At 35.6% G+C, this 72,089-nt stretch overlaps 1 protein-coding gene and 1 long non-coding RNA gene across 2 annotated transcripts in view; both read left to right on the forward strand.

Annotated features, from left to right (window-relative positions):
- Positions 1 to 30,346: 30,346 nt before the first annotated feature.
- LOC140171572 (leucine-rich melanocyte differentiation-associated protein-like) lies at positions 30,347 to 55,100 on the forward strand. Its single transcript, XM_072194848.1, has 7 exons — positions 30,347 to 30,558; positions 35,423 to 35,523; positions 38,501 to 38,627; positions 39,929 to 40,068; positions 41,906 to 42,029; positions 44,515 to 44,602; positions 54,264 to 55,100. The coding sequence occupies exons 1-7, from the start codon at positions 30,415 to 30,417 to the stop codon at positions 54,341 to 54,343; spliced, it is 804 nt and encodes a 267-aa protein (XP_072050949.1). The 5' UTR covers positions 30,347 to 30,414; the 3' UTR covers positions 54,344 to 55,100.
- Positions 55,101 to 59,920: 4,820 nt separating this feature from the next.
- The window catches only part of LOC140171573 (uncharacterized), a 27,986-nt gene continuing 15,817 nt past the window's right edge, over positions 59,921 to 72,089 (forward strand). Inside the window, exon 1 of the long non-coding RNA XR_011861618.1 lies at positions 59,921 to 60,267. This is a non-coding gene — a long non-coding RNA (uncharacterized lncRNA). The remainder of the gene's footprint in view (positions 60,268 to 72,089) is intronic.

The raw sequence follows: 72,089 nt of genomic DNA on the forward strand, positions 1-72,089 counted from the left end.
TGGTCAAATTAAGCCCCGCGAATTTAGGATGGCCAATTTCTATTCAAATTAATTTACGCCTATTAAGACAATTCCAGTTGGTTTTAGACATACGTGTATTAGAAAGAACATCTTCTAAAATCATTGTCTCATTCATATTTTGTCAAGTTCGTGTTCTAAAAGGTTTTATTTGCTTTTAAGGGAACGTACATTGTTCTTGGAATGTCATGAAAGACATTGTTTTCACATCATAGGTCATATAAGGGGGTGAGGTCCAAATAACCTAAAGGAGATGTGCCGCAAATATGGGTCTCATTGTCGGGCCTCTGGTATAATGCCCCTGTCATACTTGCATGCCGCTGCGGCATGCGGCATGACGCATCAGCAATCACAAACCTTGATTGTGTCCGTTTGGCATCACTGCTCGTGCGGCAAGCGGCATGAAAGTATGAAACCAGGCAACCAGCATAGATGTGACGCAAATATGGGTCTCATTTCAGGCCTCTTGTATAATGCCCCTGTCATACTTGCATGCCGCTGCGACAAGCGGCATGACGTATATCAGTCTTGATAGTGTCCGTTTGGTTGCACTGCTCATGCGTCATGCATGCCGCTCAACGGCAAGCGGCAGTAAAGTATGAAACCAGCATAGAAAACTAACAAAAATTATACACATTCTTTATACCATTTGTTTTAAGGGACTGGTATGGTATACCAACGAATTTTACTGCTGACTACGATTTTCCTGATTTGAGGCTGTTCACGGAACGACGGATCGGCGCAGCTCTGCACATGGCTAAGGAGTCGACTGTCATAGGGCCTACTCGTCAGTAACATGGACAATGTCCATTGGACATAGTTATGAATGAGATTTTGCTAAAGCCATCGTAAAGTCCCATTCAGTGATCCCAGCGAAGTATAAAAAATAAAATTGTGTATCAATCCCTTAAAAGTGAAGGGTAATTAAAATTGTCATTTGGTATTTATGAAGTGAAAAATTTGGGCAAAAATACAAGGAAACGGCATTATTGACAAAGTTGAAGCCCCGTTGAAATACATAGCTAATTTGTACTGTCAGTAGGCCTATATAAATTCATGTAAAAATGTCTTATTTAATATTATGTCTTTCATACACGACTTTTGACTGAACTACTAGCAGGCTATCTATGACAAAGGTAGGCCAACCAAAATCTGAATTTTGATGATTTATACGATCGTTCGGATGAGCAAATCACTGAATGGGCCTTTAATTTGAAAATACGTCAAATGACACCAAGCTGGAACACCAATTGGAGATAGACATAATAATGACTCAATGACTTTAGTGAAACTAAAACATGCAAGTTCATGGATGATGTCCAATGTTCCAGCAAATACAACAATGTTTTTAAAACGTTATATACGTGTTATAAAAAACACTATACCAACATTTTAAAAATGTTGTCAAATATTATTACAAACTATTTTGTGTCAAACATTTTCACAAAATATTTGTTTCGAAATTATGTAAGAATGTTTTGTATAACGTTTTCGTAAAATGTTTCCCGAATGTTATCTTGACGTTTTATCCCCTATTCAAATTTTTCTGTAATCTGTGCTTGTTGGGGTAATTGTAATATTTGGCAACACAACAACTTTTTTAGTTTATGATATAGGCTACCGTCCAGAATTACAGATAGAATATAATTTTTTTAACTGAACTGCGGCGTGCGTGATCGTTTTGTGGTACCAATTTGTTAAGGCTAACCCTTCCTAACCTTAACCATAACTTGCACTAAATGTTTTGATGACACTACAACTAGCAACCATCACGCAAAAAACTGGCTAACCCTCAACCTTAGCACCCGGGCTTAGCACTAACCCTCTCACGTTGACGTAACACCCACGGGAAACACAAACACATCCTCTCATGAATATGCTAATTGTGAATTGTGACGTCATCTTATGAATATGCCAATTAATGCATAGGCCTATATAAATTTGTTCTCATAATCATGTTTTTAAAGTGCTTTTTGTTTGTTTGATTTTTTGTTGTTGTTTTTTAAATGTTTTTAAATGTTATTAAAATGTTTTATAGGCCTACCTTTATATAACCCGACAAAACGTTTTCTGCAAAACGTTGTTTGACTGGACGACGTTACGGAACGGTCATCAACGTTTTATGATTGACGCAATATCATTGGGGATCAAATAGATCAATTTCAAATCAAAAATATTTTATCAACTGATATGTTTTTGATTTTATAACGAAATAGGCCTATGCTGTGAGATCGTGTTGTGCCAAACCTATCCAATTTGTTAGCCCCAGCAAGAAAAACGTTTTACAGACAACGTTTAAATGTCGGATTATATAAAGGGTATAAAACAGTTTTAAAATGTTGTATTGTTATGATTGTGTTTTTGTCATAACAAAACATTTTAAATAACCCGACATTTTAATATAGATGTTGTTTAAACGTCTTGATGAACTAAAACACGCGTTGATAAGGTTTTAAAATGTTTGTGCTTGCCGAGGCCTCAACTGTATTGCACTGAATGCATAGCTAGCTGACACTATCTATAACCTTTATCCCTAACCCATAACCATAAATAACTGTAACCACAATAGCACGACTAATAGGCCTATATCTACTAAAACCTAACACCACTGAATGGTTTTGCATCCAACTTGATGTATTTTCGTTAACCCACTCCACACGCACACGACCAACATCAAGCATAAGCAAATTGTACATTTTTGTTTTGCACACTGTTTTGTAATTTTAGTTTGTATTTATTTCTGCACACTGCAAAAGCAGCAGAGCAACACTTTAATGGGTTGTTGATTTATAAAACACGTAAAAACTATAAAGATGTTTGTTATATGTTTGAAACATATTCATAGGATGACGTAAACAATTTGCATATTCATGATATGACGTCATCAATTTGCATATTTATGAGATACGTCAAAATTGACATTCATAAGATGACGTCATCAATTTACATATTCATAGGATGACGTCAAAATTTAAATATTCATTAGATGAGGTCAAAAATGTGCATATTCAAGAGATGACGTCACAATTTACATATTCATAAAATGACGTCATTAATTTGCATATTTATGACATGACGTGATCAATTTGCATATTCATGAGATATGACGTCAATTTGCATATTCTTGAGATGACATCAAAAATTTACATATTAATAAGATGACGTCATCAATTTACATATTCACAAGATGACGTCATCAATTTGCATATTCCTGAGATGACGTCATCAATTTGCGTATTCATGAGATGACGTCATCAATTTACTTACATCAACAATTTGCATATTCAAGAGATGACGTGCTCAATTTACATATTCATAAGATGACGTCATCAATTTGCATATTTATGAGATGACGTCATTAATTTGCATATTCATGAGATGACGTCATCAATTTACATATTTATGAGATGACGTCATCAATTTACATATTCATAAGATGACGTCAGCAATTTACATATTCATAAGATGACGTCATCAATTTACATATTCATCAGATGACGTCAAAAATTTGCATATTCAAGAGATGACGTCATCAATTTGCATATTTATGAGATGACGTCATCAATTTACATATTCATAAGATGACGTCAAACATTTGCATATTCAAGAGAATGACGTCATCAATTTACATATTCATGAGATGACGTGATTAATTTGCATATTCATGAGATGACGTCATCAATTTACATATTCATAGGATGACGTCAAAATTTAAATATTCATTAGATGAGGTATTAAATATTCATAAGACGTCAAAAATTTACATATTCATAAGATGACGTGATTAATTTGCATATTCATGAGATGACGTCATCAATTTGCATATTTATGAGATGACGTCATCAATTTGCATATTCATGAGATGACGTGATTAATTTGCATATTCATGAGATGACGTCATCAATTTACATATTCATAGGATGACGTCAAAATTTAAATATTCATTAGATGAGGTATTAAATATTCATAAGACGTCAAAAATTTACATATTCATAAGATGACGTGATTAATTTGCATATTCATGAGATGACGTCATCAATTTGCATATTTATGAGATGACGTCATCAATTTACATATTCATAAGATGACGTCAAACATTTGCATATTCAAGAGAATGACGTCATCAATTTGCATATTCATCAGATGACGTTAAAATTTAAATATTCATAAGATGACGTCAACAATTTGCATATTCAAGAGATGACGTCATCAATTTACATATTCATAAGATGACGTCATCAATTTGCATATTCATGAGATGACGTCATTTATTTGCATATTTATTAGATGACGTCATCAATTTACATATTCATCAGATGACGTCATCAATTTACATATTCATGAGATGACGTCATTAATTTGCATATTCATGAGATGACGTCATCAATTTGCATATTCATAAAATGACGTCATTAATTTGCATATTCTTGAGATGACATCAATTTACATATTCATCAGATGACGTCATCAATTTGCATATTCATAAGATGACATCAAAAATTTACATATTAATAAGATGACGTCATCAATTTACATATTCACAAGATGACGTCATCAATTTGCATATTCCTGAGATGACGTCATCAATTTACTTACATATTCATCAGATGACGTCAACAATTTGCATATTCAAGAGATGACGTGATCAATTTACATATTCATAAGATGACGTCATCAATTTGCATATTTATGAGATGACGTCATTAATTTGCATATTCATGAGATGACGTCATCAATTTACATATTCATAAGATGACGTCATCAATTTACATATTCATAAGATGACGTCAAAATTTAAATATTCATAAGACGACGTCAAAATTTGCATATTCAAGAGATGACGTGATCAATTTGCATATTTATGAGATGACGTCATCAATTTACATATTCATAAGATGACGTCAAACATTTGCATATTCAAGAGAATGACGTCATCAATTTACATATTCATAAGATGACGTCATCAATTTGCATATTCATAAGATGACGTTAAAATTTAAATATTCATAAGATGACGTCAAAAATTTGCATATTCAAGAGATGACGTCATCAATTTACATATTCATCAGATGACGTCATCAATTTACATATTCATAAGATGACGTGATTAATTTGCATATTCATAAGATGACGTCATCAATTTGCATATTCATGAGATGACGTCATCAATTTACATATTCATAAGATGACGTGATCAATTTGCATATTCATGAGATGACGTCATCAATTTACATATTCATAAGATGACGTCAGCAATTTACATATTCATAAGATGACGTCATCAATTTACATATTCATCAGATGACGTCAAAATTTAAATATTCATAAGACGACGTCAAAAATTTGCATATTCAAGAGATGACGTCATTAATGTGCATATTTATTAGATGACGTCATCAATTTACATATTCATCAGATGACGTCATCAATTTACATATTCATAAGATGACGTCAAAAATTTGCATATTCATTAGATCACGTCATCAATTTGCATATTCATGAGATGACGTCATTAATTTGCATATTCATGAGATGACGTCATCAATTTGCATATTCATGAGATGACGTCATTAATTTGCATATTTATTAAATGACGTCATCAATTTACATATTAATCAGATGACGTCATCAATTTAAATATTCATCAGATGACGTCATCAATTTAAATATTCATAAGATGACGTCATCAATTTACATATTCATAAGATGACGTCGAAATTTAAATATTCATAAGACGACGTCAAAAATTTGCATATTCAAGAGATGACGTGATCAATTTACATATTCATAAGATGACGTGATTAATTTGCATATTCATGAGATGACGTCATCAATTTGCATATTTATGAGATGACGTCATCAATTTACATATTCATTAGATGACGTCAAACATTTGCATATTCAAGAGAATGACGTCATCAATTTACATATTCATAAGATGACGTCATCAATTTGCATATTCATTAGATGACGTCATCAATTTACATATTCATAAGATGACGTCAAAATTGGCATATTCATAAGATGACGTGATCAATTTGCATATTTATGAGATTACGTCATCAATTTACATATTTATGAGATGACGTCATTAATTTACATATTCATAAAATGACGTCATCAATTTGCATATTCATGAGATGACGTCATCAATTTACATATTCATAAGATGACGTCAAAAATTTGCATGTCCATTTGACATCAGATGACGTCATCAAGTTGAATATTCTTGAGAAGACGTCAAAAATTTGCATATTCATGAGATGACGTCATCAATTTACATATTCATATATTTACATATTCATACTTTGCAAATCTCATGACGTCATCTCATAAATATGCAAATTGATGACGTCATCTGATGAATATGCAAATTGATGACGTCATCTGATGAATATGCAAATTGATGACGTCACGTCATGAATATGCAATTTTTTGACGTCATCTTTTAATATGCAAATTTTGACGTCATCTGAAGAATATGCACCTCATGAATATGCAAATTGATGTTATCTCATGAATATGCAAATTGACGTCATCTCATAAATATGCAAATTTTTGACTTCATCTCATGAATATGCAAATTTTGACGTCACCTCAAGAATATGCAAATATGAATATGTAAATTGAGGATGTCATCTCATAAATATGCAATTTTTTGGCGTCATCTCATGAATATGCAAATTGATTACGTCATCTGGTGAATATGCAAAGTGATGACGTCATCTCATGAATATGCAAATTGATGACGTCATCTTGTGAATATGCAAAGTGATAACGTCATCTCATGAATATGCAAATTGATACGTCATCTTGTGAATATGAAAAGTGATTACCTCATCTCATAAATATGCACATTTTTGACGTCATCTCATGAATATGCAAATTGATGACGTTATCTCATGAATATGCAAATTGACGTCATCTCATAAATATGCACATGTTTGACGTCATCTGATGAATATGCAAATTTTGACGTCATCTCAAGAATATGCAAATACGAATATGTAAATTGATGTCATCTCATGAATATGCACATTGATGACGTTATCTCATGAATATGCAAATTGACGTCATCTCATAAATATGCAAATTTTTGACGTCATCTCATGAATATGCAAAAAATTGACGTCATCTCATGAATATGCAAATTTTGACGTCATCTAATGAATATGCAAATTGATGAGGTCATCTCATAAATATGCAAATTTTTGACGTCATCTCATGAATATGCAATGTTATGGCGTCATATCATAAATATTTGATGACGTTATCTCATAAATATGCAAATTTTTGACATCGTATGAATATGCAAATTGATGACGTCATCTCATTAATATGCAATTTTTGGCGTCATCTCATGAATATGCAAATTGATTACGTCATCTGGTGAATATGCAAAGTGATGACGTCATCTCATGGATATGCAAATTTTTGACGTCATCTTACGAATATGCACATTTTTGACATCATCGTATGAATATGCAAATTTTTGACATCATCTCATGAATATGCAAATTGATGACGTCATCTAATAAATATGCAAATTGATGACTTCATCTTTTGAAAATGCGTTTTTTTGACGTCATCTCAAGAATATGCAAATATGAATATGTAAATCGATGACGTCACCTCATGAATATGCAAATTGATGTTATCTGATGAATTGGCGTCATCTCATAAATATGCAAAATTTTGTCGTCATCTCATGAATATGCAAATTTTGACGTCACCTCAAGAATATGCAAATATGAATATGTAAATTGAGAATGTCATCTCATAAATATGCAAGTTTTTGGCGTCATTTCGTGAATATGCAAATTGATGACGTCATCTTGTGAATATGCAAAGTGATGACGTCATCTCATGAATATGCAAATTTTTGATGTTATCTCATGAATATGCAAATTGATGACGTCATCTTGTGAATATGTAAAATTATGACGTCATCTCATGAATATGCAATTTTGGACGTCATCTTATGAATATTCAAAGTGATGACGTCATCTCATGAATATGCAATTTTTTGACATTATATCATAAATATGCAAATTGTTGACGTCATCTTATGAATATGCAAATTTTGACGTCATCTCAAGAATATGCAAATATGAATATGTAAATTGATGTCATCTCATGAATATGCAAATTGATGACGTTATCTCATGAATATGCAAATTGACGTCATCTCATAAATATGCAAATTGTTGACGTCATCTGATGAATATGCAAATTATGACGTCATCTGAAGAATATGCAAATATGAATATGTAAATTGATGATGTCATCTCATGAAAATGCACATTGATGACGTTATCTCATGAATAAATAGACGTCATCTCATGAATATGCAAATTTTCGACTTCATCTCATGAATATGCAAATTTATTGACGTCATCTCATGAATAGGAACATTTTTTGACGTATATGCAAATTGATTACGTCATCTATTGAATAAGCAAATTGATGACGTCTTATTTTTGACGCAAATTTTTGACGTCATCTCATGAATATGCAAATTGATGACATCATCTCATAAATATTCAAATTTTTAATATCATCTGATGAATGTAAATTTTTGACGTCATCTTATGATCTTGTGAATATTCATGATATCGGCTCAATATTCATGGAGTTGCCAAGTGCATAAAATTTAGCCGTGCTGATGAAGATTGAAATACATGTAACATCTTTAAAAATAAAAATTAATTTATTCTCCTCGGCTCTGGCGCATTATAAAACAATGGGCGTTACAAAATAAACACATAAACACAGAATTAAAGAAAAATATTGACATGTAAGGTAAAAAACGATGTATGAAAATGTGTGAAAATAATAAAAACATAATAAAAAGCACGCAAGAGTGCAAGAGGCAAGAACTGAAAAGTCACTCAGAAATGGAATGTACAAATAAACAAAAAAGCAACACAATATACATTTTCCGCCATTTTTTCTTTACTAATTATTTTTGCAGCCCCTTCTCCCGCCGCCCCTTCGTTTCGGCTTCCCCCCCAACAAAAATACGCATTTTCCTTTCTATGTGATCGCAGCCTATAAAACTTGCATTGCATTGACAATGGGACACATAATAACAAAACAATGAATATAACAATATTTTTAAAGAGCTATTTAATAATTATCTTTAATATTTCTCTTCAATAATAAATAATAATCACATTAACAATAACAACAATAACAATAATAATTTTTTTCAAGGCGATTCCTACAATATTTTTTTGGATCAGATCAGAAAAGTGGGGGGGGGGAGGCAACCAGGGACAAGACAATATTTTTTGGAATGAGGGGCAAACATTTTTCGGATGAACCAATTTTGAGCAACATTTCTGCAAAAAGTGAAAATTCTCGTAATTATGGTTAAAAGTGGGGGGGGGGGGGCACACAGGGTTTTTTGATCAGATCACAAAAGTGGGGGGACAAACAAATGAGCAAGACAATAATTTTGGGAGGGGCAAATTTTTTCCGATACGTATGTATCAATGAGTTTTGAGCAAAACTGCTTTTCTCACAATACCTGGACATGCAATTTTGATTTCGTTATTTATGTGTACACCGTATGGTCGTATCGCAGCGGTGTGTTTAAAATCCCAAACCCCACCCCTTTTGATCAATTCCAAAAATCACATCATCCCTTTTTGATATACATGATCCAATGCATACATCCCAATACCACGATTATTAGAGGCCTAAGAAAATGGAATCCTAACCAGAACGAGACAAACCTAGGAAATCGCACGTACCTCAACCTAAAGGGAAAGTAAAAAAAACCAAATAAAAGGCAGCGAGGAACAGAGTGTGGTATTGGAATGCAAGCCCCAAAATTGTTACAAAATGCCAAAAAATAAAACTGCTTATAAAGCGGTTTTGGATTATATCCAAGGAGAAACAGTCAGCCGCAACATCACATTACATCTAGATAACATACATATACACAACATAGCAATGTGTAAAAACTTAATAGTAAATTAAACATACAAAACTTATCAATACAATAAAACATTAATCAGTAATCGTTATTAAGTAATTGTTTTTATAAACATGCAATAAAAACAGCAGAACATACATTAACAAGTCAAATGAACTGAATGATATAACTACAGAATCAATAGAATTCCTAAGAAGAGTTCTGATGGCAGTGGCGGCACCAGAATTTCTCGGGGGGGCAAAGTGATTTTAAGGGCGAATCAACCAATTTTGACCAAAATTTCTGCAAAAAGTGAAAATTCTCGTAATTTTGGTTAAAAGTGAGGGGGGGGCACAATGTTTTTTGGATCAGGTCACAAAAGTGGGGGGACAAACAGTGAGCAAGACAATATTTTTGGGAGGGGGCAAGTTTTTTTCCGATATGTATGTTATCCTTCAGATCAATGAGTTTTGAGCAAAACTGCTTTTCTCACAATACCTGGACATGTAATTTTGATTTCGTTATTTATGTGTACACCGTATGGTCGTATCGCAGCGGTGTGTTTAAAATCCCAAACCCCACCCCTTTTGATAAATTCCAAAAATCACATCATCCCATTTTGATATACATGATCCAATGCATACATCCCAACACCACGATTATTAGAGGCCTAAGAAAATGGAATCCTAACCAGAATGAGACAAACCTAGGAAATCGCACGTACCTCAACCTAAAGGGAAAGTAAAAAAAAAAAGCAAAACAAAAAACAAAATAAAAAGCAGCGAGGAACAGTGTGGTATTGGAATGCATTTACTAGATCATGTATAATGCATGCCCCAAAATTGTTACAAAATGCCAAAAAATAAAACTGCTTATAAAGCGGTTTTGGATTATATCCAAGGAGAAACAGTCAGCCGCAACATCACATTACATCTAGATAACATACATATATACACAACATGTGACAAAACTTAATAGTAAATTAAACACAAAACTTATCAATACAATAAAACATTAATCAGTAATCGTTATTAAGTAATTGTTTTTATAAACAATAAAAACAGCAGAACATACATTAAGTCAAATGAACTGAATGATATAACTACAGAATCAATAGAATTCCTAAGAAGAGCTCTGATGGCAGTGGTGGCACCAGAATTTCTCGGGGGGGCAAAGTGATTTTAAGGGCGAATCAACCAATTTTGAGCAAAATGTCTGCAAAAAGTGAAAATTCTCGTAATTATGGTTAAATGTGGGGGCGGGGGGGGGGGCACACAGTGTTTTTATGATCAGATCACAAAAGTGGGGGGGGGGCAAACAGTGAGCAAGACAATATTTTTGGGAGGGGCAAATTTTTTACGATACGTATGTTATCCTTCAGATCAATGAGTTTTGAGCAAAACTGCTTTTCTCACAATACCTGGACATGTAATTTTGATTTCGTTATTTATGTGTACACCGTATGGTCGTATCGCAGCGGTGTGTCTAAAATCCCAAACCCCACCCCTTTTGATAAATTCCAAAAATCACATCATCCCATTTTGATATACATGATCCAATGCATACATTCCAACACCACGAATATTAGAGGCCTAAGAAAATGGAATCCTAACCAGAATGAGACAAACCTAGGAAATCGCACGTACCTCAACCTAAAGGAAAGTAAAAAAAAGCAAAACAAAAACCAAATAAAAGGCAGCGAGGAACAGAGTGTGGTATTGGAATGCATTTACTAGATCATGTATGCAAGCCCCAAAATTGTTACAAAATGCCAAAAAATAAAACTGCTTATAAAGCAGTTTTGGAGTATATCCAAGGAGAAACAGTCAGCCGTAACATCACATTACATCTAGATAACATACATATATACACAACATAGCAATGTGTCAAAACTTAATAGTAAATTAAACACAAAACTTATCTATACAATAAAACATTAATCAGTAATCGTTATTAAGTAATTGTTTTTATAAACAATAAAAACAGCAGAACATACATTAAGTCAAATGAACTGAATGATATAACTACAGATTCAATAGAATTCCTAAGAAGAGCTCTGATGGCAGTGGCGGCACCAGAATTTCTCGGTGGGGGGGGGGGCAAAAGTGATTTTAAGGGCGAATCAACCAATTTTGAGCAAAATGTCTGCAAAAAGTGAAAATTCTAGTAATTATGGTTAAAAGTGGGGGAGGGAGCAAACGGGGGGGGCACACAGTGTTTTTATGATCAGATCACAAAAGTGGGGGGGCAAACAGTGAGCAAGACAATATTTTTGGGAGGGCAAATTTTTTTACGATACGTATGTTATCCTTCAGATCAATGAGTTTTGAGCAAAACTGCTTTTCTCACAATACCTGGACATGTAATTTTGATTTCGTTATTTATGTGTACACCGTATGGTCGTATCGCAGCGGTGTGTTTAAATCCCAAACCCCACCCCTTTTGATAAATTCCAAAAATCACATCATCCCATTTTGATATACATGATCCAATGCATACATCCCAACACCACGATTATTAGAGGCCTAAGAAAATGGAATCCTAACCAGAATGAGACAAACCTAGGAAATCGCACGTACCTCAACCTAAAGGGAAAGTAAAAAAGCAAAACAAAAACCAAATAAAAGGCAGCGAGGAACAGTGTGGTATTGGAATGCATTTACTAGATCATGTATGCAAGCCCCAAAATTGTTACAAAATGCCAAAAAATAAAATTGCTTATAAAGCAGTTTTGGAGTATATCCAAGGAGAAACAGTCAGCCGTAACATCACATTACATCTAGACAACATAGCAATGTGTCAAAACTTAATAGTAAATTAAACATACAAAACTTATCAATACAATAAAACATTAATCAGTAATCGTTATTAAGTAATTGTTTTTATAAACAATAAAAACAGCAGAACATACATTAATTAAGTCAAATGAACTGAATGATATAACTACAGAATCAATAGAATTCCTAAGAAGAGCTCTGATGGCAGTGGCGGCACCAGAATTTCTCGGGGGGGCAAAAGTGATTTTAAGGGCGAATCAACCAATTTTGAACAAAATTTCTGCAAAAAGTGAAAATTCTCGTTAATTATGGTTAAAAGTGGGGGAGGGGCAAACGGGGGGGGGGCACACAATGTTTTTATGATCAAATCACAAAAGTGGGGGAATGATATAACTACAGAATCAATAGAATTCCTAAGAAGAGCTCTGATGGCAGTGGCGGCACCAGAATTTCTCGGGGGGGGCAAAGTGATTTTAAGGGCGAATCAACCAATTTTGAGCAAAATGTCTGCAAAAAGTGAAAATTCTCGTAATTATGGTTAAAAGTGGGGGGCACACAGTGTTTTTATGATCAGATCACAAAAGTGGGGGGCAAACAGTGAGCAAGACAATATTTTGGGAGGGCAAATTTTTTGATACGTAGCCTATATGTTATCCTTCAGATAAATGAGTTTTTAGCAAAACTGCTTTTCTCACAATACCTGGACATGTAATTTTGATTTCGTTATTTATGTGTACACCGTATGGTCGTATCGCAGCGGTGTGTTTAAAATCCCAAACCCCACCCCTTTTGATAAATTCCAAAAATCACATCCCATTTTGATATACATGATCCAATGCATACATCCCAACAACACGATTATTAGAGGCCTAAGAAAATGGAATCCTAACCTGAATGAGACAAACCTAGGAAATCGCACGTACCTCAACCTAAAGGGAAAGTAAAAAAAGCAAAACAAAAAAACAAATAAAAGGCAGCGAGGAACAGTGTGGTATTGGAATGCATTTACTAGATCATGTATGCAAGCCCCAAAATTGTTACAAAATGCCAAAAAATAAAACTGCTTATAAAGCAGTTTTGGAGTATATCCAAGGAGAAACAGTCAGCCGTAACATCACATTACATCTAGATAACATATATATATACACAACATGTGACAAAACTTAATAGTAAATTAAACATACAAGACTTATCAATACAATAAAACAGTAATCGTTATTAAGTAATTGTTTTTATAAACAATAAAAACAGCAGAACATACATTAATTAAGTCAAATGAACTGAATGATATAACTACAGAATCAATAGAATTCCTAAGAAGAGCTCTGATGGCAGTGGCGGCACCAGAATTTTTCGGGGGTAAAAGTGATTTTAAGGGCGAATCAACCGATTTTGAGCAAAATGTCTGCAAAAAGTGAAAATTCTCGTAATTATGGTTAAAAGTGGGGAGGGGCAAACGGGGGAGGGGTTAAAAGTGGGGGAGGGGCAAACGGGGGGGGGGGCAAACGGGGGGCACACAATGTTTTTATGATCAGATCACAAAAGTGGGGGGGGGGGCAAACAGTGAGCAAGACAATATTTTTGGGAGGGCACATTTTTTACGATACGTATGTTATCCTTCAGATCAATGAGTTTTGAGCAAAACTGCTTTTCTCACAATACCTGGACATGTAATTTTGATTTCGTTATTTATGTGTACACCGTATGGTCGTATCGCAGCGGTGTGTTTAAAATCCCAAACCCCACCCCTTTTGATAAATTCCAAAAATCACATCATCCCATTTTGATATACATGATCCAATGCATACATCCCAACACCACGATTATTAGAGGCCTAAGAAAATGGAATCCTAACCAGAATGAGACAAACCTAGGAAATCGCACGTACCTCAATCTAAAGGGAAAGTAAAAAAGCAAAACAAAAAACCAAATAAAAGGCAGCGAGGAACAGTGTGGTATTGGAATGCATTTACTAGATCATGTATGCAAGCCCCAAAATTGTTACAAAATGCCAAAAAATAAAACTGCTTATAAAGCAGTTTTGGAGTATATCCAAGGAGAAACAGTCAGCCGCAACATCACATTATATCCAGATAACATACATTGTACATATATACACAACATAGCATTGTGTCAAAACTTAATAGTAAATTAAACACAAAACTTATCTATACAATAAAAGATTAATCAGTAATCGTTATTTTGTTTTTATAAACAATAAAAACAGCAGAACATACATTAACAAGTCAAATGAACTGAATTCCTAAGAAGAGCTCTGATGGCAGTGGCGGCACCAGAATACTCTCGGGGAGGGGGGCAAATTTAATTTACTTCGAATGCATTTACTAGATCATGTAATGCAAGCGCCAAAAGTTTTACAAAATGCCAAAAAAAAATTATTATAAAGCGGTTTTGGGTTAATGGGTTATATCCAAGGAGAAACAGTCAGCCGTAAAATCACATTATATCTAGATAACATACATTATACACAAAGTATCAAAAATTAGTAATACAGTAAACATACAAAAATTGTTTATTCTGCTGTTCATTGTTTATAAAAACAATTACTTATAAAAAATTAATGATTAATGTTTTTGTTTTAATAAGTATAGTTTTAATAATATAGTTTTGATAAACAATGAACAGCAGAATAAACATTTGCAAGTTGAATGAGCAACATGATATAATTACAGTATCAAACTGGTAATTCCAAAGAAGAGCTTGAAGTCCGAAGTGCCCTTTGAAGTCAGGAAACAAGACAGCTGAAATTGGTGGTATGACATATCCAGAATTCCATAAATCAAAAAATGCTGATGGGTACAACTGCGATAAAACAAACAGCAACAAACCCAAATGACCTTGGGATAGGCAAAAACGCGGGAGGTTTCTTCTTCTGGAGGAAACCAAGCTCAGAGAGTTTTTGTGCATTATATAGACGTAGTTGCTTTTCTGGCAATCCTTGGCGATGTGTCGATGTCTTTCAATATGCTTCAGTGCGTGTTCGTTTTATTTTCCGAGGTGATCCAATCCGATGTTGTTCTTGACGAAAAAGTCATTTTGAAACATGAATCATTTGTTTGGTATCTTTATAGGCATTGTTGACTTGATGACAGGTAGGGCGTATGGTTGGTCAGACAGATCATGCAATCAGTAGTCCGTATTTCATGTCGATACCAAAATACTGAAAAAAAAAAGGAAATTAAGCAGGAGATCATGAGTAACTGTTATTAAACCAAGAAGTCTCATTATCACAAAAATAAGGCTTTTGTAATGATATCCGGTATATTTCTACCAATAGTGAAGGTCTTAATAAGATCTTCTTGAGACCTGTTTTTGCTGGTCTCAATCTCTGGGTGTCGGAATTTAACAGCTCAAAGGTCTCTCTGTTTAGCCTGAAGATCAGAGCTGAGGAAGAATATCTCAGTTTATTGTACTTGATCCAGGACTAAAATAATGGTGAAAGTAACATAAGATAAGCAGCAATGATTTTTTTTTTCACATTTCAGAAACCTAATTTAATACGGTATTCCGTGAGCTACCTGCTGACCTGCTACCCCGGGATCTGATAGTACTGTTGGTAATTCACTCTTTATCTTTCAAACATGCAACATGGTGAAGCGGTTATGAAGCAGTTGTGCCGATGAAGGGCATGCATGTAGAAAACAACTTTTAATTAGAGAAGTTTGTCCAGGTCAGGTCAATTTAAATTATGGTATTATGTAATTTTTTTGGAACTCACATTTTCTAAGATCTGTTTCCATTCCATGCTTAGTAAGCATACATCAGTGGTCACTGAAAAAAATATGGGATATCCAGATTAATGATACAAATAACAAATATTTCTTAAAATTTGCAATTGTTGAAGCTCTTCACAAATATACTTATCAGAAGTGAGAAACTTTTGCAAAATGAAGGCCCAATTGAAACCATTTGGTACTAGGCCTATTATTGTGTACAATTTGAGTTTGAAAAAGCCGAAAATTGTTGAAATGAAGCTATTAAAGCTATTTGTGGACAAGTTATCACTATTATTAACTGTATAAATTATTACTGTAAACATTAAGTGTCGGGTGTCCAAAGCAGAAAAAAGGGCGAAAGCAGGGGGATGTGCCCCCCTCAGAAGTGAGAAACTTTTGCAAATTGAAGGCCCAATTGAAGCCATTTGTTGGACCATTCTGGCACTATTATTGTGTACAATTTTAGTTTGAAAAATCTGAAAATGGGTTAAATGAAGGCCCAAATTGAAGCCATTCGTGGGCAAGTTTTCACTATTATTGTATAAATTATTGCTTTTAGTGTTGGGTGTCCGAAGCAGAAGCGAAAAAGGGAATTTGTTTATCCATAGGCCTACACACTGTGTATTAACACAGGGGAGTTGGAAAATTTGTTACACACAGCACATTATGGGTTAAAAGTGGGGGGCTAGGCCCCCTGGTCAAACAAGTGGAGGGGCCACTGGCCCCCCGGCTCCGCCGCCCTTGAGTCAAACATAATTAATACAGAATAGTTTTGACGAAATTGAAAAAATTAAATCAATGTTATATACTTTCCAGAGTTCCGTAATATTGAGTGATTGAGTGATTGAGTGTATGGGTGATTGAGTGTAGGGGTGAGTGAGTGTATGGGGGGTGAGGGGGTGTATGGGTGAGTGAGTGATTGTGTGAACGAGTTAGTGAGTGCGTAAGTCAATGCGCTTGTTGGCAGTGAAATATTTTAGGGGCTATATTACTGGAGGGAGTCTATATAGGGAAGAGCCCCTCGCTGGTGAATGAGGGGGTAAATCATGAAACCATGTGATATTGCATGCTGGGAATTAAAAGAAAAGTATGAGAAAATAACTATTGAAATTCACTTACCGCTTAGAGATGAACTCAAATATTTCATGTTACTCTAAACCTACCATCTGCAACCACTTATCAACCCATCAATACGGTATCTCAATTCACCATCTGATGCCATACTATTATACCATGTACTGCAAGCTGCCATCCAAACCAATACTGCATCGTAATTGTAGAAGATCATCTGCCCACATCCTGTGAAAATGTATAATGGAACAGGGCAAAGATTTACCAATTTGTCGGGTAAAATCATCTTTGGTTTACTGTGTGAGGCCAAAAACGCCCATTTTGTTGTTTTTGGTACAGAAACGGGTCTGTTCGTAACCTGCTGTCTCAAAGTTATAAGTTAGATTTATGTTCTACAATTTTCCTGGTGCGTCAATTGTCACTACGTCAGTGACGTAAGATAATTTGATACGATTTTTGGCGATGCTGCCGCTCAGAGGTATGCCACTCCGCTTGCAGAAAAGAACAAGCGGCATGATGAAGCGTCAAGCCGCTCAACGGCAAGCGACAGAAAGTATGAAACCAGCATAACCAGCATAACAAGGTTAGTCAGTGTGTTGTGTGTATAGGAAAACGGATATGTTACTACATGTACCGTATACCAGTAACACATGTAACACGAGACCGTAACATTATACTGTGCATAGACAGATAGGCCTAAAGTGTTGGAACCGAAATCAGAAAGTGCATGCTGTTGTCCTATTAAAAGCCTTTCCGAATTCTCAGGACTAAAAAATTAATGAATAAAGATATAGGCCTACATTTTATTCCCCAAAGACCTAATTGGAAGTTCCAATATATGCGTTGGGCTCATATGAGGTTCTGAACAGAAACATCACATGCACAGCTCAAAGACCTAAACCAATCAATCAAAACCAGGGTCACACATGGTTCCCTTCCCACAGGTACCGAGAACCGCAGATGCCGAGAACCGCGAAAGCCAAGTCTTATTAAAAAAGCTCACCAAGCGCAACTAAATGTGTTTACTTATTGACTGCATCTTTGTTACAAGCAATTAAAATGTACCCCATGTAAAAACTTGATAATTATAAATTTGTCACAAAAGGAAAGGCAGCAAATTTATTTATTTATTTATTTATTTATTCGCTTATTTATTAATAACATTATAATAACATTCGGCCAGGCAAAGCCCAAAAGTGCTCAGAGGCAAGGATGTCAGCTGGATATAACGGGACAGGGATATGGAAAGAGGTACCCGGAGAAAAATATTTATAAATATTTTATGTTAATTCAATATTTTTGAATGTATTTCACAACAAATTTGAAAAACAAAGTGTAACCCTTTGAGAATAACATGGCTTATAAGGGGCGACAAAATTGAACCGAATGTGAGAAAATACTATTAAATAATATTACCGTATTCTTGATTGTGCAGGCTCATTACCGCACTATACAAAGTTAATTAAACAGCTATTTCGAAAAGATATTATGAAATTTTCATTTCAGAATAAGTCTGATGACTCTGATCACCTTGTATCCGACTTCCAATGTGTGTTTCTTATTTATTCAATTCAATACTTACTTTATAATCTATTATTATATTTCATCAGATGTTGTGTCCAAAATGTGCTAAAAATCACAATACCCAACATGAATGTTTCCATGGCCCATCTGGGTGAATGGACGTTTGAATACTATATTAAATTACAGTTTGTGGAAATAATTATGTTTTGGTTATGCTTTTTATACGCTTGACACTGGTTTCATACTATCCTGCCGCTTGCCGCTGAGCGGCGTGGCGCACGCGCATTGCAGACAAACGGACACAATCAAGACTTGTCATTGGTTGGAACGCCCTGCCGCTTGCCGCAGCGGCAAGCGGCAGGAAAGTATGATGGGGGCATAACACTGGTTTGAATGTCACTTATTTCTGATCCCAGCTGTATATCCACTACATCCCTAGATTTCCAATAACCAAGCAAACACATAACATTTTCGACATCATTCGCAAAAGGTTAGAAAAGGTTTCCAGAAAAATGTCGGGTTATATAAAGGGTAGGCTGTTCATTGTTTATAAAAGGGTATAAAACGTTTTTATAACATTAAAAACATTCTATATAACTTACTGCAAATATTCTAACATAATATTATTTAAGTGTTGACAAAATATTCGGCGAACTATGTATGCAAAAATATTTTCAATAACATTTTTGAAACATTTTACAAATATTTTTGGAGTGTTTTCAACAAAACGTTTTCATGACCTTTATATAACCCGACATTTGAATGTTATTAAAACGTTTTTACCAAAACCAAAACCCCAAAATATAATCTGTCTAAAACGTATTTAAAACGTTTTGTGTTTACTGGGTAACCGCATGTTTTAGTTGACCATAAGTGTACAAAATGCGTAAAAATGATGTTTACTCAATTTTGGATAAAATCACAAAAAGCATTATTTCGACCCCAAACATTTTTTTTTTTGGAAACAGAAAACAAATTTGTCAAAAATTTGTTTTCTTCTAGGAAGGAATTGTTTAACATTTTTGAATTTTTGCTGGTGTTGCTCTTTTTGGAATTTTATATAAACGTAGCAGTTATAATCAACTCATTTTTCACGACATTTTCATTTGTACAAAACTTCTAATACAAAGTTGAAATAATTTGGACCACCCTGTATTGCATGCTGTGATGATTATACAAATGAATATAGTGATTTGATTTGATTTGAGTTTAGATTTGAGTTTATTAAGCATATCATCAAGAGTCAAAAAACATATTGCACAGAACATACACAATTTTATAAAATACAAATTAAAACATAAAATTGACATGACAATATGCCAAGGATGTCCCTTAAAGTCAAAGACTTATTTCCAAAGGGGTCCTTAAAAATATACAATAAACAATGAAAATATATATATTACAACTATTTAAAACATGAAACACCTAAATTACAATATTAAAAACTATATAACCATGTGGTCTAAAAGGTTGATTTTGACATCTTTCTTAAACATTGATTTTGTATTGCACAATTTTATATCATCGGGAAGTTTGTTCCAATTATGGATTGCATTGTAAAAAAAGGAAGCAGAATCTGCTGTTTTAATTTTGTTCCAATTATGGATTGCATTGTAAAAAAAGGAAGCAGAATCTGCTGTTTTAATTTTTGGAACTTGAAAGTTAAAATTGCTACCCCTAGTGTTATAACGATGAAGATTAGATAATTTTACAAAGTTTTCTTTCACAGTAAACATCTAAACATGTACCTGATGATTTGAGCCTTCATATGGTGCATTCTGCTCCAGCTCTGGGCATGCATCATCGTCTTCCCGTTGCATCCAAAGATCTCTTTGTTGAAACTCTGGTCGGCACTGCTTGACATATTGCAGGTATTTATTACCACCTGCGTGTAACAAAAGTATAAATATATTATAATAAAAGGTGGGTGAATCATGCAACTTTTCATTTTAAATTGTAAAATATCAAAGTGTGCATATATGGAAGCATTTTGATACTAATATTTACTTGGTGAAATCCTTAGTAAATTATTATAAATCATTGTTTGTTTGTGTTTATTTGTTTGTTTGTGTTTATTTATTTATTTATTTATTTATTTATTAATTAATTAATTACATTCGGCCGGAGCCAAGCAAAGCCCAATAGTGCTCACAGGCTACTAAATTCAAGGAAAGCCAGCCGGATATGACGGGACAGGGATATGAAAAGAGCACTCGGAGAAAAATATTTATATTTTAAAGGTTAATTTAAAAGGTTAATTAATAACAGGTTAATTCAATATTTTTGAATGTATTTCACAACCAATTTGAGAAACAAAGTGTAACCCTTTGAGAATAACATGGCTTATAAGGGCGGCAAAATTGATCCGAATGTGAGAAAATACAATTAAGTAATATTACCGTATTCTTGATTGTGCAGGCTCATTACCGCACTATACAAAGTTAATTAAACAGCTAAAGATATTTTACGACATTTTCATTTCAGAATAAGTCTGATGACTTTGTAAACCTTGTATCCGACTTCCAATGTGTGTTTCTTATTTATTCAATTCAATACTTAATTTATAATCTTTATTATAATATTTCATGTGTCCGAAATGTGCTGCAAATCACATTATCCAACATGAATGTTTCCATGGCCCATCTGGGTGAATGGAATTTGAAGACTATTTAATACAATATACCGGTACTCAATTTTGGAGAAAGTTATAAAAAGCATGATTTCGACCCCAAACATTTTTTTTTAAACAAAAACAAATTTCTCAATAAAATTAGTTTCCTTCTAGGAAGGAATTTTTTAATATTTTTGAATTTTTGCTAATGTTGCTCTTTTTGGAATTTTATATAGGGGGCCTAAACTGCTATTAGCAGTATTATCAACTCATTTTTCACGACTTTTTCACTTGTACAAAATTCTTTAAGGTCTATAATACTTAATGATTTGTAAATACAAAGTTAGAAAGAATAAACATATTGCTGTTTCCTTTTTCTTTGAACCACCCTGTAGTCCACGCAGTGATGATTATTGAAATAAATACAGGATCACATATAGTAAACATGTACCTGATGTTTTGAGTCCTCTTGTGGTGCATTCTCTTCCAGCTCTAGGCATCATATTTCCATCTTCCCTTTTTTGGCATCCAATGATCTCTTTGTTGTATCTCTGGTCGGCACTGCTTGACATAACTGCAGGTATTTATTGCCACCTGCGTGTAACAAAGTACGGTATAAATATAATAAAAGGTGGGTGAAATCATGCAACTTTGAATTTTACATTATAGCATATCAAAGTGTGCATAGGCCTATCTGGAAGCATTTTGCTACTAGTATTTACTTGCTAAAATCCTTAGTAATTTTTTTTTGGGGGGGGACATGGGGGGAAGTGAATTTCAGGGGGTGGGGCCAAATTGGCAAATTTTGCGCAAAATTGCCGCACAAAGTGGAAATTTACGTGATTTGCGGGTTCGCCTCAAAAGTGTGTGTGTGGGGGGGGGGGCAATACAGATATTTGTCTCCCCCGTAGCGCCGCCACTGTAAATTATTATACTCTCAAAAGTAGTCAATGTGAACAGGTGAACAAACCAATATTATTATTCAACCAATCAGTCCAATAATTGAGCCCTGTTACATTACTACTTCCACAGCGAAAAGAGATAGATAATACGAGCGATTACAGGCCTATTAGGCCCCCTACTCTCTCGAATCTCCCGGTTCTATCCAAAATTTACGAGAAGGCGGTTTTCTCGCAGTTGTAACTGACGACTGATACAAGGGTCTGGATAGTGGTAAATGTAGTGAGGTCTTGTAGCTTGAGGTCGAGTGATATTAGACTTATACAGAAAGAGGAAAGGACCTACTCCCATCAAATGTGAATCAATGGGCGACCGATTCCTGTAGCATGCAAGGCCCCATGATATAAAACGATCAGAATGAAATAATATAAAATTGGGCCATTGACCAAACCAATTTTAATCCGGTCTCTAGCTTTCAGATCATCGTTTTGGATACCCTAAAAGTATATTACAGTAAATGAATTAGTACATACCATATCACCCTATCACTCATTATCAGCCATGTTTGCTGCAGCACTAAAATATCCGGCCCTCTGTTTACAATGCCTGCAGATCAATTATTAAAAATCGGCGCGAAGAATGCATCAACTGCATACATAATTTGCGCATGTCTATCCTGCTAATCGATGAATTGCATTGTTAAGAGAAATCTATCATGGCCATTGTCGATACTGACATAACTGGAAGTAATTACCATAACAATCTCAACTTGGCACTTACATCGGGGAAGGACATTTTGTTTTGTGACGGGTTAATTGTAAAATCTATAGTCATCCCAAGTTGCGAGTATGGGGAGGGGGGCTTTGGGGCGCGAGCCCCCCCCCCCGGGATAAAAGCAGGGGCGGCAAGAAAAAGGGGCGGGAGAAGAAGGGACGGCAAGAATAATTAAAGTGAACAAGGGGCAAAAATGAAAAATTGTGAAACGAATGAATGTATTTGCGGTTGTTGACAATTTGGGCTGTTTTTGTTACACAAACTTTTACTAATTAAAAAAAATGTTGACATTTTTTATCCTCACCCGCACCCTCCCCTTCCCCCACTTATAGTAGGGCCTAAATAAAATAGCGCAACCTTTTTGGGCTATTGATGAATGGTGCCCCAATTTAACTTTTCTGTAGCCCCCCGGGTAGGCACAGACACGGCACGCCACTGCGCATGCATCAATTCGGCTAAAATGCCCTGATAATAAGGTCTAAAAAATTGTTTGTTTGCCCTTTCCCGACCGACCCAAAAAAGATTTTTTTTTTCAAATTTCAAAATGAAATGTATTTTGTTTTAAAGTATTTCCTGACCTTACACAAACACTAATCCACCTCCCAAACCTTGCTATAAGTATACAAACCCACCCAAGCCCAACTAACCTACACCCTAATTGCACCAACCTCCAAAGGGAAATAATACTACTGTCTGTCCAATTAACTTAGACACCCGGGGCTGATATTCATAAAACCACGCTAGGCCTAGTTGACAGCTAAAATTGACTTTAGCAAGCTGCTAAGCCTAGCTGATTGCTAATTCTTATTCATAAAACCCAGTTAGAGTTAGCAACATTCTAAAATTTGGCCAAAACTTAGAGTTGATCTGGGGCAGCGCTAAGTCACTAGTTGACAACTAGTCTTAATGATTTTGAACTAAGTTTGACATGATTTATTGTTTTAATTTCATATTAACTGTTGTCAATTATGAAAAATAATGTTCTCAGAATATTCTGTTTCTGAGGTCTTCAGTGTGTTTTACACATAAGAAACTGTCTTAAAAACACACAACAAATTTAGGGTGAATGAATAAACATTGAACTAAGCCAGTATTGTTTAACCAAATTTGCACAAGAAAAATGATTATGATATAGCAAGTAATCTTTAGTTAAGCAGATATGTTCAATCGAAGCAATTCTGTTCAATTGTTTGATACGTAAAATATATATTTTGGAGACATGTTACCAATGTTCTCTTTGGTAAAGATGCATGACTTATTTTCAATAACAAATTATATGTCAATTTGATAAAGATAAATCATGCTTGGCTTTTGTCAGGACAACAAGCAAGATATATCATATGCTATTAAATTATCTAATATTATTTACACAGTGTTGCTCATGAAGCTAAATGAGCAGCGTTAAGTGGATGCATGTTGTTTTCTATTTGATGAAGCAATATAGTATGTATAGTATGTTTTACAACAAACCAAGGACTTAACATGTATATGAACTTTACTTGTTCAGAGTATCTTTTTTAATTTAATTTGCCGTAACAACCTTGTAGGCCTATAGCTTACAAAATACACATGTAATTTTATTAACGAAATCTCAATGAAGACCATCAGCAATGAGTCATTACATTTTGATCATTTTGACTGTGGTTCAGAGCTCAAGTATGCATGTATTATATAAGCCTATTGTATTAGATGTTACACAACTGTTGAAGGCCATAGCACCCAAAACACCCAAATAAGTTATCAGCTAAATATTTCTAGTTGATAGCTAGTTAGCAAAGTGTTTAGCAAGGTTTATGAATAAGAAATTAGTTGATTGCTACGTAGCTATCAACTAGTGGATTTAGCATCTTGCTAAGCACTAGTTGGTTGCTAATTTAGCAAGGCTTTATGAATATCGGCCCCGGTTTTTATGATTTATTTCAAAAAGTTTTCATTTTGGCAAAAAGTCATGAAAGAAAAGTTGCTAAACACTGTCAGACCTATAAACAGAATGTTTAGTAAAGCGATGAAAAAATATTATCCTTGTCTAAATTTATTCAATTTTGACCGATTTACAAGATATCTAGGGTCAGGCGAATATTCATAATGACTTGAAACTTTTGATGGGGTAATCTATTTACAGTAAGGGGTGTTTGAACATTGTAATCATGCATATTAATCAGTGATACCACCCTTTTTCTTTTTTCCTTATCATTGATGCAATACAATAATAGATGCTTTTACTGATTCACAATAACTCAAAAGATGTCACAGTTGGTGCTTTATATCAAATGACAGGGCAAGTTACTATACGTCTGGAGTAGTAGATTATACCCCTCACCAATAACATCAGAGTATTCATAGGGCATATAATTTGTATTTATTATAGGATTGAGACAAGCCACAAGCATGCACAGAAGAAGATTCAAATACCGCGCCGAATTGTTGTAATTGGCTGAGGGACAGCTGGGATCACTGAGTTAATACACTAAGAATAAATATGACAATAAGAAACACTGTCTGCATTTTATGAACTAAATTATATTGAACAAATGATTTTGGTGAGGAGTATAATTAATTTACTGTTCATCCATTATCTATCCAAAATCATCATACCTGCAAATCCGTATAATGAGACCTTCCAAAATAATGTACCCAACTTCTACCGGATAATTTTTAAAGTGTTGAGAAAAACCTTCCAATTTCAATAGAATTTCAGGTAAACTCTCACTTAATGCTTTGGAAACACAAAAATCCCGTTAGGTCTCAGCAAATGTTAACACTTTTCTTTCATGACTTTCTTTGAAAGTTGATATTTTTTCAAATAAGTAACAACAACTGAGTTAATTGGACAGACGTATAGGGATAAAATTAATGTCACCTAAAAATAGGACCTATAATATATTTAGCATGTTTAGTGAATTAAATGAATGAATATATGTTAATAAAATTTTAATTACTTTATTTAGCCTCATCTCATCAATATGGCTATTTTTGTGACTTATTATATGAAGGAAACACCTTCCACATAATTTTGGAAAATTTAAAAAAAAAAATCTGAAATTCTGATAATACAAAAAAAAAATACAGTTAAGTGTACAAGCTTTTTACTGCTGGGTTGGACTTTTTCTTGCATATAACAGCTTTTTCCTTGCAGGTTAGAAATTTGATAAATAGGTCCATGCATGATGTTTTTATATGATGACCTATTTATCAAATTTTTAGCCTGCAAGAGAAAACTGTTGCATGTAATTTTTTTTTTGTAATTTCAGAATTTTTGAATCTTTTTTGAAATTTACAAAATTCTTTGAAAGGGTTCTCTTTTATTTTATTAGCAATACAAAAATTTCGATTGAATGAGGCAAAATAAAGTAATTAAAACGTTATTATCACATTCATACATTTAAAAACAATAAAGATTACATATAGGCCTATGTCCGATTTTCAGGTGAAATCCCGGGGGTGAAATACATTTCTCCCCTAACCAATTTTCCCCTAGTTCCCTTTCGGGGCAAGGACAAAGGTTTTGGGTAACATCAGGCATGATCGGTACACGGGAGCTTACCTCCGTGTTACCGTATTACGGAGGTAGTGCAAGGTCATAACTTGCACGGATACATGTCCACACGGTCCTTCCTCATGGTCTTTAACTCTAAGCACTCCGTGTTAGGCCTCGTATCCATAGGCTGTTCCCTTGTGGCGTGTGCCCTTGTTCCGTGTTTACTTTTTCCCATGTGACCTGCCACACAGACAACCTATGGATACGGCCACTAAGCAAAACAAAGGTTCGTTGTCTGTCATGTCTACAGTAGAACTCATCTCGACCTTTGCAGGATTAAACCCCATTAAAAGCTATTAAACCAAGATAACACTCATTGAAGCAGCTCAACTGATTAAATCAGATCTTCTCTGGTTGTGAACAAGTGTCTGTTTTCAATGTGCGACATCGCAATAAAGCTGGTATTTATAGCTTCAGTTGGGTAACCGATTATAAAGGAAACGAAAGGAAACAATGGTATGTGTACTTTTGTTCACGAAATGAGACAAAGACCTGCTTTTTGTTAACCAGCATTCTTCAAAATGAGCAACATAATGATTGTTGACTTAACACGGTTTGGAAATAATTTCTTCATATTTTTGGTGTTATCTGTCGTTTACATATCCTTCCTAAAACACAAAAGTGCGACCCTCTCCAAACATCTAAATTAGCTAAAAATTTAGGACATGTTACAAAACTTTATTTTCTAGAACCTATTTAGAATAATTTAAATGTAGCTTTTACCGTTTTTTGTGGCATCCTTCAGAAGTGAGCGGTCCGATACCAATATTTTCGGTCAAATCTCCATTCAATTAACACGGGGAGTTGGCTAGCTATGCCTTGCCCTCACTCATATTTTACAAAAGTGCGACCATTTCTGAACATCTAACCTAGCTGTAATTTTAGGTCATGTTAGAGAAATATATTTGCTAGAAGTTTTGGAGAATAAATAAAATATTCGCTGGTTATTTTTCACACAGTGATGTTAACTAGGCAAGTGTCCATTCTCCCAACATACATCATTTGTAAAGGTCACGCGTCAATGGTGAGAGCACTGTGTATTGTGTATAGGAAAACGGACAGTAACTGCAGTATGTGTGGCAGGTCACATGGGAAAAAGTAAACACGGAACAAGGGCACACGCCACAAGGGAACAGCCTATGGATACGAGGCCTTAGATGCACGGCTCGGTGTCTGCTTCGTGGCTCGTAGTCATCATCATCATCAGTCGGCTGCGGAGCAGGCGATTACAAGCTTTCTCCAACTAATGCGATCTTGGGCAAGCGATAAAAATAGGAATATCCTAATACTTATCAGCGTTTCTTCTTTTGATTAGTTTAAGTCATGGCTTTTTCGGTTGCTGTGGTGTTTCTTTCATCATGCTCATTCGGTGAGAAACAGAGATAATTTTGTTGTGAATTTATTGCGAAAGAAAATTTAAAACACGGCGAAATTGTAAGGGGGCCGGCATTTTCTTTGGAGGAGGGTCCCAAATATGTCGGTGACCGAAGTCAATTATTTTTATGACCCCCCTATCGCGGGCAATTTTTTTACGACCCCCCCTATCTTGGGTCGAAAATTTTTATGACCCCCCCCCCTTCCACCTAAGACAAATTATTCATTGCGGGAACTAAGGCAAAGAAAGTGCGCGGAGCGCGTTAAAATTGTTATCGTAAGTGTAAAGAAGGTGCGTGGGTGCGTAAAAATTTAGCATAGATTTTACGCACATTTTGATTGTGAAGTTAAAGATGCGCGCATAGTGCGCGAAAATTTTGATTCACCAGCCCTTTATAATAATTCTATAACCCCCTATTTTGGGTGTTAAAAAAATTATAACCCCCTATTTTGGGTCTGCCAATTCTATGACCCCCTGTATTTTTGAGACCCCCCCTTCCGAAGAAAATGCCAGCCCCCTAAGTGTTGTATCCATAAAGTTCAAGCTTAGGGAGTGTTCATAAATACTTTGGTGGGGGTTGGAAAAGTTGGAACCTCGGACGTCAAAAAATGTTTGATCCCCCTAAAAAAGGGTGGATTTTTCTTTTAGATTTCTTTTTGACATATGCATGGGTTGGTGAAAAATTCTTGAAGTCCAGTGAATCCAGCACCTTTTGCTGACATAATAAGTTTATGGTACAAATGCGTGCAACGCGCGCGCAAAAAAATGACCAAATATGGGGTTAATTTTGGTTAGAAACCATTATACAGGCGTCAACATTGGGGGATGATTGTATGGACTATCCCCCCTAACACCCCCCGGGATCTACCCCTATGGTCATTAACTCATTAGCTAAAAATTACCGTTTGGAGTTATTACTCATTGAGTCATAGTGTTACACCCAAATTGTAAAGTGCGCACATTTTGTTGATTAATTTTGTAGCTTGAGATATTACAAAATTGAATACTTAACAAGAAATTAAAGAAATTTTTGGCGAGCCGAAAGGGGGAGGGACATCAATTTTTTGCCAAGCCGAGGGGGGGGGGGCGATTTTTGGCACACATTCTTGGGGCGCCTTTTAAATAAAACGCTCTAAAAGGGCTTAGGAAACCGTACGGAAACGCTTAAATATGCAAATTTTCCTGCTTGCTGCGCTCGCAACATAGACCATTTAATGTTTGCAAATTGGGATTGGCATGTGCAAGGGGGCGGGGGGCAAAGATTTTTTGGTTGGAAGCCGTTTGGAAATTTTACTCCCGGGAGGGGGCTCATAATTATTGCACAGCCCTTAAATGCCGCCGAGTGATCTTTTAATGTGACCACCCACAAAACCCGGAACAAGTCGCCAGAAATGTTTTTGAGTTAGGGGCCTATAGGCCTTTAAAGATGAAATAAAAAGGGAATTTTTGGAATTCTTAATTTCATGGTAGGCCTGACGTGACTAAATGGACTTTCAAATCTTTGAAAGTAGGCTTTATTTAATCAATAAATAACAGTTGAAAAAAAAGCATCATAATCATATAATACTAAAAGTATCACTTGCGTTGTTTCAGACTTCAAAAACGTGACGAAAATTTCATGCAACACTTCATGAAAATGTCCATAATGAAACTGAAACTGGGGGCTACCCCGGGGGGGGGGGCACTCAACTTAAATTTTGGTAGGGGTGTGCGGCGCGGAGCGCCGAACTTTGGGAACTGAGAACTGATTTTCGGGCAAAATAGGGGCTTGAAGAACTGAAATTTGGGCCAAATTATAGGCTGTTGAGCTAAAAATTTCCAATTTTTTTCCAAATTTGAGCTTAAAGAGAGTAAAGAGCTACAATTGTCAGAGTTTGAGGCTCAAAGAACTGAATTAGATTCAAATGTGGGGCTTAAGGAACTGCCGGAGAGCCTGAAAAAGGGACCCTTGACCGCCGCACATACCCGTACCACCTTAACATGTGAGTGCCCCCGGGGGGGCTACCCGCTGTACCGGGTACGCCCAAAAAAGATATTAGTAATTGAAACATTAGTTACGATATAGAAATACTGCGCTGCAGTGCAATGACTGGTCAAAGGTCATTCTGATAAACATTGTTGATTTCGGAAGAAGAAGTAAAGGTTGGGCCGGTCATCAAAACATCACATGATTGCAAAGCAATTGCACGTTAAATCACGACAGAAAGTAAACAAGAAGTTTTGTGTTCGTGTTTTGTATTGTTCGAGAATGGATGGTGGTGAGGGAACGGATAATGGCCAAGGAATGGGCCCGATTTTAGAGGGTAGTCAGGTTAGTCTGACAACAAGTTATGTAAGCTTAAATGTTTTTTCACATTGTACGTGTCATGATGCCATTATCATTGTCGTTGTACACGAATGCATGCATGCGACGTGTGATGCGTATCATGTGCTTTTTTGACTGTTGGCAGATTTGTAATTGTAATATGTAATTATAAAATAACACATTCACTGATAGAGGTTATTCAGGCAGGTGATCAGTTTTTTGACAATTAATGAATTATCACCATCACATGACCATGTCACATGCATAATCATAATGCCAATTCAAGACCTTCAATGGGGAACACTTGCCAGGAGGAGGAACATCACCCGTCTAGCCTTATTTCAAAAGTCACTTCAGGGTTACCTTTCCATACCAGTACTGAACACTACTGCGCCTGGTACAGCGCTCCAGTCTAGGAGATCACACTCACACTCATTCATAGAACTTCAACCCACAAAAGACTGCTACAAATACTCATTCATCCCAAGAACCGTCATAGACTGGAATAATCTACCCCAAGAAATAACCAACATCGAAGAACCAAAAGCATTCAAGAACCAGCTAAAAGATCACTTCACAATTTAAGCAGAACTTACGCACACCATACCCGATTCGTCTATCTCCACTAGGAGTGTTGAATCGTAACCAACCAGAACCAGAACCAATGTAATGATAATATGTTCATACATACACGCTATGTAACAGCTTGTGTGATTGTTCGAGAGCCGTGCATACTGGATGTGAGATCGCCGGGTACGCGGGTAGGGAAAATGAAGGAAAATCATGTAAATTTTTTTAATAATGATACTGGTAGTTTTTTGTTATTATGACATAATTTATGTAGATGAAATAAGAATCACAAAATGTTCAGGTATGTATGAACGGGACAAGCAGTCCCTTGGGCATAAATTAGTTAGAGATGATCATTCATATATTTTTATGACTAAACGGTTACCTTGTTACCTCCTTGAAACTTCCTCCATAGCACATCCACACGGGAGTATCACTGGAGGTTGACTTGTGTGCTGGCTGGGTCTTGTCTAGTCAAAAATTAAGTTGGGGCTTCTGGCTGGTCAAACTTTTACTGTCGTTGTCGTCGTCGGGCACAGGCACCACAGGGAACCTGTTCCAAATTTCAATTGCCTCTGCAAAAAAGGACTGCTTCATGATGTCAGTGTAAGGAGTCTCATGTAAAACAAGCTGGTTTTCATGCCCCCTTCTGCTCCTGCTTGGTTTTGGCTTGAAGTATTTTGACCCATCTATAGCTAACCGGTTCATGATGATCTTCTGAAGGGTTCTTGTTCTGGTCTTGATTCTTCCCTCTTCAATTGTTTCCCAACTGAGCTGCTGTAACATCTCTGTAACACTCGATGTTCGATGAAAATCACCCGTCACAAACCTTGCTGCACTTTCTCCAGGAGATCCTTAAATTCTTTACAGTGCCTGGATTCCAAGCAGCAGAAGCGTATTGAAGATGGGGTTTCACCATTGAGTTGTAAAGCTGCTCTTTGATCTTTTGGTACAGTTGTGGAAATTCCTCATCAGGAAGTTGAGAACTCTAGTAGCCTTTCCGACTGCGTAGTGAGTCTGGACATCCCACTTCAAGTTGTTTTGGATATGAATGCCTAAATATTGTGTGGAGGTGACTTCTTCCAGTGTAGTGCCTAGCATCTGGTAGGTTGGGTGACCAGGATCCCGTTTTCTGGAGATACGCATATAACCTTGCACTTGCTGGCGTTAAATTTCATTCCCCACAGTTCAGCCCAGCTAACTAGCTTATCAAGATCTTCTTGAAACTCCACTTCGTCTTGTGTCCCACGTATACCCCTGTAGACAATGAGGTCGTCTGCAAACATTTTTGCAATGGATGATAGACTGTCAACGATGTCGTTGATAAAAGCGATGAAGTTGTGTGACCCGGAAACTGTACCTTGCGGTAGGCCTACTCCACTCAGGACTGTATCCCACTCAGACTTCTGGCCGTTTACAACCACCCTCTGCTGGCGATGAGTCAGGAAAGCTTTTTTCCATTCAAGTGCGTTACCACGGACGCCGCAGTAGTTCAGCTTCAACAGCAGATGTTTATGAGGCACAACGTCGAAAGCCTTACTAAAGTCTAGAATGGCTATATCAGTGGTAATTGACTTGTTGTGGTAGGAGACGAGGTCATGAAGTGTTGTGATGAGCTGGGTTTCACAAGATCTCTGTTTTCTGAAGGCATGCTGGCAGTCAGACAGTATGTTTTGGCTGTCGAAGTGCGCCATCATCTGGCTATCAACTACATGTATGTGCTCCAGGTGTTTACTCAGCACTGAGGTCAGCGACACTGGCCTGTAGTTAGATGGCTCCGCCTTTGACCCTTTTCTAAAGAGCGGAACAATGTCTGCGCGTCTCCAGTCCTCCGCAAGTAGCCCTCGTCAAGTGACTGTTGAAAGATGTGTGAAACAACAGGTGCCAACTCCTCAGCTGCCAATTTCAGAGCCTTGTTTGGGATGTTGTCTGGTCCCACCGCTTTATTGGCTTTGGTTTCTTTCAGGACGCCAGCTTGATCAACAACTACATCAGGCATGCTTGGGTATGGACTTGGTAGATAAACCGGAGGATCTTCTGCCTCTCTGTTGAAAACACTATTAAACTGTTTCGCGAGAGCACTGGCTTTACCCAGGTCGTCAGAGATTGTTTGGCCATCCACTTTCAGTGTCTGAACACCAACATTGTCTTTTCTTTTGGCTTTGATGTATTTCCACATGACTTTCTGGTCATCAGCTAGAGGCAGCAATATCAGCAACATGGTTTCTCTCAGCTGTTCTTAACTTTCTCTCCACCTCGCGTTTCACCTTCAGGTACCGTACATGTCCCAGTGGTGATCACTGCCGGTCTTTTTTGCTTTGATGTAATAACACTGATATTAAAAAGTATCTCATTTTGGAAAATGGATCTCATATTTGTAATCGTCTCAAATTGAATAGATTTGAGAAGCAATTTGAGATCCAATATGAGATCCAATTTGAGTGACAAATTGAGATATAATCCACCCAATTAGGTTTTATTGGGTGCTAAGTTGCTAACTATATAGTTGATGAAGTATGGTACTGTATGGAACCATAGATGGAACCAGTGTCTAGACTTCTCAAGTATGGGTTTAATTGCTATTCATGGTCTTTTGAGTATACACAAGGTGACCATATGGTAAAGTTGATCTAAAAATGTTTTTCTTGTTCCTTTCCAAAGCAAAAAAAAATCAAGAGAATGTTTTTCAAATTATTTAAAACATCAGAATATCTCACAAACTTAAAATCTGAATACAATGTACTCATAAAACCGCTTGGAAAATTGCAAACTCAATCAGTAACAAAGGACTTATAAATTCCAGGAGGATAGTTGGTTTCAGGTTGTTTGCTAAAAAAAATTAAAAAAACAATTAACAGCTATAAGTAATGTGGAAATAATTCATGCAGTGAAAACTGAAGCAAAACCCTATATTTAAAGTGGGATACATACATTTGAAGTACCGGGTAGGTATCAATAATAAGATATGTTTCATAGTAAATTGGCCTTGTCTTCTTGGCAGAGAAACCTGATCTGCAAGCACAAAATTCCCAATACTATTTCAGCTATTAAATTGGAGTAATTAGGCCTTGCTCTGTCAAAAATACAATTTTGATGATCCCCAACTTCTTTGACCATGAAATGACAAACATTTGGTAGCACCCATGTATTAAGCACCAATTGGGTGATTATGGATCTCATATTGGTACTCAAATTCATTCTCAATTTGGGTCTCAATTCTATCCAATTTGAGATGATTTTCAAAATGAGATCCATTTTCCAAAATGAGATAGTTCTGCACAACAGTGTAACGCTCTTTCTTCCTGCACAACACTCTTTCTTCCTGGTTGTTTATGCCCGGGGGCCCATGGGCCGCTTGCGGCGCGGCCCGAGGGCATAAACAACCGTTTGAATAGTCATAAAATATATGAATGAACCCCGTTCATACATCGAAGAACATTTTGTGATTCTTATTTCATCAAAATAATAACAAAAATGTACAAGCAACAATATTAAAAATCATGATTTTCCTACATTTATCCTACCCGGCGATCGCACATCCGGGACACCGGGCATAAACGCTGTTTATGCCCGGCTCTCAACCAATCACACGTGCAGTTACATAGCGTGTATGTATGAACAAACATTTAGTCATGACATTGAAAATCAAAATATCATGATGTTTGGGGCCAGCCTGGGTATTGTAAAAAATCTAAAAATTTAGCTAGTTTGTAACCGAAGAATTCTTTTAGTTGCGGTTGTACCATCTTCTCAGATCTGTCAAAGGGGACACCCTCTCGAAATCCCTATTGTTTCAGCCTGGCCTTTCATTTCAAATAAGGCAATTGGGGGTAAGGGTAAGTCAATTTTCTCAGCACAGAAAATACCAATTTGGCTTTCTGTCTTTTTTACAATTATTTGGTCGTACACGATGCTGATATTTTGGGTGACATGTTCTGCATTTAGTAATTTATCAATGTATATGAGGTGGAGCGAGCATATTGAGGCCTATAATTCTACAAATGTATATACATCAACATAAAAATATTAATTGCTTTTGAATATATGCAACTCCACAGTAAGCTGCAATGTGTGTCGAAGGCATTTAGGTTCTTGTTGGGAGTCTGTGAGAACTGTGCAGGGTTTTTGCCTGCTTTAAAAGTGTGATTTTGCGCTTAGTCTAAAATATTTACTTGTTCATGCACTGGTCCTTGGATTTTGTCCATCAAGTATATGGTTAATGTGATTTATGGTTAATGTGATTCATGTGGCATGTGTAATCTTCCTGATGTTTCCCTGTATGTTTTTTTTTCTTTTACAGCTGGCTTACATTGAACATGGTTGTGCATCAATTCCTCAGGAACTTGGTCAATGGTATGGGTCAAAGGTCACTAGACTTGACCTAAGTTTTAACTGTATAAGGTAAGACTCTATTAATTGGTACAAAGTCATACCTGAAGTCTTGATTCCGGCTAAATATATTGTTAATTTTTTATATTTATTTGTGGGTCATTCCATGGCAACTTAGACAGGGGTGTACACCATACCTCATGGATTTTTGGAGCCTCTAAGTCCGTTTCGTTTTCGCGCAGCATCAATTTGAAGTTTGCTGAGGGTCAGCATGAAAAACGTGTCGTCACACAAAAGTCCAACTTTAGGGGGGCATTTCTCCCAAACTACACCCCCTAGAACATTCAAATTCTCTTCTCATGTGTTTTTCAGGGTGTAGATTTCAAATTTGCTAAAATCAAACCCATTATCTTGCTTCTAAACAAAGTTACAGGGCACCCCGATAAAAACCCGTATAAGTTGGCATGGAATAACCATCTCTCTATGTCATAAAAAGCATTTAGTTGACAACAGAGGTTAAACAGTTGGCAGAATTGAAACAAAGCATGAAAAAGCATTTTGATTGACAACAGAGGTTAAATATTCAGAAAAATTGAAACAAAGCATGACAAAAATTAACCGAGTTCAAATAGTCAGCAAAATTGAAACAGCATAAAAAAGCATTTTGGTTGACACCTGAGGTTAAATAGTCAGCAGAATTGAAACAAAGCATAAAAAAGCATTTTGGTTGACACCTGAGGTTAAATAGTCAGCAGAATTGAAACAAAGCATGAAAAAGCATTTTGGTTGACAGCAGTTCTATAAAATAGTCAGCAGAATTGAAACATAGCATGACAACAGAGTTCAAAATAGTATCAAAAAGCATTTTGGTTGACACCTGAGGTTAAATAGTCAGCAGAATTGAAACAAAGCATGAAAAGCATTTTGGTTGACAGCGGAGGTTAAATAGTCAGCAGAATTGAAACAAAGCATGAAAAGCATTTTGGTTGACAGCGGAGGTTAAATAGTCAACACTGAGCAGAATTGAAACAAAGCATGAAAAAGTATTTTGATCGACAACAAAGGTAAATAGTCAGCAGAATTGAAACAAAGCATGAAAAAGCATTTTGATCGAAAGCGGAGGTAAAACAGGCAGTAGAATTGAAACAAGACGTGAAAAAGCATTTTGGTTGACAGCGGAGGTTAAATAGTCAGCAGAATTGAAACAAAGCATGAAAAGTTTTGGTTGACAGCGGAGGTTAAATAGTCAGCAGAATTGAAACAAAGCATGAAAAGCATTTTGGTTGACAGCGGAGGTTAAATAGTCAACACTAAGCAGAATTGAAACAAAGCATGAAAAAGTATTTTGATCGACAACAAAGGTAAATAGTCAGCAGAATTGAAACAAAGCATGAAAAAGCATTTTGATCGAAAGCGGAGGTAAAACAGGCAGTAGAATTGAAACAAAAGCGTGAAAAAGCATTTTGGTTGACAGCGGAGGTTAAATAGTCAGCACTGAGCAGAATTGAAACAAAGCATGAAAAAGTATTTTGATCGACAACAAAGGTAATAGTCAGCAGAATTGAAACAAAGCATGAAAAAGTATTTTGATCGAAAGCGGAGGTAAAACAGGCAGTAGAATTGAAATGAATCATGAAAAAACATTTTGGTTGACAACAAAGGTTACACAGCAGAATTGAAACAAACCATGAAAAAGCATTTTGGTTGACAACAGGTTAAATAGTCTAACAGAATTGTAACAAAGTGATGAAAAAGCATGACAGCAGAGGAAAAAATAGCAAAATTGAAACATCATCAAAAAGCATTTTGCTTGGTTAGAACAAACAGGAGAAAGCACCTGATGAAATGTTTTATATATATATATATATTCCATTATATTGTTAAATCCTTGAAACTTGTCTTTCAAGTACCATGAACTCTTCCAACCAAAACAAACATTTCCCTAATAATAAACTAACTTTCAAAACCTGCTTATTTCAAGATCCTGATCAGTGTGTCATCAGTTAAAAATAGCAGCCTTCGAACCCTTAGTATATATATCGTCGCTGCAATGACAAAATTTCAGTTTTCAGCAAGCCAGGGTTTATACTGGCAAAGCATTGTATGTCTATCTGCAACAATAAACCCACAGTCACCTCATTGTCAAAATTGAAATGACAAAACCTTGTATCTAATATTTATAAAGGATAAGATATAATACATACTTACGAGGTTTTGTCATTACACATTTCAGCCAATAGCGAAAGGAATGTATTAAAAGTAAAACTCAAAACCATACAACTGCATTTTTGTGCTTTTCTTTGTGTTTGGAGTTTATATAGTCATGACTGTGGCAAAGTGCATACAAAACATCATTTCTTGACAAAGGAAGGCAGTCATTGGTGCTAAAATTTTGAGACAGCAATGTTTTTTGCCCTCCTGAACATTATTTTTACTTATTTGAGATACAAGGTTTTGTCATTACAATGACGATATCCCAATTCATGGTCTTTGGCAATTGTTTGTTCTACAAAAAATCCAAAAAATTAATTCTGTGGTTGCTTGGAGTGTCAACTTGTAAGAAATGTTATTAATTCATTTATTTTGATTTGAAGGGTACACAAATACAATTTAGCAAAATTAATGCTACTCTTAAGGGGGACCATGAATAAATCAGCCAGAGATAAACACTCTACTCTTTTTGAAACTGACTACTATATAGTGCTGTGTGGTATTCATGAAATAGGTATGAGTCTTTATAAATGGAATGATTTTTGTGGTTCAAATCTAAAGGAACCTTTGGAATAGAGGGTGTCCATCAGCATCCCGCAGGGGAGTAAGAGGTGGGACAAGACTTCTCACGGGGGAAGCTCCACCCCTTGCCCCCTCCCCTAAGATTACATTTAATGTTAGGATCAAGAGATTATAGTTAGGAGTGGGGTAATGACCGTTATTGTAAGGTACTTTTTTGTTTCTTGACTTAACGGTGCTTATGTTAAAATCAGATGTATTGCACTGTGTAAGTAATAATGAAATGGCAAATTTGTCTTTGTTTTGTCTTAATTTTCAGATCCTTAGAAGGTTTGGACAGATTCACATTGTTAGAAGAGCTGGTACTGGACAACAATGACATAGATGACAGCATTCAATTCCCACAGATGCCAAAACTACACACATTGCAAATTAATAAGAATAAAATATCCTTTTTGTGTTTTACATTTAATATTGTAGGCAGTGTAAGGATTTTCAAAGCAAAGTGCATGTTATAAGATTTTACAGTCATCACAAAACTGTGTGATAAAATTCCTTGAAATTTATATATTTTTTGTACATTAGTATACTTGGTGCTTGCTCATTTTGGAGAAGACTTTTCTCAAAATCACTGTGGCTATGACAAAATTATAAAAATGGATGGTTCAGTTACAAATTGTTTTTACTTTATATGGTGCAAACATACACAACTATTGAAAGTACCAGGTTTGGTTTCCACAGAGATTGACAGGTAAAAAATACCTATATCCTGTGGCATTAATCAAGCATATTTAATTGCGCACATATATTTTTTGAGTACCATTGGCACTGTGCTAGTACCTGCACCATTTACCAATCACAGTCTTAGGTCGCGCAATCATGTTGGTCAACAAAAAATACACAGACGCAACAGTATGCATTAGGGGTGACTCATGGAGGCTTTGGCCCAGAGTAAGGTTGCTGGCTGTCAGTGCCATTATGGCCATGGACCGGTGACCCCATGCAGACTTTTTCCTTTGTTTTTATTTTTTATCTTGGTGTTCCAAAAAGCTTAAATACATGAGGTACTTGTATGTATTTTTGTTTTGTTTCTTATTTTCCATTGGTCAGTTTTGGGCCATTTGGCACTTCTTAAAATGTGAGTGGACACTACGAATGAGCCGTAAACTCTGCAAATTGTATTCTGAGATACAGTGCAAAATGTGCCGCAAGTCGTATTCATAGGTGTCTCAATTAGGCGCGACATGTTTCTCATTTGATAGCGTTTAAACCAATCAATAATCCTATTGCTGAAGAGGATAATAATCTTCTACATATAAAATCATTAAATAGCTCTAGTCTTTGTTTGCTTTGGCTAAATCCTGTTCAAGTGGTGCATTACAATTGCATTGTATTTTGGCTGGGTATGTATAACCAACAATTAACAATGAGAGGACATTCCTGTACCTCATTGACTCAGGGATGATTTGAAATGACCGCCAATTATGACTTTATTACCAGCAAAGTGGAAAAAGAGACACATATAGAACCGAAAAGGGTACCATTTTGTTGAAGGAGCAGAGTTCAACAAACCATAACCCCGCTTCTGGATATCGTTTGAAGTCAAATGATATACTATTTTAAAGCTTATGATATATATTTTCTAAACACGAAATAAAACAAAATTGACCGGGGCGAGTTTACGGCTGATTCAGTAGTGTCCAGTCACAAATGTGATTCACATTATTTCCTTAACAGATAAATGTACATATCAAATATAGATTCTTTTACAGATAAACTTAAAGCTAATTGCCCTTCACTGACCTATCTGAGTATGCTTGGTAATCAAGCCTGTCCAAATGAACTCTTATCGTTAGATAAAGATGAGGAAGACTATCAAAGATATAGGTGAGTTACAAGTAAGAGTAAAAATACATTTTGTTTTTTATGCCTCTTATGCAGATACAAATATGATAGGCACCAGGGGTCCATTTCACTAAACTCTTAACCCTTCGTAACTCTGATCCAGAAATTGCACTTACTTTGTGTACGTTTCAGCAACACTGTTGCCTTTGTCAACACTTGATGATGAGTGATTCCTACTGGCAACCAACGCTAGATGTATCTCCAGCAGTGGCGTACTGTGGCCGCCCCAACCCCGGGGGGCTGAAGAAAATTCAATTTTGCCGCCCCTTCCTCAACAGCTCGAAAAGGTTGACCCAATTTTTTCTCGATCGTTTGAAAAAGTGAAGAGCAAAAAAAAAAAAAAGGGTTTCAGGTGCAAGCGCCCTAAAAGCAGCACATTTTGATGTACTAGTACCATTTTTCAAAATTTTGTATGCTTTATCAAATTTTTCCGCCCTTTTTATTTACTAATTCTTTTGCCGCCTTTCGTTTTTGCCGCCCTGCTTTTACCCGGGGCTGGCGCCCAAAGCACCCCAAAATATGCGCATGTGTAGCGTAGGTCTTGGTCTTGCCAGTTGATTTTCCATCTGGGGATTTTCTTGAACCTAGTTCCCAGCCAACTGGCAACACCAAGACCTACGCTGGAGATACATCTAGCGTCGGTTGCCAGTAGGAATCACTCATCATCAAGTGTTGACAAATGCAACAGTGTTGCTGAAACGTACACAAAGTAAGTGCAATTTCTGGATCAGATATCAAGAACTTTGGTTAATGAACTCAGGTAACCGTTCGTAAAGTTACACGTAACTTTACGAAAGGTTCTTGTAGTATATCCCTATTACTTACGAAGGGTACCATTCAAGTATGTTTAGTAAAATAGGACTTACGACTCGTCGTAAGTTACGAATGATTTTGAGACTTACAAAACTTCGTAAAGTTTAGTGAAATGGACTCCAGTACATGTATGTGTTAATAAGAAACATGCATACTTGTATGAAGACAAAACAAAAGACACTTTGGTGGTAGAACCTTGTCATTGTCACAGGGTTGTCGTAAGTCACCAAAATTTTGGTCAAGCCATTTGGATTAACTTTTAGCTTGAGTCAAGTCAAAACGCTCATCACTGTACAAATACAGTGGGTTACGTCACCGAATATCACTCGCCTCATTTTATCTTGCAAGTCCCTATTCAAGACGTGTTATAACTCTGCATTGTCGTTTATGTATGTAAAGGTTCTATTAGTCAGGATTTCATAGTTGCGCAACTGATCTTATCAAGTGTGTGTGTACCAAAAGAAAATGGCATTGCTCTCATAAGGGACGATATATGTGTACATCCATATCAAAACGATGCACTTGTCGGCTGCTACGTATGTCTCTTTTTACATAGCTAGGAATACCAGACTCAATTACTTTTACAATTACTTCAAATCATACCCCAAGTCACATGGTTTAGGAATACAGAGATACTTCTACCATGTAATTTATAACTTGGGGATGATTTGAAGTGACCTCCATTCAAGATGATTCTGGTATTTATTCCTAGCTATTATGTGAAATGAGACACATGTAGCAGCCGACAAGTGCATCGTTTTGATATGGATGTACACATATATGGTATTGTGCCAATTTGGGATGATTTAGGTGATTTTTAGTATGGTGCCTCCATCTTGTGCATGGATTTTATTGTATGTACCGTGTGCATGTGATTGCTTTGCAATGAAGATTTGATTGTAAAACATTCTCTTATGAATTGCTTGTATTTAGATAAGAAACTAGGATATATATTTAACAATATACTATATTAACAAAAATCCTTATTGCGTTTGATATTTTGCAGGTATTATGTGATTTTTAAGCTAGAAAAATTACGCTTTTTAGATTCTCGTCCAGTCAAGGAATCGGAGAGGAATGAAGCCAAGAGAGTCGGGTCTTACATGAGAGTCGTTAAGGCAGACGAGACAGTAAGAAAAGTGTTAAAATTTAAACCTGAGAGATATAGGGTTAGGTTTAATATGATTAGGGTTAGGGTTTTGATTAAGGATTAGGGTTAGCTTTTACATTAGCTTTAGCATCTGGGTTTGATATGTCAGATACAGGCAATGGGCTATTCCATTTAAAATCCACACTATACTGTGGAAGATTTTGGAAATATCTTCCACAGTGGGAGTGTGAATTTCAAATGGAATGAACACATTAGCAGATCCATTTGAAAGCCATTCTCCCTCAGGGGAAGATTCAGCAGTCAGTCGTGAGCACGGTCGCTAATGAGCTGAATCGGCTAGTTGTGAAATGAGGATCTCGAAGAATCTCATGGTTTCTCGCTCGCAATCCGGGTACAATAATTTAGACAAAAACACGCTCAGCACTGGCTGACCTGAAAGATAAGGTATATACTGTCATCTGTTTTCTGAAAAACATTTCAAAATTGCTTCCAAATTGCTAAGGAGGCATGTACATTTAATTCTGTGACAAAAAACGAGACCAAGTTTGCTTTATTTTTGTTGTTTTGGATCATTTAAATGACACTAACTTTTTGTTCAATTTTTCCAAATTGAAAACCTTAGGCGACATTCGTCTACCTCCCCTCCGATTTACCTAATCATGAACTTTTTTTTTTTCATTTTCACGTAGTTCACATAATTCCGCTTCGTTTGGTATATTTAGAGGTATGTGTTATTTAGATTAAGTGTCTAAATTGTTCTTCAAAAATGATGGAAAAATGCGAATTTTACCGAATTGCAGGCCTTTCTCGTGGTATTTTTTTGCGTCACCTATCAATCAACATTCGGGTTGTACGCGCCCTAACACAAATACCCGGCGCCCGGTAGCCTTGATTAACTGCGTGGCCTTTCGCGCTATGCAAGTGGTGTACAGTGTGATCACAGCGTTTAAGTTCGCCACAGCATAAATAAGTAAACAAAAAGTTTTAAAACACCTGAATATTTTCAAAGCTCATTTCATCTTCGCCGATAACTGTCTACCTCCCGGGTGATTTACGTCAATTTGTACAACATTTTCGTGGCATTTGTGTACAGAACCGTTTTATCTTTCATATTTGTGATTTTTACGATTGTGTTATTTAAATTACAAATACAAAATTAAGTTTAAGTATGATGCTTTTTTTCCCAACTTTTTACTGAAATTGTTTAGTTCAAAACACACGTTTATTTTTCATCTAAATAATCTTTGATTTCCTCCTTTTTTGTGACATGCAAGTTCACTAGTTTGGAATGCTAATTTGAGAGAGTGATAATTTTTCGTGTTAAAATAAAGAAATTAGAGCTCTTCAATCAGGGAAATGTCATGGGTTGATTGTTATCGAACCTAATTGTAAATAAAAAAAAAAAGTGTCTACCTCCTGCTCGATTTACGCCAATTCATACGGATTTTTCGAGGTATTTGTATTCAAAACCTTTGTATCGGTCAGATTTTTGAATTATCTGAATGTGTTATTTCAATTACATGAAAAAATGGAATTTAATACTGTGTTTTTTTCCGACATTTGTACTGAAATGTACACGCTATTTATCCATCCAAATAAACTTGGATCTACTTCTTTTTTTCGCAGCCTGCAAGTTCATTGGGTTGGCATGATAATTTGAAAGTTTCGTAATTTTTTCGTGTTAAAACAAAGAAATGAGAGCTCTTCAAACAGGAGAATGTCATGAGCTAATTAGTATGCATAATTGGCCACGGAGCATTACGCGCACTGGTTGTTATGCATATTTACTTTCACACAGAGCAGAGTTTTAGCGTGCTCACGACTGACTGTCAGGTTGAATCTTTCTCGGAGGGTGTATGAAATTCAAATGTGTGCTCATTCTATTTGAAATTTATACTTCCCCTGTGGAAGATATTTCCAAAATCTTCCACACGGGAAGTGTGGATTTTAAGTGGAATAGCCCCATATTCTGAAGTTGCTATCTCTCTCTGGGTCAGATGGTGCAGGATTCTGAAGTTGCTATATATTCAAACATTTTTTAGCAGGATGTTACTTTTTACAAGTAGCAGTATCTGATGTGATCAAGTAAACTATAGGGAAATGAAGTAATTCTTGACCAAGCTCGAACGTACCTGTTTCGTCCATTTAAGGCTCATGTATGCTCTCTTCTGTACCACGCTATGTGCATGTGTGTTTATCGTGGTGCCACTAGCATTCCGATTGTTCGAGCTTGGCCAAGAATTACGTAATTTTCCTGTAAGTCTTAGTTGCCAAGTTGTCAGTTTTTTGACCCAATTGAAATTTTCTCACTGTCTGTCTTTCTCTCTCCATTTATCTGTCTTTTATTTCCTGTCCTGCATTTTTTTTTGTCTTCTCTCCTCTCTTTCCAGTGCCCTCTTCTTTTTCTGTTATCTTTTCTTTTTTAGTTTCAATTCCTAGAAGTATTAAAAAGTATTATGTGTGTAAATATTATTCAAGTATATGCATATTTCTTTGTGTTTCAGGATATGGGTGTACCAAATTCATCAGATACATCGGCTGAAAAGTATAATCCCTTACCAGAAGACACAAAGGACGGAGGACAGCATCAAGGTATGATTGGTTTGTACTGGGAAACCTCTAGTCAATCAATTTATTAACTAAAACTACTATCACTTGCACAATTGTTTTGTCACCCATTTTACTGAAGTTTGGGAATAAATCTAATGGTATGTACTATTTTGACTAGATAACATCAGGTACATGTCCAGACTTAATCAGACAACTCGACTCACATGGCTGGTGTATGATACATTTCTTGTTCCAGTATTAGATTTATTCCCAATTTTGGTTGATTTCTAACTACTGGATGATAGAATGTTCATCCATTCCTTATGCTGTACATGTATACTTCTAACATGTGAATGTACAAATGTACTTGTTCAAAGCCCAAAAAGGATATGCTGTGGTTCGCCCAAGTTCAGTAAAGACGTAATTGCGAATTTCGCTATGCACAGTATTGAACAATTAACAATAAAGTTAATCTCACAGAGCGTATATGCATGCATACAAGGGTGGTTTGAATTCATTCGCATGCTTGAGGCGCAACCACAAAAAAAGCATTGACGTCACTACTGAACTGGAGGTGAACCACAGTATAGTACTAATATTTAAGTGCAGACTCTGCCATATTGTTGTGTCACTCATGGTGGACAAGATACAGTGTAGTGTACTCTGGATTATTTTACTATGTGCAAGTATGTGCTTGTAAACATGCATGTGTAATGTGTGTATAACATGTGGCTCAAGCTTTAAGGCACTATTGCTCAATTTTGTGCCTTTGACATTAACTGTTGGAGCTACACTATTATGGTCTCCACGAATGACAATCCAATATGGCATATTATTTGGGAGTCTGGACTCTCTAATATTTTGTAAATAATACAAAATGAATAATTCAAAACATCATGTAACAACATGGAAATGTTCTGAGTCATCCATTAGCAATTAACAAAGTAACAAACAAAATTGAATCAAAATTTAAACTCACGGTTTTCAGTCACCAAGTCTGATTTTGTATTAAATTTTGTTACTCAATTAAGAAAACCACTTTACACTCCATTTCATATGTTATATGTACACTGTTGCTTACTCTGTTTGTGCTTATCTAGAATTGGTACCATATATATGTATTACACTGACTACCTTGTATAACATCAAAACTAACAGTAAATGTAGCTTACACTAGCATTCTACTCTCAGTTTTGGAACATGTATCTGAACTATCTATGTAACTCTTCAGACATGATTTCGTGTGGTTTAACTTGTTGCTTTTTATGAACCGATCAACCATCCATCAAACATGTGCTACAATGATAATTGACCCCTGGTTTTGGTGCTGATAATTTCAAAACGAAGGTTTTTTGGGTATCTTGCGGTCCCTTTCAAGACAGCTTGTCCACAAAAATTTGTTTTCATGGCGTTTTCACTATATACTACAACATAGAAGTGAATAAATATGAAAGCTCTTATTTTAAAAACTTGCCCACATGAAACTTACAGCATAAAAGTTGTGTATGCATATTGATACTCGTAAATAATCTATTTAGGCCTCAAGTTGCCAATGGATATGAATATGATAATTGATATACATGTAATGATCAACTGATAGAAAAATACATCATCTCCAGAAAGCCAGAGGGCTTGGAGCAAGTCTATTCTTTTAACTACAGTTTGGTTAACAAATTAAGCATCAGTTTCAATGGTTTATACATTTAAAGAATTTAATTTATTTCAATTTCATCTGGTTTCAAATCATAGTTTAAATCATAAAATCAATAAAAACCTTAATTATTACTTTACCTGTAGCAATACAGGAAATAATAGTCACGAGATTGCGATAAGGTTGACCCAAATATCCTTCCTCTGTGTAGCACATCAGACAGTAGATAGCACAGTATGCACGTAAGGAAGTTGACGTGTGAAACATTCATAGAAATCAATTAGAAACCAACCAGGAATTAACTGAAACAAATACCACTCAAAAAACATATGGTGACAAATATGGTGAATCACTTGTAATAAGTTAAGGGATGTACGTCTTCCGGAATTCCGAAAAATGGAGCCATGAAAGACATTTCCGGAATTGGATAATGAAATTTTATCTAAGAATATAAGATATTTCAGGATAAAATAAGCAAATCCATGGACAAGTTGCCATAAATGTCTCTGTTGCCATGTTAAATTCCGCATGCAAGCACTCCGCCACCTGTCCAAGGGTCAGATAAATTTTCAGGAAATGGATTTGTTACATGTGTTACCCAATACCCACTTACTTTCCTGAATAAGATGTACCAAAACTAAGATTTAACATGCAAATCCTTCATATGATTTCATAGTAGATTACATAAATATTATGAAGCATTATTTTCATCAAGTTATTCACAATTTAAGTTGCACTTTTGTTGTTTAGGCCTAAAAAATACAAATTGTTTGATTGGCGTAACATAAAAGAAAATTAGGGTAGGTAGGTAAGGATTTGTTTTTTTACTTTTAAAGCTGTAAATTGCGTTTGAAAAGGCCTTGAAAATGTTTATCTTCTTTTTTTTTAAATTAAATTAATTTTTTTTTTAAAGGCAGGGTCGGGCCTATTTTTAGGGCCGGTCTGGTTACGCCAATCAAACAAATTTTTGTAGGCCTTAGTTACATAAAACATAATGGAACCAATTTATTCATGACAAAATGTTGTTAAAGAATTTAACTTCATTTCTTTTTCATTTAATTTCAAATTTTTTAAAAACTTTTTCACAGAACAATTTTATGACATCAATATCAGCTGATTTATTCAAGATTTTGAGATTCAAACCAAAACCTTTAAAGAACAAAATTAGGAATGATTGAATTAAATGGAAGGGAGCAACAAAATGTATGAAATTTTGTACCATCACTTGATAGAGACAACAACATTTTTTACAGTTTTAAAAATAATTAATAATAAAGTGTAAAAGTCGCTCCTTTTGGGTCTAATAAAATACAATAATCAGATACATATACTTATGGGGTGTTACCCTAAACTTGGCCAATGATGTTTTAGATTTAGATTTTTAAATGTTGGCTAGTATAATTATAAACTTCAATTTGAATTTGAGCTGACTGAGGACTTTATACTATAATATGAGCCTTCATAATGTATGTTTCAATTTCCTTGAATTCTAGAACTTACCAAAGTAAACCACATATTTGTATTGTTGTATATGTTTTACACAGCTACATTAAATGGACGCACTATTATCGGGGGATAGGGGGGTGGGCTAAGGAGTCATCCAACATCATTTTTTTACCATCTTGGAGAGTAAAATTTTTGTCTTCTTATACATGTAAGTCAGATTTCCCCCAAATTATAATGGGGTTGGATTAAGTCCTTTCATTTAGAGACACTACAAGTATAATGAATTAAGAAGTATGTCTTAGATGGAGGTGAAAAGTTCATAAGTGGTTCATAGATTTTTTGCAAGTTTTTTGTCCTAAAGGATCATCTAGGTACAATACAATGTTGAACATATGAAGAGCTTTGTTTCAAAACCCTTTACATCCACTTGCCCATTTTTGAGAACACATCAAAAATCATCAAAAAAAATCACTGATATATGGGGGTTTGCAACAAAAGCACCTTATATCAGTGATTATTTTTTGATGTGTTCTCACAATTGGGCAAGTGGATGTAAGGGGTTTTGAAACAAAGCTCTTCATATGTTGTACAGTGTACATGTAGCACAATTGGTCAATGCACAGTAGCACTCAGTACCACCCCCCCCTTCTGTCTCGACTGTATTGAGACATAAACGACTTGGTTAATTATTACATTCAACAAAATTGTTAGACAACAAAAACATGATACCCACCACCATACTTGTGCACCTGTTTCATTCAAAACTTTAATGAAGGTTCCAGGTTCAAATCCTGGATGGTGGAGACTTCAGTTCAAAACCTTTCTCATATTTAGTATAATGTACACATTTTGTCCAAGAATTATTTACAGAAATCATAGGATATAATAATTGTGCATATGGTGAAAACTTTTTGCCTGAGAACCACATTTTTATTTTCATCATACAGTTAACACAAGACATCCCTGTGTCTTGCTATAGCACATTTTGTGTCTCAAGTTCTGTGCATATATTTCATTGCCAAATATTAAAACTCATATCTAAAGATGTCACAGTACAACCATTTCTTAGCAATGTCTTGAGTCAGGTCTGGGTTGGCAACCAGGAAATGCCGGTACATGGCTGAAACATTAAGAGATGATGGAACCACATTCTTCACTGAGGCCTGTTCAAATCTGCTATGGCTCTCACTGGCAAGGAACTCTGCAATGTGATTACGGATTCGGTGCCTGATTTCATCATCAACTCTGCGGTGGTTGTCATGCTTCCCACGTCCATCTTTGATGTCCGAGTCCAAATCTAAGACTTTTCTCTTCAGCCGTCCCTGTTTAATCCCATGCAGAGCGCAAAATGCTGCTTGACACACTGATTGTACATTGTTGCCTACAGACAATGTGTAGACGTAACTCCGTCGCGCAGCAGCATTCTTCCTCCTTGGTCGTCGCCTGATGTCTGCAGCATCCTTCTCTGTCACACAACCCCGGAGATAAACGTTTTGTGTCTCATGATATTGCAGCTCCTTAAACTGGGAGAGGATGATCGATTTTTCTTCAGTGGTAAATTTATCTCTGCATCCGCATCTGCACTCAACAAGAGCTTGTTCTTGGCCTCGGATGGCTTTGCTTGATGTATTAATGTAAGTCTCATGGTATTTCAGCTTGTTAAACTGAGCGAGGATGGTAGCTTTTTCTTCAGCGGTAAATTCCTCACTGCATCCACATCTACAACCAACGAGAGCTTGGTCTCGATCTGGGATGGCTTTTGCTGTGATGTAGGGCTGTCCTGTAAGAGAAGAATATGATAAGAAAACAAAAATATCATCAGTTGAGGAAATCATTTATATTTTAACAGTGCCTGTATGATGTAAAAATAATTGAGTAAGCTGTACTTTTGTACAGGTGTGTTATTCTATCAATTGAGAGCTCATTAAAGGCTCAGGTAGCAACGTTTGGTTAGTAGTTTTTGTGGGACATCAGAGCACATCAGACCTATCGAATTGCATTCTGAATACGAAGAATGTCCTTCTGATATCAAATATTGATTTTTTGAAATTCATGATATAATACACATTTTATGGCAAATAATTAAAAATTGATAATTTTGCTATTTAACAGTCCTCAAAGTAAACTTTATATAAATCTAATGATATGTACATGTACTTAAAGTGTTGAGTTGGGATGAAAAGCAGTTGATCAATTGAAAATTTTGACTTTTCGTATTGAAGATATATGGATTTTTTTCTCAAAAACATCAACAAAATTTAGGTCTTTTGGGAAAAAAAGAGTATATCTTGTTTATCTTCAATCAATAGATTTATGAAGTTTACTTCAAGGACTGTTAAATATCAAAAATGAAACTCGCAGCTCCTACAAAAAATACTGTGCAAACTAATATCAGATTCCTTAAGCTCATACTTGTGCATGTAGTTCTATTGTGTGAAGAAAATGTTGCTATATAATTTTGTGTATAATCCAATTGATAATTAGTGGCTGGGGCATTCATGTATAGGTTGCACACTCCTGCTATTTTATCCCCTATTGATTATTGTTATTTATATGTAGACTAAGTTGTAATGTAAGTTAATTTTAAGTTGTAGAGTAAGGTCAATAATTGGTTTCATGCCTTGATGAGCATCATTTATTTGGTGGATTTTTGAGCATTATAAATCCACATTAGTATTATCATTAAACTTCCTAAAACCTACTTGAAGTGAATAAGTTATAAAAAGATTTTCTATTCTAAATTGTGCACTGATCATTATTCATGTTTACATTAATATATTTAAGTTTTTACAGGCCAGCTAATTAAGTGGTTTTTTTTAGCTCTCAAGTGTTTTTAATGCACACATTAATACAATGAACTATATAAAACAGTAACTCTAATAATAATAATTAAATACTAATATAATAACTATGATAATAACAATATAACTACATGTAATATTAATAATAATAATAACAAAGGTAATGAAAAATGTGAAGCTTGTAAAACACATCTTTCTCATAATAGCAACTTGCACTTTCTTTGCTAATCTAATGATGACATGAATTTAAAAATAACAAAAACAAAACAAAACAAATAATTCTAGGCAAGAAAAATGGGGAAAGAGTAAGAACTCACCTTGATCCCTCCTTCTCTTCACCATTGCTTCCAATTTCTGATTGGAATTACTTCTTCTTTTACCAGCTTTCTTACTCATTACATCTTGCAAATTATTAACTACAGCATGAGCAGTTCTCTCAACAGTATCCATGTTGGGTGTGTCAAGTTTAATGTTGATGTGTTCCAGTTTGTGTGTATCTAAGTGTGTCATGTGACTCATTTGACTGCTACTGATTGGCTTACTGAACACATAAGTACTTCCACTTCAAATGATGATGCTCTTGAGTACTTCATTCACTACAAACCCCATTGTGGTGACAATTTGGCTTCCAATCAATAAATCAATTTTATTTGTGCATACACTATGCAACAGAAGAAAAAGAAGTTTCAATATGGAATTAGCAAAGAGAACTTGACAATTGGTTTAATTTTTACTGACTTGTTCAGTAAAACTTTTGTGTTAGGTCAGAGAAGATGTAATTAAAAAAAAAATCTCTTGGTAGGTTATGTTAATTTAAGCAACAAGAAATATGTAAAAAGGTGTCTGCTTTCTCTTTAAAGACTCAATTTTTTTTGTAAAATGTTTTTTTTTTAATTGTTTATTATTTGCCCATGGAGTAAGTTTTCAGGATTAATCTTGAATTTCAGATTTTTTTTGGTCAAAATTTCCACACTTTTATTTATTTTCAGCCTGTTTGGGGTCTTTTTAGCCCCAATTCATGTGCTTTTCCCAAAATTTCAATTTTTTTCTTTATGCCTACTTGCATCCATGTGTTTGCCATTTTATCCCAGAGAACGGAGTATCATTAATTGCACAAAACATGGATGGACCAATTAATTACATGCAATAAATGACCCTGGAACTTGTGTGGTTTCATACGTTTATATAAATTTCCAATTTGATTTTAAAGAGCATGTTCATTGAAGTAGCCAGTACTATTGCCATTATTACTCATTCACATCCACAAGTAAATTTGTACTTTTAACAGATTAAGATGTCATATATTTTCTGTATAATTTATTTTGCATCACAGTACTATCAAAATTTGTATACAGGCCAATTTTATATTCATAAATTAAAACCTTGTGTGTCTGTTTCATAAATATTGCAAATAACACGCTTTTCACAAGCTTTTGTTATCCTCAGTGTCATCTGCTAACATACTTTCATTAACCATGGTTCCGAATTCGACAGCCTCACTGCATTTGAATATGCAGACATGGAAATTATTCAATTACTTAAGTTCATCCTAGAGCAGAGCAATGTGGGATACCTATGTGAAATCTCATACCAATACACGGATTTGGGGTTTCTCTACCGGAAGTCAATTTGCGCCGAAATTCCTTCCCACAATGCAATATGCGTATTGCATAACAAAGAATATTGATTAACCTCAGAACTGTATCTATTATGCAAAACGCTTATTGCATTGTGGGAAGGAATTTTGACACATATTGACTTTGGTTGAGAAACCCTAAATCTGTGTATTACCATATTGATGCTAGCTTTTTAAAACTTTCTATCATTTCTATCATGGCTAACACTCCGCTTCATGTTTTACATCTTTTTTTGTATCTCTACAGAAGAGGAACCACAGCATAGAGGTATACTTACAATTAACATGTGTGATACAATCTAGCAAAATTGAAATTTTTGTATTTTTCTTGTAATTTTAAAATGAGGGAAAAATCATTTTACCAAGACCATGCCTGATTCAATTTTTGAAAAGGCTTTAATTTGGCAATTGTTAAAACATAATTGTGTACACAACGGGAAAGTTGTAACACAACACATTACTTGCTGTATTGTCGTGAGCTACAAGTGAAGTCATATACGAAAAGGTGTTTAATCAGAACTAAAATTGGCTATACTTATAAAAAATACTTTTTAAGTATTTGGTCTAGTTTGAAAGCAAGTTGCGAGACATGATGTATCAACTTGTCCCATCTGTGCTTTAAAATGAGCAAGTTGATAAAAAAAAAGTTAATGGACATGTCGAAAATCACAGGTAGGCATGTTGCATTTTGTAGTGATGAAACTACTAAAAGGTGTCATAATATAAAAATGATTTTAAAACTCATTTTGACTGTTTTTCATGATCAGCTTCAAGCCAAATGTCACATTTTGCTAGGTCACATCACATAACAAATGCATGCTAAAAATCTTGTAATGTATTAGCCTGTCTCATTAAAAATATTTGAGCAAGTGGTGATTTTAATGACTTTCAAGTTGGTGCTACTCATGTTGTAATATGCACATTGAACTTGTGCATGTTTTCTGTAGAATAGATAATATATATAATATACCTGCATTTGCTGTTACTTGTTTCTGCACATTTACTGTCTTTCAATGTCTGCCTGTTCTGTCTTTCAATGTCTGTGTCTTGTTTCTGTTTGCTTATTTACATAATTTGTTGCCATAGCACCCAAATATCTCACACCGCCAAAACATTCTCTTCTGCGACTCACTTTATCAAATGGATCAAACGGCCACAGAAACGATAGTTCTGATGAACACAGTGTGAATAGTGAGAATGATGAAAATGATAAGAGTGAGGGCGATGATAATACTCTCCATCCTCGTAAGTGTTTCTAGATTTGAAAATTTGCCAATACTTAAGCTGTAATTGCAATTATAGCATGTCTAAAAAGGAATTCTGCATAAATTTACTAATTTAGTTTTTTTTGATTTACATTCTGTTTCATATTGTTTTGTATCACTTTCTGTATAATTATAGAATCCCAAATAGATAATCCAGCAGAAAAAAATTGCTGTCCATTTTATTATTTGTTTGCAAGTGTTGATGTTTTTTTAATTAATGTGTTTAGAAGGCGCTGATAGATTATGTTTACAAAGCATATCTCAATCAACTGTATTATGATTTGTTACATCCCTGTATGGGGGAGAAGGGAAAAACACCCTTTCTTTGTCACAAGCACTTTATGTGCCCTCATTATTATTTACACCCTGTTTCTGTCATTTTTGTGTCTTTGAATTTCAAACTTCTAGTTGTCTTTTCTTGAACAATTGATATATGCATGGAAATAGCTTTCTAGTTGGCCTTATGTATATGTTAGCCAATATCTTAATAGCTATCTAGTAATCATCTACTTTGTATTTTATTTCTCATTATTTGCTAGCTGCGTGGTGATGAAGGAATGCATATTTAAAAGTTTGATAGATTTGCTGACATAAACAATAGTACTTGAATGAATTATGCATCCAGCAATTGCCATCAATACAAGTTGTAGCCATCACTATCACAGAAGATATAGATAGTGCTAGTTAGTGCTGCATGGTGTTTGTTTACTTCATGAGCCAGTGACATGACCTGATCCAAGCATGACCTGATCCAAGAATGACCTTATCCATGCACGACCTGCTGATCAATATCTAACTCACACTTCATGCTCAACTATTCTGGAGATAATTCTCCATGACTTCGGAAATATATTTGTGTGTTACTTCTCATTCAGCTGTTTTTTTTCATTTTTCGTTATGACAGGTACCTTTGGAAGATGCCGATATGTTTACTACGGCCGACATTCGGAAGGTAACAGATTCATCCGCAACTCTGATCTCTGACAAAGTCTTCATGCAAAACCACCAAAGTTGTATATTGATTGCCTACAACTACAGAGAACTATGTAGACATGACTCTTGGGTGTTCAAGGTGAAGATATGTTCTGTTGGTGGCTCATGGAAGAAAAAGATCATGCTTTCCTACCCAGCATCTTTGGCAAAGTCGACATTTGTCAGAAGAAATATATGTGCTGCAAAATCTGTTTGTGTATCGTCCTTGTATGCAGAACAAACCATCGTCATTGTATTTAATCATGTGACATGATCTGATCCAATCAGACCGAAGTTGGCAATAATGAAATTAAGATATCTAAAGGTAAAAATACAGAAATTGACATATAAAAAGTTCATAACTTTACAGCCAAGTATTGGTACTTGTGATTTCAACATCATAAGCCTATAGGTACTGAGCAAGCAAGTGATTTTCAACATTTCCGACTTTGGTGTGAGTGGATCATATCATGTCACATATACCCTTGGAAGATGTGGTGATTTGTGTTCTACAGCTTTGATTTAGAAGGAGAGGTCTGCACTTCTAAGGAAACAATCCAGCATCTATTGTGTTAATTATAACTAGATGAAAATCACAACAAGAATTCAGGGTCTGCCCTTATTTGTTGGTGTGATTTTTACAGTAGGGCACTTTTAGTTTGTGCTTAAAATTCCAGTCATGTTAAGGGAGCCCATATGTGCCATTAGTATACAATGTAGTTGTTTTAAATGATTCTTTAGCCAAGGTGGAATATTCCAGTTGCATACATGTAGCATATTAAGCATGTATGCAGTGTAAGTCACATGCATGCAATATTCTGGACCGCATTATATTATGCCTGTGTCTTTATAGCAGAGCTACAAGCAAGTGTTGCACCTTGGCCATCAGTAATCATTTCAAATATTGGTTCCCATTATTATTTATTCAGATTTTGACCTGTAAATAGTCATCATAGTTGTGACTATTTAGTGCGGACTAGTCGTTCAACCCTACTAATTAGTCCTCCTTAACTACGCAAGTAATATGTACATGTATAAGTAAAATCTATTGCTTAGGCACCAGAACCAAAAAGTCTTTGGATCCACTGTCGATGCTGTTTCGATATGCTTGCTATTAATGAGCTATCAACTAATTAGTCAGAATAAATGGTAAATTTGTATTGGTCAATGTCATTACATGCAAAGGTTCATTATATGTAATCACAAGTAAGAATAGTCAATGAATTGTTTTATAAATAATTAAGGCTTGATCAAGCATCGATGGTCGTCGAAAGATCAAACTAATTTGGTTCTATTGCCTTAATCGTAGAATAATAAGAACTAGCAGTCCTTAAAAGAAGTCTCCAGCAATCATGACATTATGCCTTATATGTTAGAAAAATAATTATCAAGCACAAATCACATGGTTTCACATGGTTTTATTTAAAACAAACTCATATTTACCATAAAAATGAATAAAACAGTCATCTCTCAATACGCGATATTCAAAATTCCCTCGCTGAAATTGTCTAGTGCAGTGATGTCATGGTTATTTGTACTCAACTGTTGCCAGCCTTCATTGTATTACTGGCACCCAAGAATTTTGAATATTGTGTGTTGAGACACGGCTGGTTTTATCCGTTTGTATGGTAAATATAAGTTTGTTTAAAATAAAACCATGTGATTCGTGCTTGAATAATAATTTTCATAATTAAGACATAATGTTGTGATTACCTTCCTTTAAACTCGGTGAAAGATGTATTGTTCCATTCCACTCGCCGTTCTGGCTCGTGGAATGGAACAATCCATCTTGCACCTCGTGATTATATTTCGACCATGATACTCATAGACAGGTAATATTTGTATAATATCTAATACTGCAGCTGCTGACATCACTACAAGGAGAAAGCAAAATACTATAGGCTGATCCAAGTCATTGTATGTTATTTCTATACCTAGAGTTGTTTTGTACTATATATTTGTGCATATTGTATATCAAAGGAATCTCTTCTGTAAAACATGAATGTACAGGGTGTCCCACAAAAAAGAGGTCCCTCTAAAGAAGCTAACAACTCAAGGTTTTTTTACATACCAAAATATATTTGATCAACTTTTCAGAAATAGGAGAAAAAGAAGGCGCAATGAGGGGCCTCTTTTTTTTGGGACACCCTCTACATGTCAGGTCTAAAAAATACTTTATTTTTTATTTCAGGGGCTTTTTTGAAAGATTGATTGTGAGTAATATTTTAACTGAACTTGTAACAGGGACTGTCCTTGGTGATGACTGATTAATTAAGATGTGAAAATAAAAACATTGTGCAAAGGGAGCAAGAACAATGTTGTCCAAAGATTTTTAATTCCAAAAGGTATTTCTTCTGAAAGAGGCATTTTTTATTCAGGAAAAAATGACTAAGCAATGAGGCATTTTTGGAGAAACAGTACAATTTTTATTTTTTGAACAATGCTGTTTCAAATCATAATCTTTTAAGACTATAAAAACAAACTTTCGGAAAAATTAATCAAGTACCTTCAAAACCCTTCAAATCAAACTCTCTTTAAAAAAAAAAAGATTTATAGTGCGCTACGCACAGGCACAACGCCTAGACGTTGATCCACAAGCCTCAGCACACTTTAAAATAAAAACACTTCGGAATGCAGTCATGCACCCAAATACTAGATTGATTTGTAAAACAGCAGTTATATAAATTGATGTGACGAAGTCTATTATTATTGTGTATTGACCCTATAATGTCTGAGTCAGCACTGTTGAGGGTAGACGAGGTATTGTTGGTCTAAGCAACCTAAAAATCAATTTTCATTATCTAGATCAATATATTATTGAAAAATAACACCTTGATGTTTTGCAAAAGTTCATTCTACAAATTGTATACTTTGCAAACTTGCTTAATTTATTGTTGTTAATGAGTTATGTACGTTTTACAAAAGTTTTGTTGTTTCAGCCCTCTTTACAACATAACTCAAGAACCATAGCAGCACCTATAAAAGTATATTTGTGATATTTTAATTCTTCTACACACTCGCTATGAATTGAGCAATGCAGTTTTTGCCAAAGCTCACTACCATTCGTAAGATGCTGTGAACTACCAAATCACAACAGTTTAAAATAATTAATAACCTTAAGGGGCATTCTTTACACAGGAAGGGCATTTAAAAGAAAAAATGCCCCAAAAGAGCGATGAGGTATTTTTGAAGAAACAATACAATTTCTATTTTTTGAACAATGCTGTGGAATAGACTATAAAAACAACCTTTTAGATAAATTAATCAAATGCCTGAGCAAAATTCTTCAAATCAAACACTCTTTAAAATAAAAACACTTCAGAATGTAGTCATACACCCAAATACTAGATTGATTTGTAAAACAGCAGTATCAATGGATGTGATTGAGTCTATTAATTGTTTATAATTGACCCTATAAGTATAATATCTGAGTAGTTAGTAGTGTTAAAGGGTCAGTCTTTGGGATGTTGTAAAATAATTTTTATGATTCACAATAGCTTTGTGAAAAGTATCGCATAGATATTGATTTGTCACAGAGTTCAAATATTGTAATTTCAACTCATCTGGTCTTGTAAATATGAAAAATGATTTGCATCACTATTAGGTGACGAAAAAAACCCCTGTTCTACGGGTGGACGGACCTGTCTAGTAGGGTCGCTCGGGCATTTTTGTTTTTGTGTTTCTGGAGGCTAAAATTACCCAAAATATCACTAAAATCTGCAAATTTCATGAAAAATCCAATGATTTTAGCAAATTAAGGAAAAAAATCTTCAAAATGCTGGGTTGCTTGGGGCGGTAGAACAGGTTTTCTTTTCTTTCTTTTTTTTGTCGCCTTATAGATATAAATCAAGAACCAAAAAATGCACACCTGCATGTGCAGTATTTCAATTCTTGAACAGATTCCTCCAAGATGTATGTCAGTTTTGATATGTTCTTTATTAGATTACTAAGGCCAAATGAACGTCTTTCAGGTGATTATCCTTTGCGACAGATGCAGGAGCTTATTTTCTGGTAGCGTCTTCTGCAGTAGCTACATTTTCACAATGTCTTCCATTGTAGAAAATGTCATTAGAAAGCTAATCACTTGAGCTGAAAATAAAGTTTTATCTATAATTAAAGACAGAGATAAAAAGAATTTATTGCGTCTGACGTCATCTGTCAATCAAATTGAACGGTTTGTTTACAAGTGTCGTGATGATGACTTGCTGAACGCCAAGGCGGTACAACCTGGCGCCTTTATTGTTAACTTTGCACCTTCAAACATGCAAACCATCTCAAAAGTTAGGTCTTTATAGTAGGAAACATTCTTTGGCGAAGGCACCATGTCAACAATGCCTAAAAAGCTGCTTTTTGCCTTGTAAAAGTACATAATTTTTCACCATTTGCTGCTATTCCTTTTCTCCGATCAGCACCAGATAGATCTGTCTTCCTTTTACGCGCTGATTAACCTGCGTAAACCAATCAAGGATCGTATTTGACAGTGACATCAGACGCGATAAATTCTTTTTATCTCCGTCTTTAATTATACTGAGAGTCCCTGCGCCACGTCTGTTGCAACAGAAACTTGTTCACAAAGATGTCAGACTATAGTTACTATAGACTGGCCTTAGTCAAAAGGGGCTGAAAAAAGCAGGTCTTATATAACTTATGCAGATGTGTAGTATTACTTATGCAGATATGTATAGCTTGTGCAAACTATATTGTTATATACTTTTTACATGAACATCTACCAAAAAGTAATTACCCCCTCTTATTATGAGATAATAACTCAAAATCTATGCATCAGAATTTAAATATGAAATAGCAAAAGGAAACACAGTTTTGTGTTGCAAATTTTGATGCCTCGTTTGTCTTAATAGCCCTAAATTTAGTTGCCATTGTGACCCTTTGAATGAAAAAAACATCGGTTCAAAAGTTGCACCTAAGCCCATTTGAAAATATTGCTTATATTGCTAGAGTACCTGGTGGTCATTGGTCACAGTGGGTCATTCTTGACCAGTCATGTAGAGAATGTAATGGCACACCGACTTTCTGAGTAGCTTTTTAGTGCAACTTTTGAAAATGCATCTTTTTCATTCAAAGAGTCACCATGCTACCAACTTTGAGGTATCCAGACAAATGAGGTATGAAAACTTGCAGAATTAACCTCTATTTGTTTTTGCTATTTCAAGGTTTAAATTTGATGCATAGGGGATTTTTAGTTTTATATTGTAAAAAAGGTAATCAATTTTGGTAGGTGTTTATAAAGATTACTTGCTCCTGTAGAAAAGAGAAAAAAAAGATTACTTGCTTCTACTATATACTTGTCTACATGCAAGATGTAATGAATATGTAATATTGACAAATTGATGTAAATTCATGCTGAAACTCTCTTGTTTTTGCACTTTGTAACTTTGTAACAGTATCCTAGGGTTCTCATCATCAGGTCAGTGATTTACCCAATGGCTTGGTTACATGTTATTGGCATGCATGGGAAAGAAGAAATGAAGAAAAGAAAGAAATAAGTGAAGTGAGCTGATCCCCACAGACCAAAGATGGCAATATTGAGAATTTAATATTTTCATGATTTGACCTGTATCCACCTTTTTGTAATTGAAAACTTCGCTGCCGTTGGACGGTGAGCCTAGGCAATCCCAAATCAACCATTTTGTGTGTCACTTAATATTGTCTACCATAGGATCAATGCAATATTGCTGCTGGGATCACTACACCTCCACAGGAGTCTGTTACCTTCCAAGCATTGAGTAAATCCGTACCCATTTGTACACCTGGTTAGGGAGAGACAATTTATATAGGGTGACGAGCCTTGCCCAAGTGCACACAACTTATTGATGGCGTGGGGATTTGAACCCTCAACCTTGAGCTACCTTGTGATTATGAGTCAAAGTCTTTAGACACTGTGCCCTTTCACCCTCTATATTCCTTTTTAAAATAAGGCGAATATAATTTACTGAATGTAAAAATGTAAAAGATATGTATAGCCTATTTGTTTTACCCTGTGGACCAATTTATAGTGTCACACATCATTGTGTTAAGTCACAATGGTTAATTGTGTAAGAAAAGAGACTGTTTTAAAAGTTGCACCTGAGTCCATAGCAGTCCGGTTTTCTTTAACAAACACATGAATAGGCCTGGCCTACTGTATTGTTTGAAAGTTGACTCCTATGGACTCAGATGCAACTTTTAACACTGTTTGAAACTGTTTCTTTTTTACATAATGAGTCATTGTGACTGAACGCAATGACGTGTGATTTAATAAATTGGTCCATATGTAAAACAAATAAGGCTACACATATCTTTTTACAAGTTTGCATTTCGGCCAAATATTTTTCAATTTATTTTAAAAAGTATTTAAGGGGGAACTTATAAGTTGTGGACCCTATAGTACAAAGGGATGATTTATTATAATCTGCAATACATCAGTATGCGGGAGTAATGATGGAATTATCCCCTTATATGCTTGTGTATATTTATATTATGTTGTTCCATACCCATGTTAATATTCAAGGTTAGAATTTCAGCAAGAATCCACATAGTGAATTTAAGCTGTGTAGGCATAAATAGGTAGTGTTATTCTTCTCAGCAAGCAAGTGTAACGCCACATAATTTCAACAAAGTACCCTATAGAAGATACATGCTACGTTTAAAATGTTCTATTATATTTATTACAAACTGAGGCCAAAGTTGGACTGTTGATTGAAGTTAATCAGTAATGCAAAATGTATCTAAGATATAAGTAATACTTGAAGTAAGGTTGCTTTTAGCGCTATGAAACATGATCAAACAGTCAGGTAAAAGCATATTTTACATTGCTTTTTTCATATTTTTGTAGCTTATTTACTTGTTAAACATAAGAAAATACTATAAAGTATATTGCTGATAGCGATCGATAGGCAACAGTGATGTATGCTGGGAATGAAAAGGGCTCAAATTTGCGATCTCAGGTGACAAATTCGTAGCTTTTTGAACCCTTTTCATTCCCAGCATGCACCACGTTTGCCTATCATTTGCTATCAGCAATATACCGTATGTTTACTTATTAATATTCTTTCTATTTATGAACTATATGAAGATTGTAAGGCAATGTGACTAAATAAAGGTCCGCTCATACTATGCTGCAATTGCTTTGTGGTGCGGTTCCGATATACCAATTACTTTTTGCCGCCACTCGTTGCATTTCCAAGTTATAATGTATTTAACTTTATTGCGATATCGCAATGCAGTATTTTGCAGTGTGGCAATTATGCATAGTATGAACAGACCTTATAATGAAGGCATGATTTCATTCCATGTGAGTTGTTTTATTTTTTACATTTCACTTTGTAAAGAATATTATTTTGCTTAGAAAGCTATTTATTTTGAAGGAGCTTGTGTAGATAATGGGTATGAATATGTAAAAGTAAATTATGAAAATGAGATTATGTTGTGATGATATAATAACAATAAGCTCTACAATCAATATTGTGTCTGATATAATCATTACATTATAACTTTTTAATCAACCAAAGTTTTAAAATTATGTTTTTATAACATGATTTTGAGATAGTCTATGTATATAACAGTATACATAAAGACCTACACAGTAGACAGTATTATCAATTATTAATCAAATGATACATACTATAGTCAGGCATGGAAATTTACACCCGTCCGGTCGCCATTGTGACTATAGTGTGTCTCGTGCCTCAAGTTGAGAGTAGTGCCATGTTAGAATTTGCAGCGGTAGATTCTAATCAGTACGTTTTTATGTGTGTATATAGGCCCCCGCACGATTAGGTTTGTGTATGATTCTAATCGGCCACTGTGAAATCCAACATAGCGTTCTCAACTCGAGACAAGACACACTATACAAGATGATTTATCACTGCATTATAAAAATGAGATATCTACATTAGGCTAATCCAGTTGAAATTCACATCCCATATAGAAGACATTACCTTAATCTCCCACACAGGGCGTGTGAATGCCAAATGGGGTTACCTGAATGGGTGACTCCATGTCTACTATAGGAGGATGTATGTAGTTCAACTCATGAAATAGCTCAATTGATCGATCACATATTATCAGTGATCTACATTATTATTATTGCTCTTTTCTAAAAGGTTTCTTTCACTAAGATGACTTCTAACACAACTTGGAATTCTGGCATAACCCTTTTCAGGAAGCCTTTGTTTGCTCCGGGCACTTTACTGTTTATATGGCAAAGTATACATTCATTTATTTCATTTCCGAGCATATGACTACAAAGTCTCTCCAAACACTACTGCATCCATAGCTAGTAAGGCAATAGCATCTGGTCGTGAATCATTATTGGTATCCCCAACAGCTTCTGTATATATGTCAGATAACTTGTCCTTTATTGCCCTGGTCTCCTTTGCCATGGATCCAAAAAAGGCTGATTTAACATTAATGCAATTTTTTCTGTCCAGATTTCACCAAAAGATAATCTTTTTCTTACCCCTACCACATGCTACCCCTGGTTGTGGCCCACCCCTATACTCAGATCTACATAATTCATTCGGTATGCTTTCATAAGCGGTATTGGTAGAGCTTGCAAGTGTTGCAGGTGAGTAAAGACCCTGATAGGAATTCTCTGATGTATCACCGTTGTATCGGACATAGCCATCCCCTGATAAGGAAACTGGTCCATTTCCATCATTCAAAGGTGTTTGGTCTCATGTCTCTGGTATTGAGATAGATTGAGAGCCACCATCTGAGGAGATTGTGCCATTTGATGGCGGAGTTGGTCCGGATTCATCATCTGTAGAATGCTGTCCATGATTTTCTTTAGCCTGTAGAGATCTGTTTTAAAACAATTGTATACAAAAAGTAGGTTTTTACCTATGGTGATGTAATTGAATACACCACCCTATGCCATACATAAATTTGCCTCGTTCTATTTTCCTGAAATGACATTTTCAAAAAAGAAATCTAGCTTTGCAGAGGAGGGCCTCGAACCTATGCCACACCTTGCCGCTATCATGGATCAAACTAATGTCATGTAATGTCATATTATGTACCAATGTGCTAGACCACTCGTCCACCGATTCGTAATTGAACATCAACAAAGTATGTACGATTTATACGCACACAAACGCACGCATCCCAGTCACAAATTATAGCTTGAAGAAGTTGAGGGCATCAAGAAACATAAGCCACCCCCACCCAAGAGCACCGAACACATAAGCAAATAACAAAGTTAAAAGTAGTGTATGCTTCCCACATCCTGGGTATCCTAAAAAATCATTTTCTTTTCAGTAGCCATGTCCGCGTGCGTTAGGTGGGCTAAAAGACCTTTTTTCTCGGATCGACTTGGAACTCTGGAGAATTTTACTGGGTATGTATTAGTTGTGCTTGAAAATATCAGTAACATCAAGCATGTTTTGCCCAGGCAGTAGATTTTCACAAAATCCCTACATTTTTTTGCTATTTCTTACTGTATAACTCTATATAGAAATCAGTATTCTGGGAGAAAAGTAGGCATTCTAACTAACCAATATTAAACACTTTGGGTAGTTTGTTTGGACCCTCTCAGAACATCACCAAACAGCAAGCCAAATCTCCAATTGGTTACCATTATTTTTGCTAAAGACACGCATGTAAGTCAAATATTAATGATATTTGAGTTATATATGTATAGGGGTAAGGGGAGTAGCGTTATGGAGAATTTCCCAGTTCTACTCAGTCAAATTTCCCAAATGCGGTATTGTTGCATAGATATGAACTGCAGCATTGTCTGTCAAAATAAATGCTATATGATTTTCGGTTATCCATGTTTTGACCAGAGGTCTAAAGGTCACACAGCCTTGAAAATTACTACAAATCAGGCGTCACATGACCCTTTAACCCCTGGTCGTGTCAGAGCTGCTCTAAATTCATATCTCATGTATTGTTTGTACTTTTGCAGTTCAAATCTACCCAACAAGACCAAGATTGTGAAATTTGACTCAGTAGAACTGGGGAAATGCTCCATAATCGCTACCCCTATACCCTTAATTTAGCAACTCAAATATCATCAATATTTAACTAAATACAGGTCTATAACAAAAATAATGGTAACCAATTGGAGACTGCTTGCTATTTGGTGATGTTCTGGAGGGTCTAAAACAAACTACCTAAATTGTTTAATTCTTGCTATGATGTCATCGCCATGCCTACTTGTCCCAGGTTGTTTCTACTGATTTCTCTATAGAGTTATACAGTAAGAAATTTGCAAATAAGTAGGGATTTTGTGAAAATCTACTGCCTGGTCGAAACATGTTCCGATCTTACTGATATTTTAGCACACCTAGTAGTATGTACCCTAGTAAAATTCTCCGAGAGTTCCAAGTCGATCCGAGAAAAAGGTGTTTTTTGGCCCACATAGCATAAATACCCCTACCCCACTCCACATACCCAAACACTTACCGTTTGACTACGATAACCATGGAACACGCCAGAATTAATATAACCAGCAAAAGGACACATACAGCACATATCAGACTTAGTAATAGTATGTTATCTATATGAAATAAATAAAACATAAAAAACCATAGGTTAAATGACTGATGCAATAAGGTTGATTCTTTATGTTGATTTATTATCAGTACGTACAGGACAGGACATGGTAATATCGGCCGAAAATGAGCGGTCCACCTCAACGTCTAAAATCATAATGTGCTCCTTTTGTTCTTAAGAAGGAATCTAACTAAGTCAGTTGAAAAAAAAAAGGAATCCAAACAGCTCGAAGACCATTGGGAACAAAAAACAACACACCCTGGTATTCGATTCTTTTCCAGATTTAGAAAAATACAGTTACAATAGCTTGACTAACAATCAGAGTAACAATGAACGATAATGGCTGGGACTTCCCAAGTTTTATTTTAAATTTATTACCCCCACGACCCATTATTCAAAATCGCGCACTGTGATTTGTTGAAACGCGTCACGTGAAAGACCATTAATTAGCAATAAAGTGACCAGGGCAACGAACTTTATGTTCTTCTCGCATCACAGCACACAGCAAAGCGCGATGCAAGGCGCTCCACCTTGATGTAAACAACTTGAAATATTTGGGCAAAAAAATGTGATATTTTCTCTCTAAATCGCTCTCTATTTTGTAGGTAATAGAATAGAAACAAAGGAGTGCAGCATCATCCTCTTTACACGCAAACAATGTGTCCTCGGCAGTAAAAACGTTTAAAAGGATAATGCATTACCCTTTATTTCTTAAATCAAATTGAATGGAATTATTAATAGATTGCTTGACATTTAAGAGTTTAATATTTCAGGCAATATATATATACCTTCAACATTGTATGTAATTGGTGGGGGTTGTAGAAGACGTCTCCAATGGCAATAGTGTCTCATCCATGGTAACGGTTTCAGACGTGGCGGAAATGGATCTGTAGGGAAAATTTGTATGTAATGTTTACCCGTAATATAGGTATGGAGACTGAATTGGACTCTTTTGAAACTTCAGATAATTGAGAGGTACCTTTTCCAAGTCTTTTGTTTTGTTTCAAACCTGAGTAATGTAGCCTCGTTAAAGTGGAAGCCCCACTTTTGATTCAAGTTCCTTAGGGAATTAGTCAAGTTTAAAATGTATCCCTGTAAATTCTATTCTGTCTGTCATCGAAGTAACAGGTGTAAGTCAGTTCTTCTGTGGCAAACTGTGACAAGGGGCTTCCTGTTTAAGTTATATATACTTCCTTTAAATTCTAACGAATTCTATTTGATAACTTAAGTTCCCTAAGGAACTCTTTTATTTGTCCATATAAATGACCAGTAAGATATAAGTCAAGGAGCAGTAACACAGATTCATAAGTTATATAGTTCAGATGGCCTTGTTCAGGCAAACTTTTCGAACGTAACCTTCGCCTGAGGCACACTGGTTATCAATATTGACAGGCAGTCGCTAAGCATTTTGGGCCACATTGAGGCTGGGGATGAGTTATTACTAATTTTATCCAGCTAAAACATTGTTGGTGAAATATTGCAAATTGTCCAAGGGATTAGTATTTGTTGTAACGTAATGTTTTCGACACCACTCGCGAAGATCGCGGTATAATATATCATGACAATTAAAGTTCAATGAAGACTCTGTGATTTGGTCTGCAATGGTCTACATCAATGACGTAGCCAGGAAGTCAAAGGGAGGGACTGGGCACGTAGAGCCCCCGCCTCGATATTTTCGATTTGTTACGCTTTTTGCCCTTCCCCACCCTTGAAAGTCCACATTGCTCCACACACCACATTCTACAAACAAAAACCTGCCTATGCCACTGATCTACGTTGCTGCCTTACACCACACACCGACATCGCCTGGCTAATAATTATGTGGTGCAGCAGAGACATTAAAATGAATACACGGGATCGATACGCGTGAATTGCTATGCACGATTTTGATATCAGACGAAAATCTTCGCATACTGGGTTAGAAAATGATGAATATCTCCCGCAAATGATTTTTTTCTCAAGAAACCAGATGTGGTCTCACACACTTGAAAATACGTGTTGAATAGATATGATAGTCGTTAATGCGTGCTTTGAAAATTGGGCGTGTGCTTTGAACTCAAAAATTTGACCAAAACTCTAATTTTATATTGCGTTGATCCTGTATGGACTACAGCGCGCAGCAGGCTATATTTCGGCACTCACTCAAGTGGAGACAGTATAACCATTGACCGTAATGATCGTAATGACAAGCTTACTTCTACACAGCGAGAAATCAATTACCCGTCTATTGTCAGTAGCCTTATTCAGGTCACTTCTGCAATTATGCATCCTCATAAGGTCTGAATAAAATGGTCATGGGTGGCTGTGGATTCAGCCTACCATGGCATGATCTACCATGATGATATCGGGGCGATGTCACTGTGCACCATGCTCTGCAAATTGAAATTCCTAGAATTTTTAAATTTTTTAAAAATTATAATAATTTGATTCAAAGCAATTTGCTCTTACTCTATACATACGGAAGACCGGCTCCAGCCACATATGAATATGAAGTACAGCATGTCAGAGAAATAGCATAAACAAACACGGAAAACTTTCGCGATGGATCCACATGAAGACTACAGTATGAACTCCTAATCCTCTTCTTTATTCTCCCCGGATTGAACACATGGATCCTGGATCCCTCCCGATCTTACTTTGTTCCAATCCAATATATGTCGTGTCGTCGAATACAAGTCCATCAATGAAATCGCAATCTATATAACACTGATATGGTAGTCAAAACCAAACGGAGTGTCCATGATTGCAAAGTTAACGCTGTTTACGTAATGACTCTGTTGGTGGGACAAAGCACCCATTATAGATGGATCTCCACGTTTTATATTCTCAAGATCGGCATACGCGCCTTTCATGTATTGCATTATCAGAACAGGTTTGTTTGACTTTACTGAAACGATGACGTCTTCCGTGATGTTCGCCTCATAAAAACTATTCGTGGTAGGTGAACATCACCGACATTTGAGATGGACAGAGTAGTATTTTCATTCGCTGATATGACTCTGTAAACGAAGCCGGAAAATATGCCTAAGAATGATGAAATGGTATGCTCCAGTCCCCAGTTTTTAACTGGTGGTAATTGTCTGGCAAGCCGTCAATGTTTTTCACACCTACGGGAATGGAAGACGTGACCCCAGATACAACTGCAATTGGTTTATCACTTCGTGCATAAGTTGCTGTAAGATCTTCTCCATCGGTACCTTCAAAGCGATAACTCTGAAATGCTTGTAGAACAACTCGAACTTCTTCCCCATTTTTGGTTTTGATATCGGGTACCGTCTCTTCATCAAATGCCGATATACAAACAAATCCGGGTACGGCGTCAGGTATATAAGATGCAATGTAATATTCAGTCCTGATATGTGAAGTTGGTAAACTAGGAATCCTTCGCCTTTGGATATCCTATTATCCATTGCATATATACTTCGAGACTATATCCGATGATGTCAAGAAGATGGTCTTATTTTGGACACCATCCCCAGGATCTAGACGAATTTCGGGCAGTATTGAATCTCAGCATGTTGGTATCTTGTGATAGTGTAATTGACTTCAAACTGCATACCAGGGACAGTTACATTCACGGTGACTGGTTCATTGGAAGATGTTGTTACTAGTAAACGAGCGGGTTCATGGCATGATGTAAGTAAGGGATGTTGAAGAAGAAGTCGCATCCACTTGTTGGACAGTCGACATCGTTGCAGTTAGCTGTATGTGAAAAAAAATAAGAGTAATATGGTATACGGGCCTCTATGGTCAAGTGCGTTAAACCTGTGGGAGTGCTGTTTGATCAAGTAGTTTTCTCAAAAGCCCTCAAATGTGAGGGCGATTGAGGCAAGTTTGATAGATTTTAAGCAAACATAAATGTTAAACCTATATCGATTAGATGGGTGTCTATTATAGGCGTCTAAGAACATAAATTTAGCACAAGGCATATCTCCTTAGAGTCTAAAACAAAACAAACAGAGTGATTCCTCATTCAGTAGCCCTACTGTACATATCAAAAATTCTTATCAACTTGTCCCAAATCGCCCTCAAATTTTTGAGGACTGCTAGGATAAACAAAACTTGACTGAACAAGCGCTCCCATAGTTTTACCGTACTTGGATCATTACAGAGGCCCCATATACTACTAATAAGCATTCTGACTATTTGATTATTCACTGATTATCATTTGAAAAACGATATCTGGCTATGATGTTATGAAGTAAATAGAGCATTTGCAGATAATCTACCAGAGACAGAATTCTATAAGCAGAAGCGTTTTGCTTTGAAATATTTCAGTGAATGGGGCCATTTCGGTTTTAAACGTCTAGGCCTAAAATGTAGAACGATCTGAAATCTCAAGATTTTATTTTCATGAAAAGTTAAGTAAACATTGCAGAAACTTTGTCCCCAAAAATTAAAAAACCAAAACGGATCAGCAGTTTTAATACGACGCATATTTTATTTTAGCATGTAATCTCTATTGTGGAAAATTATTGACGTAAATTCAAAAGAAAACTGGCAAAGTTCTTCAGGAAAGTTTTGTATTGACGGGGTTCAATATGAACTAAAGAATAATATCAATCGGACTTAAAGTTAAAATCAGTTTCAATGCTTTATTTAGATATAATACAGATGCTTCTTAATATAAAAGATAACGTAAATTACATGTAAAAAATCACGACACACAGATCTTGACCTCAACAAAAAAATGAACATGGAAAACAAATTGCCGACCAATATGATATTTCAATAAGATTACACAGATCACACCTTGCACACATTGGAAGAAAATTGAAATCTAACTTTTTTCAGTGCTGGGAAACATGTTAGAGTCAAATTGTCAAAGGGGGGTCGTGGGCACGCGTTTTAAGCGGTGCTTTTGTTTAATATTGGTATTACCCTGAAAGAAGATGCGCTGAAAACTCTTTTATGTGTATTCCATAATTCTCCATCCAATATTTCCAATATAAGACCCAAGATGGAATATACATTAAATATAAAACAATATTACGGTCAAACACTGCGGACACCGTTGTAACATTCGGTGGAAATATGGCGCTATCAAGTCGAAGATCTATTTACAAACCACCTGAATTGACAGAAGAAATGGTTCTGATTATTGACAATAATATTATGCGCCGGATTTGTCCCATCGTCATTATTACTTTTGATTCCACACGTTTGGATTACAAATTGTTAAATAGTTAATAAATTGTAGTTTCTAAAAGAATTGCGGGTATATTGGTAAAAGAATCGTAGTCGTTTATAACATTGTTTATAGTAACTTATGGTAAACAACTTAAAACTCACTTGCTTCAACTTATCCGATGTAATAATGATATGATATTTTGGTCTTTGTACGTGCCTTCTATATGTTAAAGTACACATTCTTGTTGGTGTACCTCGCAAATTTAAACGCAGCAGCGGTATAAGCATACATTTTCGCTAGACGGATGCTTTTAGTAGAATGAACTATTTATTGGAGTTGTTAGGTTTGATTAAATACGTCATAAATGAACTTGTGCAAAATGGTAAGCTTACTCGGCATGGCATGGAAAGTTCAGAGGATGATTAAGCTACTTCCCACCACGCCACTGTGTTGACTTGCGGTTAGGCACAGCTGTGTGAGTGAACATGACACCAATGCGCGCACATATTGCACTGATTTAATCATGGTTGTTAAATTTGAATTTGACTGATATATTTATACATAAAACGCATTCAATGCTACCGATTTCACACGCCTTATGTTACCTGCAGAAGGTGTGAATTATCCTTCATGCATAAGCTTGGGGACTTGAAATTTGAAATCGACTAAGTAATAATGACACACGTAACAATTCTTAAAGAACATCTTTTGCACAGAGTTCAATGGGATTGAAAAGCTAATGTGGCAGTTGAGAACCTGGTGATAACACGTTTGCAGTGTATGATGGAAGCTCTTTAAATCATCCTCTGAAAAAGTTTGTGCTGTGATCTGTGACCCGTTATCTATTTACTTTTGGTTAAAACAACTTTCATTGGAAAAGCGAACTGGATGATTTACATGTTATATGAGGTGACGACATATGCATATTAATATTCACGATGATCAAGGTGAAATGAGTTGAATGTGAAAATATTCAATGTCAAGGTGTGTTTTTTTCTTTGTTTGTTTGTTTGTTTTATACAGGTGTCCTAAAACACTGAAGCCCTCATTGTGCCTCTTTTTTCTCCTATTTCTGAAAAGTTGATCAAATATATTTTGGTATGTAAAGAAACCTTGAGTCGTTAGCTTTAATAAACCAAAACAATTATATCAATCTAGCTCACAACTTTAGAAGATTATGCTCTTTAAAGAAATGTACCTGCTTTACTACTCTGGGTCCATTTATAAAGGCTATTATCAATACTCCAAAGATTGAAAATGAGTATTGCACATACCATGCATGTACTATGCATGAACATCAAACATTCCTCAATGATAACTTTATAAAATAACTTTATTTATGGAATGGGTTTTTACCGGTGGGTTTATGGGCAATGGATTTTGGTTTAAAGTGTCATTAATTTCAGGGTAAAATGAATGCCGAATGGGACTTCTTGTGCTTTCATTCTACCATTACTTTTATTTTTTTCTTGGTTATTTATGCGCTTTTTGTTTTATTATAAGCTTTACTACTTTCTTACTTTGTTGTTTTCGCTTTTTTTATTTTTTATTTTATTTACAACATTAGCCATTTCTCTCTTTTTAGGATAAAAGGTAGCCCTAAAAGGCTATTGGTTTATCTTTGGTTCTTCTGAAGTGAGTTTACTGTGCTGCTCTGCCCTCTCACCTGGTTGCCTCCTTGGCGAATAAGCAGGTACTTCCGCCCTGGTCCTCATTGCATCAATTGCGTTGGTACCATCCAGTGCGCTGATACTTATGTATGTATTCAGTAATACGTTTGCGAAGGACCTCGGATTTTGCCACACAAAGGAAAAATCAAGTAGAGTGGAGGTCTGGTGATCGTCAGCCACTCCATAGCATGAGCCATCCCAACCACTCTGTTTGCTATCCGGGGACAGAGTAGAAAACGGTATTTTTATTCAAAAGGGCATATCTCAAAAGTTATCAGCTGATTGGAAATAGTTTGGTTTAAGCGCTTATTGTGCCATTCATTCTTAAGGTTTATAGATAGATTTTCTGAGGAAAAAATGATCTGATTCTAGATCTGATTTTGACCGGAATATTGCCTTGCACAAACCGCTTCATACAAAAGTATCGACAAGCCTTCTCGGAGCCACTTTCGGGACCTCG

The sequence above is a fragment of the Amphiura filiformis genome, chromosome 15, assembly GCF_039555335.1.
Source record: "Amphiura filiformis chromosome 15, Afil_fr2py, whole genome shotgun sequence".
NCBI lineage: Eukaryota > Metazoa > Echinodermata > Ophiuroidea > Amphilepidida > Amphiuridae > Amphiura > Amphiura filiformis.

Bases quoted from the DNA above. Each gene is read 5' to 3' on its own strand.
- LOC140171572 (XM_072194848.1), top strand. From the start codon at position 30,415: ATGATTGCAAAGCAATTGCACGTTAAATCACGACAGAAAGTAAACAAG. The intron at 38,628-39,928 runs ATATCCTTTTTG...AGATAAATGTAC, and splicing joins TGCAAATTAATAAGAATAAA to ATATCAAATATAGATTCTTT. The intron at 40,069-41,905 runs GTGAGTTACAAG...GATATTTTGCAG, and splicing joins GAAGACTATCAAAGATATAG to GTATTATGTGATTTTTAAGC.